The sequence below is a fragment of the Nicotiana attenuata genome, unplaced genomic scaffold, assembly GCF_001879085.1.
Source record: "Nicotiana attenuata strain UT unplaced genomic scaffold, NIATTr2, whole genome shotgun sequence".
NCBI classification, from domain to species: Eukaryota; Viridiplantae; Streptophyta; class Magnoliopsida; order Solanales; family Solanaceae; genus Nicotiana; species Nicotiana attenuata.
Genome location: NW_017671205.1, coordinates 219,778 through 291,866, shown reverse-complemented (window position 1 = coordinate 291,866; position 72,089 = coordinate 219,778). Strand labels below are relative to the sequence as shown.

Below are 72,089 nucleotides of genomic sequence, written 5' to 3'. Positions count from 1 at the left end.
CTAGAGAGGGAGTCCACTCTTGAGGTTAGGAGGTTACGCTAAGATAGTATATCTATGTGAATTATTCTTGGTATAAGGAGTAAGGAAGTGGCCCAGAGATGATTAGGCCTATAGAGTGTGGTTTTGTTGCTAGAGGACTACCAACGATTTAAATGTGGGATGTCTATAATAGCCTATATTATGCGAGATGCTATTTATGCTCTTAATTAACCGACCTTATTGATGTTTTAAGTGCTAAATGATAACAAAATGCTCTAATTGAGGTTTTTATGCTTTTCAAGAGCTACTCCGAGATAGGAGGAGAAAATAGAGTGTTTTGGGGTCAAAAATGAAGATACAAGGCCAATCGAGAAGAGCCCGGATGAAAATGAGCAAGAAAAGGCGAAGAAAAATTGGGCAACAGTCCACCGCAACCGCGGTCGGACCGCAGCTGGAACGCGGTGAAAGAAAGCGGAAAACAGAATGGTCGTAAATCACCACGGTCGTGCCGCGGTTGTCCCGCGACCGCGGTCGACCTGGAGGAAGCCAAAAAGTTTAAGGGCTAAAGTGTAAAGCATGGGAAACTTATCCTAACCCTATATAAACTCAACAAAATCGCCCAAGTGAAGGTTAAGCTTGTTTTTAGACTCAACTGGAAGCAAGAACAACTGTGAGAAGATCAAGACACCATTAGAGTTTTTCGTTCTTCTTCTTGTTATCATTATTTTGTGAACTATGAATTATTTTATGTTTTTATCCTCTTTTTCCATGAGTAGCTAAACATTTAATCTAGGGTTGATGGAACCAATTTGTTAGATGAAGTTTTGACTCAGTTTTGTTATAATCGAGCTGGGGTTATTATATGATTGTTCAACTATGTTTTGTATGTTGATTGATTGAATGGGACCTTGATTAATCATTTCTAATTGCCTTGTGTTGCTTGAGAAAGAACACTAGGTTAGATTGTTGTTGAACAACACCACTTGTGGGTAATTGAAGAGATTCATTACTTGAATTTTAAAGTGGGTTTAGAGATAACGAAGCTTTGGTGGGATAATTCAGATGCATAAATTATCAGCTAGAGTAGTTCGAGAGAATGCTCTAGTAAATTATCGTAGTTGATCGAGAGATAATTGCGGTAACCAATAGCTCATAATCCTCATAGAGTATTACGGCGAGATTATAGCAAAAGAGTTAAGAATTAAGTTAGCAATTGGGAAAATCAATACCCTAGATCTTTTTACCATTGAATTATCTTTAATTTGGAATATTGTTAGTTTTAATTGTCTTTTACTTCAGTTAACAAATCTCACTATTTATTGATAAAAATCTTGCATCCGGAAATTGTTTGAGCTTGTACTAGCATCGCTAAGAGTTGTAATAGATAGGTTAGTTCCCTGAGGATTCGACTCCGGACTTGTAAATTGGATTATATTGCAACGACAGCTTTGTCTTTTATAAGACATAGTTGGGCGTGATCACCTCTTCAGACCAAACTTAGGAAATTCTAAAACCTTCAATATGCCAACTTTCGACAATAAGCGCTGAAATGCTCCTCGACCACCCGATACTCAACCCGAACATACGCCCAAGTCCGAAATGTCATACGAACCTATTGGAACATTTAAATTCCGATTCTGAGGTCGTTTACTCAAAAGTCAAACCTTGGTTAACTCTTCAAACTTAAAGCTTTTGAATTGATAATTTTCCATCAGAATCAACTCTGAACTTTCCGAAATCCAATTCCGACTACGCGTACAAGTCATAAAACATGAAGTGAAACTACTCAAGGCCTCAAACCGTCGAACGACATGCTAGAGATCAAAACGACCTATCGGATCATTACATCGATGCTAGTGGAATACACAGGTAAAGGAGGATGAGGAGGATGTAGTGCAAAAAGTAGAAATTGCCCTTAATTGAAGTTAACTCCGTTAAGCTTCAGTTAATATTTGGATTTAAAAAAATGAGAGAATTACACATAAGTACATTCCACACACAATTTGGACTATATAAAACTTTTTACCTAATTGGCTCATTCAAGAACTGAATACACTACCTCAACCAGAGAATGCAGTCTCATCAGCTCAAAATTATTTCAATGAGAACGAAGAGAATGTAAAAGGTAAACCAACTTTAAGGGATGGAGAGCTCGTTCTTGGCATTGCCCATATTTTGGTCACATTTAGTGACACTTCCATTCATGAGACACTCTTTAATTGTAAGGCCCGTAAAGTTTGTCAAGGATTGAAGGTTTTATAGTGCCAAAGTCAAAATATTATGTTCAGAACATTGTAGAAGCTCGTCGCGGTACGGATTTGTGGACTGTGCAATGCATTGTGAAGGGGGTAGAAGGATTGGCGGGAAAGGGCAATTTTTCGATCAATTATGCGGACCGTGAATCAGTTCGCTAACCGCAGAATCATCGCAGATGGAGGCAGAAGCAACTAAATTCTGAGGGTTGTTTCGCGGTGGGTTATGCGGATCGCATAGCCATTCCGTGGACCGCATATTTTTCGCAGAATTGGTAGGAGAATTTTTTTAATGCAATTTTGCGGTCCTGTGTGCAGACCGCTAAACCATTATTCGGATCGCATATCTACCGCAGACATGTCCAGATCCAACTCAAATTTGGAGGACATTTTGCGGTTTATTTCACGGACGGCATAGCCTTTTTGCGGTATATTCCGTGATCACAGATCGGCACGAAGGGTTATTTTTTGAAATTTACGAACCAAAATCCACTTAATTAAAAAGGCCTATGTGGTTAATTTAGAGAGGAAATCAGATTATTTTTAGAAGAGGGGAGCAATTTAGAGAGAGAGGACAAAGCTCCAAACTTGCTACTCTTCAATTTCTTGCCAATCTTGGGGGATTCAAGGAATGGAACACACTAAGTCTTCTGCTAACAAGATAAGACTCCAACCCTAACTTACATGCAATGTTTAACAATGAATTCCTAGGTAATATTTAAGTGTTAGAGCTTATAGGATGGTGATAGGAATCTATAAGCTCAATTTTGAAATTGGAATTCTATGAAGAATAAGGAAAGGCGGGTGTGTGATGGAAGTGTTGGTTGAGAATAGTGGGTGACTATGCATGTATTGTTTGAGGTTCACCTACTACTTGTGGATGGTTATGGAATAAATGTGATCATGGAAAAGGGTGTAAGGAATGATGAAACACTATTACTAGAGGTAGCTAATGCTATGCACAATAAGTATTTTATAAAATAACTAAAAGACCTAAGTATGAGAATAACTTACTAATAATGGTTCAATGAAACTATGTTAATGTAGATTGAAGTTGCTAAAAGTAGTGGAGCGTCGTAGGGACCCTAAGAAAAGGTTTGATTAAGGTATGCTGGCTAAACTCCCTCGGTATAACCTGATTCCATGATCTCCAAGTACGGTTGTCCAAGTTCCTATTCCCATTGGGTTAAATTGCTTCAAATGAACGATTTATCAAATGTCTATGTATTCAAGTCTTGTTTCAATAACCTCCTTAAGCTTTCCTTTGAAAAATATTTCAAATGTGATTGATTTATCGAATATCTACGAATTCATTTCATGTTTCAATTGAAATTGCAATGCTCACTTCTGGAAACATTTCAAGTGTTTTAACTCATGTATTTGCACTTATCATTCTCCAACGTTTTAAATACCTTTAATGTCTTACGATGACCCATGGGAAGTAAAGGAAGTGAAAGCATGAAAATAAAATATGGTAATTGTCAAAATGAGAATGATGATGTAATGTATATTCCAAGGGACATAAAAAAGAAAGGGTTTTCATGAAAGGCTTTATATATTTTTGGGAGTATTGTTATGTAACTGAGAAGGTGTAGGTTGAAAGGCATATCCCCAAAAACTACATGTGAGGGACAAGTCCATTTCGCACCATTATGAGATTATGCCCCAAAATTAGGATAACGTATTGTATTGATAGCACAGATACGCCAATCCACACGGTATTGTAGTGAGACGGCTTAACCAATTGAGACGAGATCGGACGACATACCGCGCACATGGTGGTTATATATTGTATTATTATGTCGGTAACTAATGATCTCCTAACCTAAACGTCAATGCTCATTTGAAGTTTTTACTTATATTACACCTCCTTGTCATGTTTTTAACTTGGCATTTTAAATGCTTGTTTACCCTAAAATCCGAGTGATAATTAAACTTATTTTGTGATTTTAAAGATATGTGATTTTATCCAATACTAATTGATAAACAAGGAATCTAATATGTAAATTTAAGAATAAGGCAAGTCAAACCAATCGTGTAAGCAGACCTCGACCTCGAGGTAAATGAACAAGAACCACAAGAGCAATAAAATAATAATAATAATAAGACGACTCAGATGAACAGTAGGCAAAAAATTAAAAATGTAAATTCTCTTTTCAATGATTGATGATCCTTACAAATAATTGGGGTCTCCTTTATATAGTAGGGGAATCCTAAATAAGGTACAATTCTAATTGTAGTTATACAGCTGTCTAACCGCCTTGTACAAATCTGTTCCGGAATTTACGCCGTGATCTTAGGTCCACCGCGGGAATCTCGCTCTTTATGTTATAAACCATAACGGTATTATCTCGAGGCTGATCATACTCATCCCCGGTGTTCATCGAGCACTTTAATCTTTGAGCTTCGTACTCTGCCTTCGGGCTCGAGCTCGGTCCATATTGAACTTGTTCTCAACGCGACCCCTCGAGCCTACAAAATCGGGGGCACATGATTTTCACCGTGTGTAGATAGTCCCCGCGTTTCTTAGAATAAAATGATAAGAAACAACTTGAGTCCCGATTTTCCGGAGTCCTCGATGAGGACGTCATTCCCGTGACGTTGGCACTTCGAAGTAACCAAAACGTCCCGTCAGTTCGCTTCCCCAAAAACATTAAATGTTTCATCAGTGGTGGTCGGCCACTAGCGTCGTCGAACCGTCGCCGCTTGCCTATAAATACAAGGCTCAAATTCGAATAAAAATTTTACTTCCATCTTCTAACTTTCTTTATCTCTCCCCCTCTTCATCTTCCTCTCCAATTACCTGTTATTCTCACCCTTTTAGTGCCAAAAGATATCAAACTCTGCCTATCTCTACTTCCTCTAACTCAAATCAATGGCGAAAATTTCCAAAACAGTTCCTCAAAAGGAGAAAGCTTCCTCCTCTTCCCGGCCGGCCGATGATAAGGCGGCGGCCCGTCACGAGATTATTCTCGTCCCCTCCATTTTAAAGAAAGACTTTAACATTGAAAATCCCCCCCGCGATTCCTGGACGATGCGAGCATGTATCCCGGTATATTTGCTTGATAATGGAGAAGCACCTCAAGGCCGTGAAGAAGGACTATTGCTGGGGGAACGAGGTCGTGGTATAGATCCCCGACCCCGAGGAGAGTATCACTACTCATGTGGAGGGGTTCTTAAGTGTTTACACTTACCCCTTCACATTGGGTCCCCTCGATCCAATTGTAATCGACTTCTGCAAGAGGTATCAGGTCACCGTCGGCCAGATCCATTCTTCTTTCTGGCGTATAGTGATTATGCTTCACTATTTCTCCAGCAAGGACGAGTGTTGATACCCAAATTTTCCCCTTATATTTTTTATATGCAAAATACTTTCAAAATAGTATATATATATATATATATATATATATATATATATATATATATATATATATATATATATATATAGATATGTATGTATGTATGTATGTGTGTGTGTGTGTGTGTGTGCGCATGTCCAAGTGTTTTATTATTTTTTTTCAATTTTTAAAAGATTTTTAAACCAAATTTATTGCCCTATTTTAGCAGTACAAAAACCAATAATTGTTCCCAAATTATCCTTTTGGTGATTCAGTTATTGTATTCTCATATTTATACCAATATATAGCTAAGGTAATTTTGCACATTTTTACAAACTTATTTAGTATTTTTAAAGCTAAATTGCATATAATTGCAATATTAGCCTATTCTAAGAATTAATTGCGTTTGTAATTACAAATTTGATTCCAGTATTTTTTAATCTAATATTTATATACTATTAATTAATTTAGCACCTTTAATTTATTTTCCGAAATTATTTTACTATTTTTTAAAAAGGGAAAAGTGGCTATTTAAATACTAGCCCTATTTCGTTTCAATTATAGCCAAAATTGACCACCCCAGTAACCCAATTTCAAATTTAAAATTACCCGGTCCAATTACAATTTAACCCGACCCCTGACCCATTTATCCAACCCGCCCGGCTCCCCTTTTGATCCAGGCCGTTGATCATTTTAATCAACGGCCACGATTCCCCTTGCCTTTTTTAATTCCCCAAACCCCCCAACCTTAAACCATTCTCATCAGAGACGCCGCCCTTGAAACCCCTCTCTTCTCTTAGATTCTCTCGAACCTTAACCCTAGCCGCCTCTAATCGCTCCCACCTCGAAACCCACAGGAAACCATGGATTCTCCGGCCATGGGAGTCTTATATTCACCTCCTATTGCTCTTATGTGCTCGATACTTGAAGATTCGAGGACAGACCTCGAAGGTCTTCACTCAGACCTTCGCCGACTCGAGGTTTCACAGCCATCTCCGGCCTTGCTCCGGCGTATCCTGGTCTTCTGAGTCTGATTCTAACTTCTCCGACTCAGATCGTTGACTTTTCAAAGCCTTCTCATTCTAGGGTTCTTCTGAAACCCTAACCTTTCGAGGTTTTCTCCGATTCTTTTTAGATCTGTTGTGTATATATGCTCTACTTGAGTTTTCAAACGATTTCCCTAATTTTTCTTTTGACAATTACTTTCAAAACCCTTCTTTTCCGATTTAGGGTTTCCTGGAAAGTGTTTAACTGTTTTATGATTTTTCTTCTTTGTTATTCGTATTGTTCTCTTATTGTGTTTCCTATATCATGTTCTCGCATGCTTTCTACTGTGTTCTTGTGCTTTTTCTTTTACTATGTTCTTGTATGTTTTTTACTGAGTTTTACACTCCATTCTTGAATGTTCTTTACTGTGTTCTATATGCTCCACGCTTGTGTTTCTTCTACCATGTTTTTCATATTATGTTCTCATGTGCTTTCTACTATGTTCTGGTATGTCTTCTACTATGTCCTGCTATATTATACCTTTCTACTGTGTTCTTTGATATTTTCCTTCTACTGATCCTTGTTTAGGTTTCTTCTGAGAAAAAACTTTCTTAAGCATGTTTCTTCTACTCTTTCTACTGTGTTTACATGTTTTCTTATGAGTTTCTGAAAGAAACCCCTGAGCTAGTTTCGACTACTTGCCTCCTCATCCCTGTATTTGATTCTAGGTGGAAACCCTAGAATTTGGGGATTCCGCCGAGGTTTGATTATGGTAGCTAGGGTTTTGTTTTAGAACCCTTAACTCCTTCAGACTGACTTTGAGTCTCTGAACTGAGTTCGGACATCTTTTGTATAATTCTGAACTTTTTGCTAAAACTCTCCTACACTGGAGTTTCTACTGATTTTACAATGGCTCGACAAGTTTCTTTCATGTTTAACGTGTCTGTATGATTTATATGTGATGAATCCTTCTTCAAAAAGGTTTTCAAATTAGTGATTGACTCAGAATTCCTTTTTAATAGGTCTAATTGATTGTTTGCTGATTTTCCTTAAGTTAAAACCTTTTCCATCTTTCTGACCGGGTTCATTCATACCAAATCTCAGACCTTGTGATTTCTTGGCTGTTAATTGATTTTCTTTCCTTAAATTGTACAACCGTGTATTTCAGAGACCTTGTCCTTAAATAACCTTTATGTATTTACCCTCAGTTGTATGCTTTACACAATTGTTTGATTAATTTCTTTCCTCAATTGTTTTATACCCATTTGAATTTGAATCCCTTAATTAAAGGGAGTCTTATGTGATTGATTTACAATCAGTCTTCAATTATTTTCTTACCTTATTTCCTCATGACTTCCACACTATAAATACACGACCCCTCTTTTCACAAAGCACACACGATTAACACACTTCAGACCTCACAATTTCACAATCTCTCTTGAACTCACATTCATAGTATTCTGTCTTCCTGTTTGCACTTTGGCTTTTACAACACTACTGCCTTTTCTACTTGTTTCTTTGAAACTGGTATGTTCTAATTTAAGTTTCAACATCACCCCAATGTGTTTACTTACAGTTTTCTTTTGTATCCATGTCTACTTTATTGTTTTCTGTGGAGTTTGATATTTAGTTTAGTAATGCCTATGTTCTACTGCTTGTTTCTTTTATGAATCTTGGATGCCCCATGTAGTCGGCGACCTTGAAGACTAGGTCCGAAAGTTAGCTGAGACCTCCTCGTATGACGAGCTCTAATGGCGTGACTTGATGCTTTCCCCTTCACTGGAGATGTCATCTCACTCACGCCTAATTTTCATTCATGTAGGCATTAGAGATATCTCTGAAACGAGGCCATCCCCGCCCAGGGAAGAGACCAAGTCCCCGATTCCAAAATTGGGGAAAGATAATAAGAGAAAAAAGGGATTCGAAACCCGAAGACCCCCAAGATAGGAAGGGCCCTAAACAAAGGCAAAGGAGGAACTCGTTTATGTGGACATAGACTCAGTCCATCAACTGAATGATGAAGAAGAGGACGAGGGCAAAGAATCAGCGCTACTGATCCGAACCAGGAAGCCAGTTAAAGCCATCAAGCCCTCCGAACCAGAAACCTTGCCTCCGGGTGAGGAGGCTCCGAAGAAAAAATGCGGGCAAAGCCCCCGAATCGCCAGGTCGAGATCGTTCCTCCGCCTTCAACAAGTACACCAAAGGAGACAAGTACCGAGACCCCCGGGGCTGAACAGAGCGCCCCGAGCAAGGCCATGACAATAGGTCACTCTCCTCCTCTACCAACTTATTCTGAGGAGGCAATAAGGGAAGCTCAAGCTCTGTGAACGCCTGAGCCGGGTGGAGTCCCTGGTAAAGAAGATCCTTTTCGGGATTTTTTTACTGGGGTCAATGATTCCACTGACCTCAACGACTCATCTACCCTCTTTGAAGAGGCTCATCTTCTGTTCTCCCGGGTAAGCATTAACTCATATCATTGCAATTTCTTTTTCTCCCCTTACCCTAACTGATATCTCTTTTTCTGCGTAGGCCATTACCATGTTTAGGGCCGAGCTGAGCCAATGTGAGGCCGAACTCAAGAAGTCCTCGAACGAAGGTAAGTCCTTGAAGCTCCTTTGCAGCCAGAAGGAGGAGGAGCTCAAGGACCTTCGGGCAGACTTGGCCATAGCCCGTAAAAATAAGGCCGAGCTAGACAAGCAGGTAACCGTCATTTTGAAAGAGTATGGTCTACTTGACCCATCTGTGGAAGCTAATACTTCAGTGTCTCAACTGCAGCAAAAATTGGAGATGATCGGGCAGCTTCGAGGGGAGGTCGATCAAGTTAAGGCCGACTGCAACTGGTGGAAAGAAAGTATGGATCGGCTTAATGCTGAGAAAGAGGCTGCTCTAGCCAAAAGAGCCTCGGCTGAGACCCAGCTCCGGGGTGCTACAGAGAAAAATTCGGCCAAAAAAGATCGGTGAGCTCGAGGCCAAACTTGCCGCAACCGGAGCTTAGGTTGCTGAAGCCAGGGCCGAGGTCGAGAAGACGAAGGCCACAGCTGATAAAACCATCGATGTGTACATAAGGGATGCTGAGGCTGCTCAAATGGAGCTAAGGGAAGCCTCCGACTGGGAGAAACGGAGCAATGATTTGGCCAAGTGCCAGTCCCGGAGGGAGACTCTCGAAGAGATCCATGCTCGAGGTTTCGACCTCACCGAGGAAATAGCTCAAGCAAAAGCGCTAGAAGCTGATTCCAAGTTTCTCGTCTCTTCCGACGACGATGATGATGCGAAGGCAGCCAAGGCGGGTCTGATAATGAAGTTGGGCCCGAAGAGGAAGGTGCTCCGGAGGGAGAGACCAGCCCTGGGCTTTGATAGGATTTTTCTTTCTCTTTTTGTATTTTTCTTTTTGTAAGACCTTTTGTATGTCTCTTGTACATATCCTTTTCCAAGTATATAAAAGAAGAATTTCCTTGAATGTTTTCTCCATGTTTCCTACCTTACAAAATTCTTGTAATAATTTCATTCTTTGAGTGGTATGTTTGAGATTTTATCTGATATGGTTTCTTTGAAATTGCCGTGGTCGAGTTCGATTAAGGTTCGAACTTTGGGGCATAGACCCTTACGGGTTCGTCCAGATAATGGTGAGTCCCTGAGCCATAATCAAGTTATAATTTATTTAGGCTTTGGATAATCGAACCCTTGGGTTCGATCCAGTGAGAACAAGATCTCGAACCCTAAATGTATCGGCCCTTAGGCTCTTTTAGATCGGCCATTATGGCTTCTAAGAGATGGCTATTATTTCCCCTTTTCGGCTTAGAAGACTTAGTAAAAATTTATTTTATGCCTTGGCATGCATTTTTTACCCATTGGGTTTTTTGAGGGTTTGGTGTCGATCAGAACCATTTGTTTTTAGTGCCTTAGCACACATTTGTATTTGAATAATTCGATACCTCTTAAGGTTTTTCGAGGGCTGATTTTATCGAAGCCCTTTGATTATTTGTCGAGGGTAGGCTTTATTTAACCGATATTTTGAGAATTCGAAGGCTTGTTTTTATTGCGGAATTCGGACGTCTACGAGCCGCGTTATTTTGACCGTAGCCTTTAATATTGTCGTAGCCTGTAATATGGCCGTAGCCTTTGGGTGTGTCTCTTGGACTTATTTCCCAATAACATTTCCAACTTGTCCGAAATGTTAGTCCCCAAGTATGATGGCCTTGGCCTTTGCGTCGAGGGATGCCTCTTTGAGGTATTATAAATTCGAGTTCAAACAACTTCGACCGTGTTGACTGTCGATGACAGTCCCCGAGTATTCGAGGTGTATTTGCGTTTTGGCCCTTGAGCCGTTTCTCACAGAATCACAAGTATGGAGTTCGTATAGTAGCTAATTTCTTTGAGACACAAAGTGTTTGATATAGAAAGAATGCTTATTTGAATAATTCATACATGCGTACATGTTTTTCCATCGGGGCTCGACTATTCTATATGGACACGGTTCATCTGATCGTTTGGCCCATTACAAGGTTTTCCTATCGAGGCCCTCTTGGGCGTGAAGTATTTTCCTCGAAAATATAACTTCCGAGGGTGATGCCCCCCAGTATTCGAGGTTGATTGAAAAGAAGCCTTGGATACTGTTGAATTCTCCTTAGGTAGGACATAGTTGTTGCGTTGTTAAAAACCTCGCTGAAAAAACCCAATTTGGGATAAAACCCGATCTAAGGAAAAAAGAATGCAACGCGTGCTTTAAAGCCTAAGGTCTTCGTGTAGAAGGGTGCCCTTGACGTCTTCGATCGAATATCTGCAATGAGTTAGTCTTAAATACAAATGGAAAAAGGGAGAAGGTCATACCTTAGCAATAATATCGTTTGAGTAGTGATACATTCCAATTGTTTGGCAATTGTTCGCCCTCTATCGAACCGAGTTTGTAAGACCTTTTCCGATAACTCCGTTGACTCGGTACGGTCCTTCCTAATTCGGCCTAGTTTTCCTTCATTTGGGTCTCGACTATTGAGGGTGACTTTTCGTAGAACTAAGTCCCCGATTCTGAAGTGTCGAAGGTTGGTTCTTCTATTATAATATCTTTCGATTCTTTGCTTCTGTGCAGCCATCCGAACAAGTGCAGCTTCCCGCTTTTCATCTAATAGCTCGAGTCTAGTATTCATAGCCTCGTGATTTGATTCCTTCGATGCATGTCGAAATCTGGCGCTGGGTTCCCCGACCTCGACTGGAATTAAGGCCTAGAAGCCGTATACTAAAGAGAACGGGGTTGCCCCCGTGCTAGACTTCGACGTTGTTCGATATGCCCAAAGAACCTCAGGTAGAACTTCTCTCCGTTTTCCTTTTGCGTCGTTTAATCTTTTCTTTAAGTTTTGAATGATAGTCTTGTTTGTCGATTCGGCCTGTCCGTTCCCGCTCGGGTGGTACGGTGTTCACAAAATCCTATTTATTTTTTGTGCGTTGAGGAACTCCGTCACCTTGTTGCCGACAAATTGCTTCCCATTGTCGCATACGATTTCAGCAGGTATCCCGAATCAACACACGATGTGGTCCCAGATGAAGTCTATAACTTCTTTTTCTCTGACCTTCTCGAAGGCCTGTGCTTCCACCCATTTAGAAAAGTACAGTCATAAACAAAATGAATTTAGCTTTACTTGGGGCCGTTGGTAGAGGGCTGACGATGTCCATTCCCCATTTTATGAAAGGCCACGGGGACAGGACTGAATGGGGTTGCTTCCCGGGCTGATGAATCATTGGTGCAAACGTTTGACATTTGTCGCATTTTTTGACGAACTCCTCGGTGTCTTTTTCCATGCTATCGCAGTAATATCTTGCTCTAACAATTTCGCGAATCAAAGACTCAGCGCCGGAGTGGTTTCCACAAGTGCCTTCGTGGATCTCTCGTAAAACATAATTGGTGTCCCCCGGTCCTAAACATACCGCTAATGGCCCATCGAACGTCCTTCTGTATAATGTTCCATCTTCATCTATTGCGAACTGAGCAGCCTTGGTTCGTAAAGCCCTTGATTCCTTATGGTCTGATGGGAGCTTCCCATTTTTTAAATATTCTACGTATTTATTTCTCCAATCCCAAGTCAAACTTGTAGAATTTATCTCGGCATGACCCTCTTTGACTACAGATCTGGATAATTGGACGACAGTCCCCGGGATAATATCATCTTCTTCAACTGATGACCTCAAGTTTGCAAGTGCAACGGCCTCACTATTTTGTTCTTGAGGCATGTGATCTAGAGTCCACTCCTTGAAGCGGTGCAAGGTTACTTGTAGCTTTTCCAAATAACTTTGCATCCTATCCTCTCGAACTTCGAAGCTTTTGTTTACTTGGTTCACCAACAACAGAGAATCGCACTTGACTTCAACGACTTCTGCCCCCAAGCTTTTAGCTAGCTCGAGACCTGCAATCATGGCCTCATACTCGGCCTCATTATTAGTCAACCTAGAAGTTTTGATAGATTGTCTAATAGTGTTACCTGTAGGTGGCTTCAAAATGATGCCAAGCCCGGACCCTTTTACATTCAAGGCTCCGTCCGTAATGAGGGTCTATACCCCCGATGATGTACCCTATTTTAGCAGAAGTTCTTTCTCCACTTTGGGTACGAGGGTCGGTGTAAAATCAGCCACGAAGTCAGCTAGGATTTGAGACTAGATGGTCGTTCGAGGTTGATATTTGATATCGTACCCGCCAAGTTCGACAGCCCATTTGGCCAATCGGCCCGATAACTCGGGCTTATGCAAAAAATTTCGGAGAGGATAAGTGGTTAACACACATATGGGGTGACACTGGAAATATGGCTTTAGCTTTCTAGATGTGCTTATTAATGCAAGTGCTAATTTTTCTAAGTGTGGATATCTAGTTTCAGCATCTCCTAAAGTCCGACTTACATAATAGACAAGGAACTGTGTGCCTTGCTCTTCCCGAACTAATACACCACTTACCGCTATCTCGGACACTGCCAAATATAAGTACAGCTTCTCGTCCACATTCGGAGTATGAAGTAGAGGTGGGCTCGATAAGTATCACTTCAATTCCTCCAATGCTTGCTGGCCTTCCGGGGTCCATGCGAAATCATTTTTCTTTTTGAGTAAGGAAAAGAACGTGTGGCTTCGATCTGATGACCTCGAAACAAATCGGCCCAAAGCGGTTATCTGTCATGTCAACCTTTGTACGGCTTTCATGCTATCTACAATAGTGATATCCTCGATGGCCTTGATCTTGTCGGGGATGATTTTGATTCTCCGATTTGATACCATGAAGCCGAGGAACTTGTCTGAGCCGACCCTGAAGGCACATTTTTCTGGGTTAAGCTTCATGTTGTACTTCCTCAATATTTTGAATGTTTCTTGCAAATGGGTTAAATGGTCCTCTGTGCGCAGGGACTTACCCAACATATCGTCAATGTAAACTTCCATTGATTTACCTATCTGTTCCTCGAACATTTTGTTAACTAGGCGTTGGTATGTAGCTCCAATATTTTTTGCCCGAAGGGCATTACATTGTAACAGTATGTTCCAAACTTAGTGATAAACAAGGTCTTCTCCTGGTCCTCCGGGTTCATCTGAATTTGATTGTACCCTGAGTAGGCGTCGAGAAAGGTAAGGATCTCGTGGCCGGCCGTGGCATCGATCATGCGATCGATGTTAGGCAGTGAAAAGGAGTCTTTAGGGCATGCCTTCTTTAAATCCTTGTAATCTACGCACATTCTAAGTTTGTTCCTTTTTTAAGGGACTACAACTACGTTGGCTAACCATTCGGGGTATTTTACTTCCCGAATGGACCCTATTTTAAGAAGTTTAGTTACCTCATCCTTTATGAATGCATGCTTCACCTCGGACTGGGGCCTTTTTTTTGCTTTACTGGTTTGAACCTGGGGTCGAGGCTTAGCCGGTGTGTTGTTATTTCCGGTGGGATCCCTGTCATGTCTAAATGGGACCAAGCAAAACAATCCATGTTATCGATAAGAAATTGAATGAGTTTTTTCCTGAGTTCGGGGGTTAACCTCGTTCCCAGGTATACCTTACGTTCGGGTAGATGCTCGATCAATATCACCTGTTCCAGCTCTTCGACCGTTGACTTGGTTGCATCTGATTCTTCGGGAACAATGAAAGTTAGAGGAGTAAGGAAATCCTCATCTTCTTCTTTGATTACCTGTTTTTCCGGTTCGGTCGAAGCTGGTGACGGTGATTGCTATTTGGCCATCTGCTTATTTTTGGTGCTTGATTTTCTTGAGGTCAAAGGCGCTGGTATCGGTGTCACCTCATCGACTATAAACATTTCCTTTGCAGCATGTTGTTCCCCGTAAATTGTTTTCACACCATCCACTGTTGGGAATTTCATCATCTGATGAAGGGTCGACGTTACTGCCCTCATGTTGTGGATCCATGGCCTCCCGAGTGGTGCATTATATCTCATATCGCCTTCAATGACATAGAATTTTGTATCTTGGATGGTCCCGGCCACGTTCACTGGTAGGATTATCTCCCCCTTCGTTGTTTCGCTTGCCATGTTGAAGCCGTATAGGACCCAAGATGCATGCATAATTTGTTCTTGCAGGCCGAGCTGCTCCACGACCCTTGATCTGATTATGTTTGCTAAGCTACCTGGATCCACTAGAACACGTTTAACTTAAAATTTTATTTAACAAAATAAAAATTACTAGGGTGTCATTGTGCGGCTGAGAAATGCCCTCAACTTCTTCGTCATTGAACGATAGGATGCCTTCGGGCACATAGCCCCGAGTCTGCTTCTCTCTGGTGATCGACACCTTGGTTCGTTTGAATATAGGCCCTTGTGGAACATCAACCCTGCCAACGATCATACATGGTGCGGTTCTTCCTGCTCATTCTTTTTGTTGGCGTCTCTTTCTCTAAAGTGATTCTTAGCTCGATCACTAAGAAATTCTCGAAGATGGCCTTCGTTGAACAATCAAGCTACATCCTCCCTCAGCTTTCTGGAGTCTTCGGTCTTATGGCCATGCGTGTCATGATACTTACACATCAAGTTTGGATTTCTTTGAGAAGGATTGGTTTGTATAGGTCTTGGCCACATGGTGTCTTTGATCCTTCCGATGGCCAATACGATCCCCGATGCATCGAGACTGAAATTATACTCCGATAACCGAGGTGCTTCTGTGGGATCGGTATGTTTATCAAAACCATTCTTACTCATAAGCCCCCGAGAATTGTGCCCTCGATCATTTCTTCGATCATTCCGAGGAGGGTTGCGCCCCGAACCATTGTTTCTTCGATCTGCAACATATGGCCGATATCTTTCTCTGTTCGACCTCGGTTCCCTGTCGGTATCTCTCGGGACTTTAACTGCCAATCTTTTTGGATGAACTGAACCCGAGGGAGCTCCCAGCTGGTCGTCCTCGACCCTGATCTTTGATTGGTAGCAATTATGTACATCTGCCGAAGTTACAGCTGGATACTCGATCAGATTTTGCTTCAACTGTTGTGACGCGGTCGAACTCCGCTCGTTCAACCCCTGGGTAAAAGCTTGCACGGACCAATCATCCAAGACCGGATGTAACTCCATTAGCTCCATTTGAAATCGGGATACGAACTCCCTTAGAATTTCATTACCTCTCTGCCTTATCGTAAAAATATCTGATTTCCTCGTTGCGACTTTTATGGCCCCGGCGTGTGCCTTCATGAAGGCATCCGCTAACATAGCAAATGAATCGATAGAATTCGGTGGCAAGTTGTGATACCAGATCATTGCTCCCTTTGACAAAGTTTTCCCAAATTTTTTCAACAAAACCGACTTGATCTCATCATCATTTAAGTCGATTCTTTCAATCCCGCATGTGTACGAGGTGATGTGTTCATTAGGATCGCTCGTCCTGTTGTACTTAGGTATATTTAGCATACAGAACTTCTTAGGAATAGGCTTCGGAGCCACACTCGGAGGGAATGGCTTTTGTACGAACTTATTGGCATCCAAACCTTTTAAGATCGGGGGTGCCCCCGGTATTTGATCAACACGAGAGTTATATGTCTTCACTTTTTTGTCATTATCCTCAATCTTTTTCTCTCCCGACTCGATTCTTTTGGTGAGCTCCTCGAGCACCTTCATAATTGTGGGGTCAGTCCCCGATCCATTACCGTTCGGCCTTTCTGGCGCTGGCTCGGGACGGCGAGTGATTTTGGGTTCGACCACACTTGGAGTTTTATGTTGACTTTGAAGCTGAGCGATAGCAACCTGTTAAGCTTGTAACATCTCGAATATTAGCCGGAGGATAACTCCCCCATCTCCTACACCCTGCGTTCTTTGGACACCAGATCGGACTTCCCTGCGTACACTTCCTCCAGGATCTGTGCCTAAGTCCGCATTCAAAGCAATGTGCGAACTAACATCGATTGGTTCTGCAACCGACACTTCCCCGTGGTTAACTGGTGGCACACCGGCTCCGGGAGCAACTACATTATCATTATCCCTGTGAAGTCCAAGACCATCATCGCCATGTACGGGCGCATTTTGTGAGTTTGACATGATTCAACCTGAGAACAAAAATTCTTGACAAGAACAAGCGTGAAAATAACGTATGTTATCAGAATCAATACTGAAACAATCACTATTATCTTTAGCCCCACGGTGGGCGCCAAACTGTTTTCCCTAAAATCTGAGTAACAATTAAACTTGTTTTGTGATTTTAAAGATATGTGATTTAATCCAATACTAATTGATAAACAAGGAATCTAATATGTAAATGTAAGAATAAGGCAAGTCAAACAAAACGTGTAAGCAGACCTCGATCTCGAGCATGGGCGACCTCGAGGTAAATGAACAAGAACAATAAAATAATAATAAGACGATTCAGATGAATAGTAGGCAAGAAAGTGAAAATGTACATTCTCTTCTCAATGATTAATGATCCTTATAAATTGATTGGGGTCCCCTTTATATAGTAGGGGAATCCTAATTAAGGTACAATTCTAATTGTAGTAAGGAATCTTATTATACAACTGTCTAATCGCCTAGTACAAATCTGTTCCGGAATTTACGTCGTGATCGTAGGGCCACTGCGGGAATCTCACTCTTTCTGTTATAAAACCATAACGGTATTATCTCGAGGTTGATCATACTCGGCCCCGGTGTTCATCGAGCACTTTAATCTTCGATCTTCGTATTCTGCCTTCGGGCTCGAGCTCGGTCCATATTGAACTTGTTCTCGATGCGACCCCTCGAGCCTACAAAATCGGGGGCACATGATTTTGACCGTATACAATGTTGTTGACTTTTCTTATTACTTCCATGTATCTCTCTCCTTATGCTGGCATTTCGTTCCATGTGAGGGTACTTAGCTTTACATACTAGTAGTATTCCATATTTACTAATGTCCCTTTGTCGAGGACGTTACATCTTTAATGGATACAGGTGGTACCTCAGCAAGCGACAGAAACTCTCAGTAGGAGCTTAACTCTTCAGCAGATTTTGGTGAACCCTACTCTGTAGCGGGACCCATATGTTGTATTGTCTCCTTGTACATTATTTTGAGGTATAGCCAGAGCCTTGCTTTTCTCATGTCTATTTAGAGATTTCATAAACATATTGTGGGTCATGTTTTGAATGGGGGGAGCTATAAATATTGTTCTTGTCAGTTGCTTCACGTATGAACAATGGACTTGTAAAAATAAAATTTCCTAATTAATGAAACTCAATGTTGTACATTTTTATCCTCTGGATTGTCTTGTTATTTATACTTGAATCATTCATAGGCAAAGTTAGATAGCAGGCAGAAATTCAAAAATAACCAGATTTACAGGTGGTCGTTCAAAAATAGCACAGTTTCAAAAGTAATCAAAATTTAGCCACTTTTCATGTAAAGATAAATCTGAGCGAAAACACTGTTCAAAACCCGAAAAATACGCCAGCATATTATGCTGGAGTTCCAGCATAAATATACTTGAACTCCAGCATATTATACTGGAAGTTCCAGCAAAATAGTGGCTATTTTTCATTGACTTGGTAAACGCTGGCTATTTTTGAATGACCAATCCGAAAACTGGCTAGACCGTGCTATTTTTACCACCAAGTAGGGCTGCTTGACAGGACATCTCGGTTGAGCCCGATCCCATTTCCCTAGGTCGGGGCATGACATTAATGTAGGGCTAAAGAATTATAAAAAAAGTTATTTACAAAGTGGGCCAAGCTGGGAAAGAAAGTAAAATATGGGCAATTTTGGTATAAAGGGGGTAATTTTTTAAAGAAAACACATTTTGTTTTAATTGAACGTCCAATGTGCTTAGCCAAATAACACAAGGACTAAAATAGAAATTATGCTAAAATAGGAAGACTAAAAAGTTACCATCCAAAAATAAAAAGAAGAGAGAGAGGTGGGGGGGGGGGGGGAGGAAATGATACCGCGTATGCTCGTAATGTGTAGTACGTAGTGAAAATGGGAAACTCTTTTACGAATTCAAAATGTCTTTAAATGAATGTATGCCATCAATCGAAACTCCTAGCTTTCATGGTTAGTTTAAAATTATAGTATTTGTTTATAAAGATAATTGTGATGAATCATTTTAGTCATCTTGTCTTCTTATCATCAGGTTTCATAAGCTGCACAGGGGCTGCTGGTATCCTGATCCACCACTCTCTAATCCGTCGGAGACCTCTTTCGCTGCTAATTTTTCTCAGAGGCATGTTCGTTGTGAAAGACTCCAAGAAAGCAAAAAGAATCAAATGTTTAAGCGGCACAAAAGCAAAAGCCAAGGCCATGATCACCAGTAGAAGAGCTGTCCTGTCGGTTGCCTAAACATGAAGAAAATAAAATTCATATCACCAACAATAGATACTTTGCGAAAATTGTAGACTTAACAATGATATTTATATATTCCAAAAAAATGAGTGCAATTATTTCAGTTTAGAGAGAATTTGTCTTTAGATAACTTCTTAACTCTAAGCTTCAAGTTGTTTAGACCTTCATTTTGATTATCACAGAAAAACCTGCGCAGTATCCAATTTCTAGAGCTTCTTCAGCTCCAGATATTGCTAGGTTTTCCATCACTTCCATGTATGCATGAAATATCTCAAACCATGAAACTATAGTACTGACATATATTAAGGGGAAATAACACTAAAAATGCCTATCACTCCCAAACTATTTACCCGGATTTGCCCATTTGGAAATTAATTACAATTTCTACCTAGGCAATCTAAATTTATTACCCGTGAATTTACCTGCAGCGTGAGGGAGCAATTGAAAATGCAATTCATTTTAGTAAGGGCGGGTTTGCTTCATCGTGAAAGAAGACAAGTTAACAGTCTTCTTTGGATACTACAAATTGGGAAAATTCGTGGAGTCAACTCTTATTATTGCTTGGTTTCCAAGCCTAAATCGTGTGAAGAGTTTCTGGTAAGAGCTGACACAACCATACACACACATACGCGTCAGACAAATCTTAAATCAGCACGTGTTTCGTTCTATTTTATTCTATGATTTGATCTCCAAGACTTCTGACTTCTGCAAAAATTGTAATCTGCTATTTAAAGACCTTGAAGCTTTGAAACTCATAAATTGGATTTATTGAGTTTGTGGTTATTTTGATCAGATTCTGACCGAGTATGTTTGAAATGTTAATTGGAGGATGTGGCTATATTCCGAGTCAATTTGGTGGAGATTTTAAAGTAGATTTTTAAACCTTGGATTGAAATTGAGTTGAACGGCAAAGAAATTAGTTGAACCAGAGAAGAAGACGAATTTGTATTGTATACCCAAATAGTATACAAATATACCATTTTAGTATACAATTCATTCCAACTGTATACCCTATTAGTATAGCTATATACTCTATTGGTAACATATGCTAGTTGAATTATTTTTTGGTTGTATTAGCTGCATTTAATTGGTACAATATTTGATTTTCTTTTAATAATAATAATATAGTACAACATCTTGAAATACCTTATTATATTAATATGTGGTACACTATTTTTTTATTTGAACCAGAGAAGAAGACAAATTTGTATTGTATACCCAAATAGTATACAAATATACCATTTTAGTATACAATTCATTCCAACTATATACCATATTAGTATAGCTATATACTATATTGGTATCATATGGTAGTTGAATTATTTTTTGATTGTATTAGCTGCATTTAATTGGTACAATATTTGATTTTCTTTTAATAATAATAATATAGCACAATATCTTGAAATACCTTATTATATTAATATGTGGTACACTATTTTTTTATTTTTCTCTTTACGCATGTGTGTTATGTAATAGTAGTATAATCATATAGTTGCCGGAAATTAACTAGTAAAACTGTATACCATGTTGGTATAGTTATATGCCATATTGGTATCATATGGTAGTTTGAACATTGTTTTGGTTGTTTTAGCTGCATTTTAAGTGAATTCTATTATGAAATTATTTATATCAACATAAGTTGCAATAATGCTGGAATTTTTGTGTGCCGATGGACATAAATTATGTGTATTAATAGTTTTTATAGTTATAGGCAATTGTTGGAACGACTCCATACAACTATATACCCTCTTAGTATGCGAAATGAGCAAGTTATTTTGCGAATATTTATCTTGCAATACGAGCATGTAATTTTCTCATACTTTTATTGCGTCCTTTAATGTTTTGGTAGAGTAGTATAGTCGCAGATAGTTGTAGCAAAATCATATGCTCTGTTGGTATACATATATACCATATTGGTATCACATGGTACTAGAAGTCTTTTTCGCTACTTATACTTTTGTTCTATTTTTTAATATTTTATTATTATTTTTTATTCTAACTAGTATATATGGAGATTTGATTGCCGTAGATTATGTTTTCTTGCTCTATAACTCGTTGTATTACTGCTAATGGTAGAGTGTGTATTGATATTTATAGGGAAGGAGATCAAGGTTTGCATGGTAATCACGTGTTAGATTCTTAGAATCTGATTATGTAATTTATGGTGCTTAACAGCAGTCAATGTGATATTCAGTGTATTAGATCAAGTGACAACTGATATTATTTCAGTTTAATTATTGAATTTAAAAAATGAGAAAGAAAAATAAAATAAAAGGTATATTGTACTAGTTATATTAAAAAAAGGTGAACAAATATTTACTATATGAATTATTTTTCTTATTGTATAAAAAAAGAATGATAAAAAATAATGAAAACAGTAAATGAAATTAGATTATGAAGAGAAAAAGAATATAAAAAAAAGAAGTTAAATGAAATTAGAAAAGAAAAAAAGAAAAAAATAAGAAGATACGAGAAAAAAGAAAAGCAGAAAAGAAAAAAAAGGAAAAAGAAGAAGAAAAGAAGCATAGAAATAAAAAAGAATTGGAGAATAAAGAAAAAATTCTCTACAAAAACTATTATGGGTAGGAAATGTAATTAGTTTATGGGTAGAAAAACAAATGGGTAGACAAGGGTAAATAATTTTGTTTTTGTGGGTAACTGTGTCAAAACTCTTCAACATTATCAATGGCAGAAAAACAAGTTGTTTGCCAACTCTTCTAGACCTGTTTGGCCATAGATTTTGCCAAAATATATTTGGGGTTTTTTTGGCAAGTACATGTTTGGCCATAGATTTTATCTACATTTTAGAAAATTCCAAAAATCCAAATCTTAGCTGGTTTTGGCCCAAAATCACTATTACATTTTTTAAATGCCCCAAACTTTTGTATTTTATAAAAGAGTCCACCATTTATTATTTTGTAACAATGCTGCTTCGTCTCCTCGGTCATCTGATAGTATATTATGTAGTTCACTATAAAAAAGATAATTTTGTACCAAATTTATTTATGTTCATGACTATGGTTTGCGATAATATAATGAATGTTATTGATAAAGGTTCTGTTGGGTATTTGTGATACTTTTTAGAACTTGTGGGTATAAATCATATTTCATGTTTTTTCAAAAAGAAAAAAGTGAAATATGTTGTGAAAACTTATATCCAAACACATTTTCATCTTCAAACCAAACTTCACCCAAATCAGATTTTTCAAAACAAATTTGGGAATCTATGGCCAAATGCTAGCTAGAGCTTCTGTAAAGTCCCAACTATTGCTAGGTTTTCACACTCGCTTTCATGTATGCATTACATCTCAAACTATAAAAGTGTAACCCCCTCCCATAACTATCAATTATGCTAAGAATTAAGATATGACATCAAAACCCAAATATTGGATTGGATTTAAAGCAGTTCAATACGAGGAATATATGATAATACCTGAGGAAGGACAGCAAAAATGAGAGCTCGTACTTTCAGTAGAATAATGTTGCCACTTTGGATTAATGCCTCGAATTGACTAATAGCTTCTTGCAATAACAAAAGCTGCTCAACAGCATTTTTTGGAGGAGGAGCTATGATTTTTAGTGGTTCTAATGGCCTCCCTTTTCCGACATTCCTATGCCAGAGCATGATAACAGCAAGCACAACTAACAGCGCCGGCAATGAGTACTTTATCCATCCCCTGCATATGAAAAATGAAACATTTCAGAAGAGCTAAGGATCACAGGGAAAAAGGATAGAGGAAATTGGTATATTTTAGACAGATAGAATCAACAGTGTTCTGATGGAAGACAGAAAATCGAAATTATCAGGTGAAAGCACAACAATTTTCCAGCCACCTCAAATAGAAGGAAGCTGATCAATTTCCATTCTCCTTTTACAGAAATGATTACAGTGAACTGAATCTTACTCCAACATTATAACACCTGGAAATTACTACTGTATGCTAAACTTGACATAGCAAAAAAGTGAAAAAAAGGAGAAAGGGAGAAAGAATAGAGAGAAGTAGGAGAGATGAGAGGGAAGAATAAGAGAGGGATTTTTTGAGAGAGAGAGAGATTGTTCATTTGGTATTACTCATCATGTCTTCGAAACAAAGTATATGATAGTCCCATAACTCCTAAAACTTTTACTCCCTCCATTTCAATTTAGATGATACACTTTCCTTATTAGTTTGTTCCAAAAAGAATGACACATTTCTATATTTAGATACAATTTAACTTTAAACTTTTCATTCTACCCACTTTACCCTTAATGAGAAACTTTTATAGTCACAAAAATACTATGGCCCCACTAAATTTTTGCCCTTAAGCTTTTAGCACCACATGTTTCAAAAGTCTTCTTTTTTTCTTTAACTTTGTGCCAAGTCAAATTACATCATCTAAATTGAAACGGAGGGAGTAAAAGTATTAGTCTAACTAAGAAAATAAGATTAGGTAAAGCTTAATCTGTAACTAACGAACAAAACCTCATAACAAACTAAAGATAACGTTATCTATATTCTACTTCTAACTAAGAAAACTACTACTCCCTCTGTTTCATATTAGATGAGATACTTTCCTTATTAGTATGTTCCAAAACAAATGACACATTTCTAAATTTGCAAATAATTCAAACTTTAAACTCTTCATTTTACCCATTTACCCTTAATGAGAAGCTTTTATAGCCACACAAATGGCATGGCCCCACAAACCTTTAATCCCTTAAGCTTTTAAGACCACAAGTTTCAAAAGTCTTCTTCTTTCTTTTTAAACTTTGTGCCGAGTCAAACTACCTCATCTAATATGAAACGGAGGGAGTACTATGCTTTAATTCCAAGCAAGTCGGAGTCGAATATACGAATCCTCACCTAACTATGTCGCTCCATTTAAACCAATTCCTAACTAAAAGATAAAGATAAATAAAATTAAAGTAATAATATTGCTCAATTGGGTGAAAATTTTGAATTAGATCGTGCCACTTTGAAATCCGATGATGTTCTCGTAACAGTCAGGGTTTGGTTAACTTTTTGGTAACCGAGATTTAGATGCTCAATCACGTTTTTGAAATAAAAATTAAATCACGTTTTTGAAGCAAGAGCTTAGAAAAACTAATCACCCATCATTATTTTCAGCATATTGAGCCCTTTAAATAGGCCTTACAATGAGTAAAATTGATGGATTATAGAAAACTAATCCTAATTAAACTAGAATAAGAATAAGGGTAAGAAAAACATATCCTAACTAAAATAGAAAAGAGAATTCTAGTAAGGATGGGATACCAACTAACAATCCTAGTTTGACTAAAACTACAAATATAATCCTACTAAAATAAGAATTAAATTACTAGGAAACAAGAAATAAGAAATCCTAATCTTCAAGGAAAGAAATCCTAATTTTGGATGTTTTCTTGGACTTCTTGAATTTATTGGATTTTTGGCCTTCTAGATCTTGCATCATGGTCAGATCTAGTATAGATCGCACGTGCATCATGTGGACTCTTTGGTTGGGAAGGTATAAAAGATGCTTTGAAGGAAGCAAACATCATCTCTCTTCTGTTAAAAACAGATGGTTACAAAATTTATATGCAACTGATGATGCCCTTCTGTAATTTTGTAGTACCTCCTTATTACTTTTTCGGAAAAAATTGCACTACATCTTGGAACTAGCATTAATGTAATTTCCTACATCGTCAAAAAGAAAAAAGGCAAGATAGGAGAAAGATAAATGCTCAGAACTTAATCAATAAAATTTCAGTCAACACTACTCCACAAGTACATTATTTAGAAAATTTAACTCTAAGCAACACAAAAACACAACTTCCCAAATGCAATTAGACCATGTATGAGTTTCACAAATAGGTCTCATTGACAAAAAGAATTCAGATTATTTGTCTACTAAGTTGGAAATCCCATTAATCATAATTCTGTTTCAGATCTCAACATAAATCATATTGTCTTCTGGTACACCAACCACTGAATCAGTTCAAAGCCACTTTTCTCCTTGGTCATGATAAATTTGGATCCCTTATTGATGTTCAAGACGCATAACAACCAATGGTGTTAAACAGAAATGAAGTCTGGCAGAAATGAAGTCTGGCATATTGGGTCCCCACCTACAGCAGAAAGCTTGTGTCCAAATCTATGTTTAAAGGTCATATCCAGTTATGTCTGGTTCACACAAGTATAGCGGGAAAGATACCAAAGACATAATGTAGACAAGAAAGGATGATAGAATCTAAACCAGATACAGGAGTAGTTTTGCCACCAAAAAGGATCAAGAGAAGTTTGAATACTTGCATATACATGATGACTGCCAGTCCAGGTCAGTACATTGCAATCAACAAATAGATGGAGAAGCTTCTCCTGAATTTTCAAGAATGAAATCTTTGTAGATTTTTTTTGATGACCGAGAAATCCGTCTGGGGCCGATCCTTTGGACCAACCGCAACCTTCGAAACTCGGTGGATAATGGGCCCGCCCCTCTAACCTTCTCTACTTAAATACCAGGCTTTGCTTTGCATGGTGTGGGGGCTTGAACCTGTGACATAAGACACAAATCCACCACCCTTTGCCACTTGAGCTAGGCCCTGAGGGCTCTTTGTAGATTTTTGAGAAGGAGAAAAGGCTTCTTGTATTTATGTGTATTTCTTACATCAAGCAAAGGTATTTATACACTAGGTCCTATTACTATTTTAGGGAGGAAAATAAATTATATTCAATTACAAATCAGAATAAAATCAAATCTCAATCAGAGTCAAATCTTTCCTAATAATTAAGCCAATCAACACTCCCCCCTCAAGTTGGTGCAAAGATTTCGCACATGCCCAACTTGCAAACTAATGTATGAAAAGTCCGTTTGTTGAGGCCCTCGGTAAATACATCAACTGTTTTTCCGATAGCACATGAAACAAACTCGAGAACACCAGTTGTAATTTAATCTTTGATGAAGTGTTGATCAATTTCCACATGCTTTGTTCGGTCATGCTAGACTAGATTATGAGCTATACTGATGGCAGCCTTATTGTCACAGTACAAGGAAAGTTTTGCTTTTTCACAGAGTCTCAATTCCTCTAGTAGCTTTTGTAGCCAAAGCAGTTCACAAACACCCTGGAGCATAGCTCTATATTTTGCCTCCGCACTTGATCTAGTAACTACACTTTGCTTCATGCTTCTCCAAATAACCAAGTTTCCTCCTACGAGCGTACAGTAATCGGATGTAGATCTTCTGTCATCCAGAGATCCAGCTCAATCCGCGTTTGTAAAGGCTTCTATTTGGAGGTGATCATGTTTGAAGAAAAGTAGACATTTCCCTGGAGCAGACTTACATATGAGGATCTCGGAGATCATGCATGAACGGACTCACCAGGCTAACTCTCTGATATCTCTCCTTATCAACTAACTCTCCAACTCCACTTTTTAACTTGTGATTGTTTTCAACGGGCGATTCTGCGAGTCTACAACCTGTCATACCAGTTTCTTTCGGGAGATCCAGAATATACTTCCTTTGAGAAATAAAGATTCCTCTTTGATCTTAGCAACCTCAATTCCCAAGAATTACTACAATTTTCTCAAATCCTTGATCTCAAATTCATGTGCCAACAACTTCTTCAATCGGGGCATCTCCTCTTTGTCATCTCTTATTATGTCATCAACATAAACTATGAGAAGAGGAAGTTTACACGTAAGATGTCTTATGAAAAGGGTGTGATCAGCATTGCTTTGTTGGTAACCAAGAGACCATTGCTTTGCAGAATTTGTCAAACCAAGCTCTGGGGATTGCTTCAGTCTGTACAAGGCTTTCTTCAATCTGCATACCTTTCCTTGACTTTGTGCAATATCTGTTAGATAGTTATGTGTAAATAATCCTAGTCTCATATGTAGTGGAAGTAGAATATGTCCTAATCTCATATGTAGTAGGAGTAGAATATGTATATAGGACTCATTGTATCATTGTTAAAAGATAGATTTTTCTCCCTGCATTCCCACATGGTATCAAAGCTTTAGTGAGAAAACTATCGTTGTAAGTCATTTCAGCGACATCCGGGAAGAAAGATCTCGTCGTTGTGCAATTTTCCGGCAACTTCGTCTTGTTCTCGGGGTTCATCACTGCTATAGTGGTACTGTGCATATACCAGTACCACATCAAAACCAGAATTCTTGTGAGACCAAACCCTAGAAATCCTCCTCTCATCGGAACAGAAAAGTCAGTCACCGTGCGTCTTTCGGTTGACGACTCAAGATTAATTTGCATTATCTCCTCATCGGTAAGTGTTGTGCGAAAACCAACACTACCATCTTGTTGGGAAAAGTCAGGCGACAAAACCCCAGTCAATTGCTCCGGCAAAAACCGGCAGGAAGTCCCTAACACGCCGCGAGAACTAGGGTTCCGGCAAGAGACAGTTACTTTTCCTACACGTGTGAGCCATTCCGGCCACTTTTGGACAAAACTTCTTCGGGACATCTTACCCGCTTAGTGATTCTGAGCCTACCCATATAAATTACATCAAATTCTAACAACTTTTAATTTTACCGACGTGAACAGTGCACTTTTTTCGGCATGAACATTGATTTCCAGAAAAGTTTCTGTTTTCTGGTGATGTTTTAGAACCTGTTTTGTAATGTGGAATTCGGCTTAATCTCACTATTTTCAAATTTCTCCGGCGACTTTTCGGCCAACTCTTGTTTATCAGCACACCTGGTTTTATTGCTTCGGGAAACTCTAATGGCCTTGTATGTCACTTGCGCCGGTCACTTTATGGTCTAGAGCAGTCTTCTCGATTCTCGTTTGGTAAGTTCAGCACAGTTATCCAGCAGTTTGGTATGACTTGTAGTGAAGTCGAATGATCAGCTTGCAGATATTTTCACCAAGTCCCTCATTAGTCCTCGTATTAGTTACATATGTAACAAGCTCGATACATATGATTTGTATGCACCGGCTTGAGGGGAGTGTTAGATAGTTATGTGTAAATAATCTTAGTCTCATATGTAGTAGGAGTAGAATATGTCCTACTCCTATATGTAGTAGGAGTAGAAAATGTAATATATATATATATATATAGGGCTCATTGTGTCATTGTTAAAAGATAGATTTTTCTCCCGTGTATTCTCACAGTATCAAATCCAGGAGGAATCTCCATATACACCTCTTCTTCTATGTCTCCATGAAGCAATGCATTCTTCACATCAAATTGTTGCAAGTCCCAATCAAGATTAGCTGTACAAGACAAAAGAATTCTAATAGTGTTCATCTTAGCAACAGGGGCAAATGTCTCTTGATACACTCTATAAGTTTGAGTGTATCTCTTAGCCACCAATCTTGTTTTGAATCTTTCAATCGAGCCATCAGCTTTGTGCTTCATAATGAAGACCCATTTGCAGCCAACCAACTTCTTGTCTGATGGTAAAGTGACAAGTTTCCAAATCTCATTTTTTTGACAAGGCTTTCATTTCTTCAATCATAGCTTGCTTCTATTTAGGATCTGCAAAAGCTTCCCTCCAATTCTGGGGAATAGACACAGAAGAAATAGACAAAGCAAAGGCTTTGTAAAAAAAAGAGATACAGAATTATAGGAGACAAAATTAGATAAAGGATGTTTGGTGGTGCAAGATCTAACTCCTTTTATGTAAGCAATAGGTTCATCTAACCATTAGGAAATGTAGATAACTCACCAGTAGAAGAAGGTTCGGCCTCGGTAGATTGCATGATGGCTTCTTCTACTCTATTTCTCCTTGAGTAAGTTTTCAAATTAGGCCTATCCAAACGCCCAATAGTCTCCCCCGAATTATTTCTCCAATTTCACTTTCCCATGTGACAATGTCATCAAGAGGTCCAGTAATGGAACTAGGTAGAATCACCTCTTCCTCCTTACTACTCTCCCCCTGAAAAGGTGATGAGGTAATACTGATTCTCGAAAGTAACATCCATGCTAACAAAAGATCTCCTAGATGGAGAATGATAACATTTGTAACCTTTCTGTGTCGGAGAATATTCAATGAAAACACTTTATAGCTCTAGAATCAAGTTTCCCAGAATTTCTAAGTGTGGACAAAGCAAACACACCTAAACACCTTTGGAGTATTCATTCTTACCCTTTAAAGCTTCCAGAGGACTTTGAAAATTGAGGGTTTTAAGTGGCATTCTGTTGATAAGATAGGCAGTCACTAGAATAGCATGCCCCAATAAGGTTTTGGTAGATGCATGGTGAACATAAAAGATCTTGCTACTTCTGATAAATGCCTATTTTTTCTTTCAGCGACCCCATTTTGTGCACTAGTGTAAGGACAACTAGTCTGATGGACTATCCCATTAGATTCCAAATAAGCAACGAATCTTTTATCCATGTATTCGCTACCATTGTCAGCTCTCAAGATTTTTATTTTGGCATCAAACTGAGTACAAATCATCTTATGAAATGACTAAAAACAAGAGAAAACTTCAGTTTTGGCTTTTAACAAATATATCCAAGTCATTCTAGTGCAACAATCAATGAAAGTAACAAACCATCGACAACCAGACAAAGAAACAGTTTGGGTAGGACCCCATACATCAGAATGAATAGTCATAAACAGAGTTGATAAAGAAGCCCATAAAAGAGATCATAATATTAATCCAATGGAATAAGACATAAAAGAGTACATGTTTCCCTCAGTTTTAAAAGACAAGGCGGCAAAAATTCCTCTTCCAATTTTCTTTCTCCCTCATAGTCCCTTACCCCTCTGCTCTTACCCCAGGCCTCCTCCATTTCAGCCACCCAAACGTTAAGCCTCTTCTCCCGTTTTTCAGTGTCACATTATCTATATTTCTCTTGTTGGGTTTTCTTCTATGGTTTTCCCTTTCTACTTTTTTATCTTGAAAATTTCTTCTTTAGCAATCATGTTCTTTTAATTTTTTCTCCTTTTTGGGTCTTGCGTTATCTCTCTTTTACTTTTTGCATTATTGTTCTGGAGCAAATATTCTCCACAAGGTAGGGGGAAGGCTGCGGACACACTACCCTCCCCAGACCCCACTATGTGGGATTATACTGGTTTGTTGTTGTTGTTCCGGAGAAAATATTATTGGTGAAAATATGAGTTTTTGGTAATTTCTTTACACATCAGAACAATTGCTTCAGTGGCTACACTTGTAAATTAATTTTTTATTCAGGTTGAAAGAGATGTAGACTAGATATATATAAGGATATCACACGAGTAGTGTTATATACCAAACACATACCAAAGTGTAGCGAGCTCATTCATTAACCCCTCAACACTGCCCAGTCGGGATAGTTAATCCAGACTATCCCATTATGGGCTACACGACCCCTGGTGCTTTATGTACCCCAAAGATGTATTTCCTCCTACTTTAGATATTCACAAGCTAACTGATTGTTTTTATAAGTCAGTAGCCAATTGAATGTTTCATCTTCAACACTCATCTCTTTTGAAATATGTAGATGTAGGTCTAACCGGCTGACTCATATAATGAGAGATTACTAGACTTTATGAAAAGGTGAGAAAGGAAGGGACTTTATAGGCGTATAAGAGCAATATGGCTTCTTAAAGAAAGGGAGAGCAATGTGGCTTCTTGTAACAGCACTCATGTTGCAAAAATCAATTTACAGGCTTGTTGTAACTCTTTTTAAAATTTGAAACAATACAAGAACTATGTAAATTTACAGCATTGCCTCCTCCATTACGGAGCATTATTGTGATTTATTTGGAATTCTATAAAGAGTCACAATTAATTTCTATGAGAAGGTAACGAGGAATGGGAAGGGATGACAATGCACATCCCATAAGGAGAAATCTGGACACGAGTTCTGTCCCGCACATAAGATAAAGGAAAAGATAAGTCTTAGATACCTGATTATAGCATAGCTTATAAGCACCATAAATAATATTGACTTCCATGGATTCTTCCACGAAGCTAATTGTTGAAGGTGGTTAATTGATTCGAAGAGAGGGAAAAGCAGCTCCTGTGAAGAAAAAAAAGATGATCTTGAGGAATGAGGAAACATTATGTACTACTAGTTCTATGACTAGTAAGTTTCTAAGCAGCAATAATGCGTCACAAGTCAAGTATCCCGTTTATGAAGTGATACTCTTCAAAGATGAGTGCAGGAACTCGTTTCAAATTTTAAGAACAAGAAGCAAAGCCAACAGGTACTCCTCAGTTCTAATTTTACAACAATAAGCAAAGCCAACCAAAGGGTGCCACAAATTAGTGGAGCTGCTAACTACTCTAAAAACAAAAGACATATGAACTGCTGAACAACAATCAAGCTACGTTCTTAATTCCCTGGGGAAAAAAAAAGAACTGCAGCTTTTCAGATTTGCACCATTTTTAACCATAGGATCGACTGAAGTAACTCCCAATTTAAGGCAGCATTCCTGTTCGAGGAACTGTCCTTAGCAGGGATCAACTATCATGAACAGAACAAGTAGCAGCAATCTCCAGAATCACAGGAACGATACATTAAGCAAAAGGAGAAAGACAAAGAAGTTCACTGCACACCTTCATTACAGCTAAATTAGTATCAATTCCTTCAACTTTGACTTGGTCAACTGTTGCCTGTGCAGCTTCAGCCCTTCCAATGTTCTTCATTGACTGCTTGACAGCATTTTCCAGAGGATTTACCTCACCAACACAGACATCTCCAACCAAATTTGTTGCTTCTCCAATTATGTCAACCTCCTTGCATGAGATAATACCAAGTCTACAAAGTGACACCCGTGATACTGGGTGTATCACCTGTCTCCTTGCACTAGGAGAACCCAATAATCCACAATGATTGCCGGCAGATTTCATGAGTGTCAAGCGGCTTGATAAAGTTTCCAAGATTGCATCTCCTCTAGGAAGACTTTCTGCCAAGTTAAAACACAGTAGGGTTTTATAGTTGGAAGAAGATACCTTAAAAGCCTCTCTTACTGCCCTGTATCGGTAAATTCCAAGAACAGCCCTAGCGAGTGCTTCAAACTGCTGCCCCTCTTTGATATTATACTTCCGAGTAAATTTGTGAGCATGGAGGATTTCAAGACAGATATCCAACCAATAGTCCCGTCTTGAACTTCCTTTAAATTCCGGAAATTCAAAATATGCAGGATCTACCCTGTACAAACTTAACGTTAGTAGTCCATGGTGAGTTAGGATACATAGCTTCAACTGAGAACATGAAACTTACATAGATGACGACTTGTACATAACAGCTTTGTCAAAGAGGCGAGCACCTAAAGGTCCAGTTAGCTCAGGCTTAATGATCTGTTTCAAGTCGGACGCTAGATCAAATCGCACTGCTTTATCATATAAGCCCATTCCAGACTCAAAGTAGAGAGCATAGTTGGTTAATGTCAACCTTCCTGGATGAAAGGGAAAATGGAAGAATAAAGCATCTTAGCAACTAAGGGGGAAAAAAGGCAAAGGACTAAATATACAACAAACGATCAGTAGACAGATAGATTTCTTTTTCTTCTTCTCTATGAGTAAACAGATAGTTCTTAACTAGCAGTTGATAGGTACAAATAATTTCACTTGCCCAACGTAGGTGATCACCTTTCTTGTAAAGTGAAGGTGTAATTGTTTATGGTATTTGCCTATATCAAACCCTATATGAATCATCATCATCAGGCGGAAAGTTCTAGAAATATGCTTCTTCATAAAGTCTTTTCGGATCAAAGTTGTTCTTGGTAGGTGGGGAACAATATAAAAATGAAGGTCCAAATGTATAATAGCTAATGATATTTGCCTATATCTAACTCTATACAAATTATCATCAGAAGGAAAGTTTTGAAAATATGCTTCTTCATGAAGTCTTTTTTTTCCTTTCCGAGAAAAGGTAAGTTTGTCATGAAGTCTTTACAGCAGCAACAACAACAACAACAAACCCAGCTTAATACCATACGTGGGTTTGGGTAGGGTAGTGTCTACGGAGCCTTACCCCTAGCCTATAAAGGCAGAGAGGTTGTTTCCGATATACCATCGTCTTAAGGAACGGTAAAAATAAAGCAATTTGTCATGAAGTCTTTACGATCAAAATTGTTCTTGGTAAACTTTGATTAAGAAATAGACAGGTCTCCTAAATATTTTATGAGGAACTTAAATGAGTGAACAGATCAAATTTCTATTGGAAATCTGTATTTTGCAGTATTAGAATCAGCAAAAAAAGCACCTACACCTTCACTTAGTTCAAGAAAATTATGAAGCTTGATAGCTTTGTTGATAGATATAGTCAAACCTCTCTATAACATCCACCCTCTATAACAATTTCAGTTTAACAGCCAAATTTTCTTTAAAATCAATTCTTCATGTTATATGTTACCTCTCTGCAACAGCTTTCTACCTATAATAGCAACAACCATCAATATAACAGTACACTTTTTGTAAACTTACTCCTCGTAACAACCTTACTCAAATATTGATTGATTTTACTATTTCCCACTTCTGTTGCTAGTCATTTATTTTCATGATAAGGAAAGCATTGTGCGGCTTTGCTATCATAACCACATTGAATTAGAGTCTCTCATATTACTAATAAAAGGTCTAGAGATTTTGAACAGATATTTTGGAACTTTAATACACCATTTTTGACAAAGAATATTACTCCCTCCGTTCCAATTTATGTAAACCTATTTCCTTTTTGGTCCGTTAAAGAATGACCCATTTCTAAATCTGGAAACAATTTAGTTTAAACTTCCAATTCTACCCTTAATGAGAAGTTTTTATAATCACAAATACTCCGGACCCCTTTTTAACTTATTTAGGACCACAAATTCAAAAAGTCTTCATTTTTTCTTAAACTCCGTGCCCAATCAAACAGGTTCACATAAATTGGAACGGAGGGAGTACATCAATACATACTTCAATCATTAAGGATTTTTCCGTTGAAAGATGAACATACTTGTATCCCATTGGGTAAGAGTTCACCATCTTTTAATTAGTGAAATATGAATATCTTTTGAGATTTTAAATTTAAATAATTTTTTTATCTTTATAACATTAAAATATGAAAAGCAAACTGATATTTTATATATTTTTGGGATAGCCAAATAAGATTTAAATGTCAAACGTTTTTATAGGTGTATATTAGCCAATCACTATAACCAAAAAAATCGGAACAACCGTGGCTTGACTATATATCAAACATGATAAATAGCACAATTTCTTTTCTGGATTTGATTTATCTATTTATTTTGTATTTGACAATTCAAGATCCCTGGAATTCTTTTAACCGATGTTTGATATGGATTAAAGTCAAAATAGTCAACCAACAGACTCCTTATCCTCCAATTCCCATATTTGGTATAGTATTAAAAGTCAAATTAGCCAATTATCAAACTTAGTATTCTTCAATTCCCTAGTTATCTTGTTTAGACGGGTTGATATTAGTATCAAATTTAGGAATCCCACATGTAATACATCTTAAATTACTGTTATCATCCCGCCTAAAATTAGGGTGAGGGTCAACCTTTTCTTCATTCCTCTTCTCCTCTTCATCTCCCTCCAAAAGCAGCAGCCACCATTCCCCTTCAGACTCCACCTTCTTTTAGTTTGGTTTGCTTCCCGTTTACCTCATTTATCTTGTTCATACCTACCCAAAGTTATCGTTTTCTACCCCACCTTCTGCTAATCATCTTTCCCTCCCCTTACACAACTGTCCCATCACCTCCAACCACTCCCCCTTCCCTCCACATCGTCAATGTTCTTATTTTCTTGCCTTCAAATTCTTTTTTTTTTTGGTGTCCCACCCAGTGTCCGGTATTCACATTGGAGCCCGACTAAATCCGGATTCGCGCCGGGTAGTCCCACATTAGGGGGTAAATCACTCCCTAACAAAGGCGACTCCATACCCAGGGACTCGAACCCGAGACCTCTGGTTAAGGATGAAGCAGTACTTACCACTCCACCACAACCCTCGTTGGTTCCTGCCTTCAATGTCCCATCACCTCCAACCACTCCCCCTTCCCTCCACATCGTCAATGTTCTTATTTTCTTGCCTTCAAATTCTTATTTTTTTTGGTTTCCCACCCAGTGTCCGACTAAATCCGGATTCACACCGGGAAGTCCCACACTGGGGGGTTAAGCACTCTCTAACAAAGGCGACTCCATACCCAGGGACTCGAACCCGAGACCTCTGGTTAAGGATGAAGGAGTACTTACCACTCCACCACACCCTTTGTTGCTTCTTGCCTTTAATTTCCTTCCTCTTCTTCCCTTCCATATTACCCATACATGCTTCTTTCCTTCCTTTTTTACCTTTTTCTTGTTTTCCCCTTTTCATTAATTCAAAAACTTTATAAATGAGCATTGACAGTTCACCTGAAATGGCAAGACTCGTTCGTTCGTCTACCGGTTTTTTTTTTTTTTTTTGAAAAGGTAATAATTGTATTTATAAACAGCACAAAGTTAGTCCTAGAGTTTCTGTGCAGTGCAAAACACCAAAAGTATGGCCCTCATGTAATCCTAGAGGGCCTCTATGGGTTCTAGGAGAGTTTATGCCTCATTTACGTATTCCATTTTACACCAAAAATGAAATAACATGATAGAATCTAACTTAATCCACCAGACTGATTTGTGCTTCTCTCAAATATTTTGGGTTTCTTTCTCTCCAAATCACCCCCAAATACATGCTGGAATAGTACTCCGCCTGCTATTTCTTGCTTTGTCCAGCCCCTGCCACCTATACTAGCAATGCCAAAGATCATGTGTATTCCCAGGCATGGACCACTTGATTCTGACGAAGTCAAGAATAGCTAATCAGTAATAAAACAGTGCAAAAAAGTGGTTGAGGTTTCTGTTTGGCTGCCATATAAGTAGCACCTGCTACATAAAGACAACCCTTTTTTCTGGAGATTATCAACAATAAGGCAAGTTTGGGACAAACGGTTGCTTATGCTGCTCTAGAAGCTAATAGACTTAGGTAGGGGTGGTCATCATTCGGGATGGAAAAGTGTGTAACTATCCAAACACTCAATTGTTTTCAGATAAACAGAAACAGAATCAATTCTCCCGGAGAAAAAAAAAACAGAGTATTTTCTAATTCAAATAACATCTATGTTTTGTATAATGGGTATTCCTCATAAGAGGTTACCCTTGGTAAACCAGATGCTACTATATTAATGATGGGACATACACTAAGTAATCCAGTCTTACCAAACACAGATGCATCATTATCCAACTGAATTTGCTAGCGAACACACCCTTCTTTTTTACTTCACCAAAGTATATTTGGCTTATCTTAATCTTCCAGATTTGATGAATTAGTTAATAGGTGAACATTGGCAAGAATATTTATGACATTTGAACTTTTCTCTTTTGTATCTTTTTTTTCTCTTTCAATGTCTTTCTTCCTCATAGCGCAAACCAGATGCCTGATTTGCTTGAGCACACCCTGCAAATTATTTTTTTGTTATTACCTTTTTCCCCACTTTTGCAGAGTACTTGATCACATCCAGAGCCTAAAATGCAATGTGTTCGTCGTCTCAACCAAGCGACCCTAGGAAAACTCAACATATTCTGGGAAACTTTGTGCAATTTTTTTTCATTTCTTACACCTACAAATGTTTCACTTCTCTTTAAAAGAGGGCTTCCTGGTTCACTGGTCAAGCATGTCCATCATTGAGGTTGGGGCCCGAACCTCAACCTGAATATTTAGTTTCCTTATCAAAACCAAAAAAAAAGGGTGTTTCACTTGTCTTTACTCCGTTACTCATTTTTTATTGGGGGGATTAGGTACTTCTTGACTCATCTTGTTTAATGCGACGTAGATCTACATGAATATATAGCATTAAATATTTCAGACAGAAACAGATACTTATTCTATTTACTGTATAATATGGTAAAATTTGGTGCTTCTTATAGAATTTTGAAGAAACACAGTTCACATGCCGTCAGCCTCGCAACCACTTGTCACTGCCTTAAACCTCCAAAACTAAAATTTGCAAAGCCTTCATTCCAAAAAAATGAAAATGTAAAACTACCATTTCAGAACCTTCTTTTGTTTCATATTTCAAAAAGGAATGAAATTATCTTTAGATGATTTTAGTAGAGTTATGGTACTGAAAGCATCAAACCTGGAATCATCTTTTGAGAAAAAAGACTATGACTTACCAGGCCATGCAGATATTCCCATATGTTTCAAAACTGGTTGTGTGGGTACCGTACCATCTACCTCTAGAATTATCTCTTCCTCTGCAAGAGAAAGGTTGGACATCATTTGAGGTCCGCTGAGATTCTGAACTGCCTTTATCACCCTGCAGTAGGAAATGAGGAAACAACTGATAAGTAATCATTCATCTAAGCGCCAGATCTTAGTCTGGATATACCAAGACTTCATATCAAAGCAAGTCTACAAGTGCATCCAATTCGTAAAGTTTCTAAAACAAAATATTACCATGACGGTTCTGCTAAAATATGTCCAAGCCTGAGTTATCAACACAGGGAGAGAGAGAGAGAGAGAGAGAGAGAGAGAGAGAGAGAGAGAGAGAGAGAGAGAGAGAGAGAGACTCAACTAGAGACAGATCTATGATTTTTTCCTGCTGATGGAAAACTTAAATCATGTATTATATAACATAAATTAGAACTGTTGTGAGATCCTATATTTCTTGGTATACTCCTTGTACACGAAAACGGGCATGTTTTTTGCCCCTTTTTAAATGAAACTTATTACTTTTATCCAAAAAAAGAAACATAAATTAGAAGGCCAAAATCAGAAAAATTCACATCCGATGCTTTTGTTAACATATTTATAAGCTATCAGATAACTAAACAAAGGGGGCAATAATTTCCTCCCTATTTTATGCTACCGTAAAGAATACAATTATAAAATTTGGACCAAATTCAGAATAGAAAATTCAACAATACTTTGCTAGAGTGAGAAACTCCCCCCTCTCCCTAATTGTTGTTGCTGGAAACAAGACATCTGAGATCACAGAATGCAAAATTTGAGACAGATTGCTGGTACAAGTGGGTCGAAAGAAAGATCAACTTTGTCAGTCGATGTTTGTCCATGTTTGTCTAGTCCTACAGCAAACATCAAAATGAACAGGCAAACTTTGCAGGAGATGGAGAAGTGGGAGTAAGTGCATGAATATGTCTTCCAAAACACCAACGAGTTAGGGAGATATGTGCAAATAGTTTCAATAAATGAAGCTAGGAGAAGCATGATAATAGTCCCCGAGCCGATTGAACAACAAAATTTTTAAGAAATTCGAAATGACATACCCAATATTTCTAGCTCATCTTTATGCAGTATCACTGCATATAAATTATTTTCATATTTAAATATATCTTTAAGCAGCTTTCCAAGTTATATCTAAATAATGCTTTACCATCTTCGAGCATCAGGTAAACTCCATCTTGTAATGAAAGTTCTAAGTCTTCAGTGAAAATTATGTCCTTAGTTGAGGACTTGAAACCAACTAATCTCAAAAGATATGTGACCAGCTTGATTTCAATTTTTGTGAGAAAGTAAAGTACCCGAAGAACAAAAAGGTAAAGTGGGGTCCAACAACTAATGCTCAGTAATGGACCATACTTTTCAAGACTCCGAAGGTACTTGTCGTATATAAGGAAATGAAGCCGATGACCTGAAGAACTTGCTAGGACATCGAAAAGATTGTGAACTGTTATAATGTCTGCAACAATAGCACAAGCAGGAGCTATTCGTGAAAATGAATCTGCACCAACCGTCTTTTTATCATCAACCTGGCAAGAGAAGAGAAATAAAATGGATAAACAAATGGCAGCAGAAACTTCAAGAAAAAACATGATGCCATTCTGAGAAAATTATTTGCAGTTAATGCAACCCCAAGAAAGAACATATTTTTCTTTCTTTAGATATAAACGAATTTTTATTTCTAATGCCTTCAAACAGTATAGAACCTTCTATAGTGGAGGTATACAATTTTCTGTCACAGACAAAAGTAGTAACCTACAAATTTCTACTCCAAAAATAGATACTAAATGAAGGAAAATGTTAATCCATTACAACCTGAACAGCCATATTTGTAGAATCCGAATAAAACAATGACCAGCTATCTTCATCCTCCACTTCCCTCTCATCAGAAGCAGCAATTTCCTGTGAAGACAAACCCATGACGGTATCATCAGAAAATTAGACGTACAAATGGACAGCCAAACCTATAGCATAGCAACTGGAATTTAGAAATTAAGAAAAGAAAGCAATCTTGAAAAAGAGCTACTAAATGATATCTCATGTAGTTTAGTACTTGATTTCCAACACCAGGAGCCTCCCATGCTAGCATCATGTCGAACATCAAGCGGCGGAAGTCCTTATCGCTCAGATAATCAGGCTGGGTGGTTGCCACTTGAAGAGCTTGGAAGGAGCAAAATTCCAGAAAGTTCCTCGCATATATCAGTAAAGGTTGCTTAACATCATCAGGAAGATCTGAATCAAACTGATGTTGCAACTCTTCAATATGTAACTGCAAAATCCTGCAGTTGAGGCAGAATAGACAATAAGTTAAGACATCTCATAAACAAATATCTTAGCTTACAGGAAAGTTTAAAACTCTAGTGGCACTGTGGCAAGATTTTCACCAAGTCACCTTCTTGTTCGATTTCTACAGAAAAAAGTGAAAAGGGAAAAAATTCTATCACAGATTTCTTTCTCGGAAAGGCTTTAAGGATGCGTTTAGAATGTGGTCTAGTATGTCTGTGGATTATGAACAGAATAAAAGAACGTGCAGTAACCAGAAATAATAATTGTCAGGAAAATTCTGAAGGATACTTTCTACTGGGAAATTGATAGAGGACCGATATTTTGCTATGGACAGCCAAGACAGATTGGAGGTTCCCTGTAAAATCTTGTCACAAGTTGCTGACAAATCTGAATTCTAAGAAAGATGCATAACGGCCTTGGAAAATGCTACAGAAAACAAGAACCACACTAAAAGCGGCATTCTTTGAATGGACAGCATTATAGAATCCGTGCCTACGCAAGCTAATTTACAAAGAAGAGGTTCAGTTTATATAATAGGTGCACTTACATAGAATATGTGGACCATCTTTCTCTACATTGCTATCTGACCTGGCATAATATGAGTATGTTTCTGAACTTGTTTGGGCGTGCAGTGTATTATGGTAGGAAGCTCAAAAGAAGCATTATGCAGCAGGGTCAGAGGATAACGAAGATACAGAGACCAGTTTGAAGAAAAATATCATTTTGGATTTTCTTTTTTTCTTTTTATGAAATTCCCCTTGGCATTTTGTGGACGGTGTAAATAGATAGGAACAGTAGAGGTTATGATGGAATAGAGGATCATATATCTTGTATATAAATGTCTTCAAAATCTCTATTTGGTGCTAGTTGAATCCTGTTAGACTTATCTTGCAATTGTATAAGGACTCAGTCTAGACTCTGGTGCAATTATGCAAGCCTTAGCTTAGTGCTGGTATAGTAATAAAACTATTTATCAACATAATAATTATCAGAACAAAATCAAGAAGAATAGACACACATCTTGATTGAATTATGACATCGCTTTGTACCAAATGATTTATTAAATAAAATCTTGTGACACCAATTGTTTAGTAGAAAATTCATTCTCCTAACTGATTAAAAAGAAAAAAAATCCTAGACATTTCTGCCTTTATTAAAACTTAAAGTGACAGCTACAGATATAAGAAGAGTGCCACAGAAAAGATGCACTAAGCATCCTTTCTCCCAACAAAAGTGAAAAACAAAAGAGGAGCTAGAGCTTTTACGTTAGATGGACCAGTTTTACCTTCATCATGATTGAACAACCGTTGAAATTAGTTAACATGAATTCTATATTTTTTAACCAAAACCCTTTTAAGAAAAGGAAGCAATGTTACAGCTTAAATTCTCTATTCTTTGTGTGCTTGACTCTTTATATTAAAACCTAAGCTCCAAGAAAAGGAAAAAGACAGACTTTGTTTTGCTTTTAATGAAGTAAGATTCCTATTTCCTAGCGGAGTCTCTCTCCCCACCGCTTGGCTGTTAGAAAAAAATTTCATTCCAGTTTAGAGTTGAATGTTGATGTTAAAGATCTACTGTCACCCAACTTCTTGGCAGAAATAATATGTATATTCACGATAAGATAAATCACATTTGTATATTCACGAAAGGATAAAATGGTAAATGTCTAAAACAATACTAATTTAAATTGTAAGATTTATTAAAAGAACTTCCTACTAAAGAAGAAAGTATATTACCACATCAATTCTCGAGATAAAGAAATAGATAAAAGTATTGATGCATAACATTTAACTCGGCTCTCCAGTAGAGTTGACTATTCAAGGACATCAGGACCCTAGAAAGTTACATAGAGGACATGAAACCAAGAACAATCACTAACCTCTAACCATAAAAAAGAGAAGTGCAAGAGCCCCATTGTTCTTTAGCATCATATAGACTAAGGATGATTTCAAATTTAAATACCAAGGAAATCATGTTACAAGCAAACATCATTAGTGATTGATGTCCTTGTAATATGGTTGATCATTTCAACCAAAAAGCACAACTAGCTCAATCAAGAAGCAGAGAATTTTCGTACATCATTTAGATGTTAGAAATGGGAAAAAAAGACTACACCTCAATTCAAGCTACTTTGTTTTGGGGACAGCTTATGAATTCTCACAATCCATTTTCCTATTGGATCCATTTCATACATTTACTCAGTAAATTTGTGATCTCTAACACTAGAGGTTCTCCATAAGTGTGCATGCGCTTCAAGAGATTTTAGGTCCTTCAAGATAACTTCCTTTCGTGTGATTTTACGTCTACCTTACCAGACAAAAAAAAATCAGATCTAGCTCGTCTCATTTAACATCTTCAACAAACGTAAGACATGATGAAACTATCCCAAGTATCTTCCTTCATTTGTCCTCAATGTGTGCTACTCACACCTTCTGTAAAATGTGATCAGTTCTAATGTTATCTAACCTCGTATAACCACAGGTCAATCATCCATCATAATATTTGTATTTCTATGGAACTAATCTTGTACATATGTTGGGCCTTAGAAGCTCAACAAACACTCCCGTATAATATGGTTAGGCGGACAATTATTCTATATAACTCGCCTTTCACTTTGGTGGCTATCATGGTATCATAAAATACTCCCATACCACTCATCTAGTTCAATCATCATATTTTGATTCTATACGTTACATCATCTATCATTCGTTTTCCTAAAATATTGAGTTTAGCTATCCCAATTGTTTGCACTTAAGCACTGCAATCGTGTGTCAGCTCACCAGTCACCTCAAATAAATTGCAAATAGCATGTATTCAAGTGTCATTGAAACGAACCCAAAATAAAGGCTGATATTGAATGTGATTTGAGTTTGCATGACTAATCCAAAGCACGTTGAATCCTAACTCTCTTTGGTATATCCAACAAGGTGCAAATGATTAGGTCAAATCCCTCCATCCAGACTCCAAACTGTCTTTAAATGTAAACAGAGGACAAAAAGCAAAGAGACATTTCTGGCATGTTACATGCATGCTTTCTTTCATCAACAACCATTTCTACCAATACATGGTGGCTGTAGAAAGACTAAGGTATAACAGGAACACTTGCCTAATGCCCGTACAACAAGCAAACACAATTTTCAAGGTCCAGCTTTCTCACTGTCTTCATTGATGCACAAGGTAATACCCAAAATACTAACGCAACTTCTTATGACATTTTGGAGGAGCCAAAATGTTTCCTCCCTCCTCTCTCTCTCTCACAGTGTTGTCAAAAGCAAAAAGCTCTAAAAAGCGCTCTAGGTTTATTTGGGCTTTTAGCACAAAGCGCATTTAAAGTGTGGGCTTTAATTAAAAAAGGTGCAAGGAAAAAATAAAAATTTATATGTAATTCAAGAACAAAGTAACAAATTCATTCATAATGTTTCCCTTAGAAGCCCATACACTTATTTCCGATTATATTTGTTGTTTAGTGCCGCTTGATTCAAGAGAGAACTCATGTGCAATGAGGCACAAGCCTTAGTGCCTTGCATTACACTGAAGCGCAACTTAAGCAACGTGAAGCGCCCTCCTTGAGCTTTTCTAAGCTTCAAGGCTTAAGCGGCCTTAAATGAGCCTTTGACTACACTGCGCGCTCTCTCTCTCATGCGATACCTGCTAATGCCCATGATACAGTTGTAAAATGAGCAGGGGCGTATCTATGGAGAGGATGGGGGTGCCATCCGGTCGATTGGGTAGACTTTGATGTATGTACTAGAATTTCACGCCAAAAGATCGTCTATATTTGAAGAGTGGCAACCGAAGTCACAAAGTGACCCAAGGTGCCTTGGTCAAGGTACCACTTTTACTGGTGCAATGCCCAAGATAGATACTTGCTTTACTAGATTAGCAAGCTAATGTTACTTTTACTCTTGGCCTTGCTTATTCCTTTCTTCATTTTCTTTTCTTCTCTTCTCTTTGTACAATGCCATTTTTATTATATATTCAAATTATAAAATCATATTTGCTTCTGTATTCTTTTTCTAGATCTCGAATTTTTGTTTGAATTTGATTTAACTCTTTTGTTTCTTTTATCTATTTAAGGTCAACTTTTCCTTGATGTCAAATAAAGGATCCAACATTTTCAGTTTACTTATCACGTATTTATTATTGCACCAAATATCTTGTAAAGTGATCAAATTAATTCAAAAAGGATCGAACCGAATCGAATTAATTCTAAACAAAGCAAACCAACCAAATTTACCCCCTAATTCAATCTCCTTGACTAGTGGTAAGTTTAGTGTCACCGGCAACCATCAAATCATGGATGCGCCTCTGAAAATGAGCACATTCGCATTGTAATAGCATGCTAACATAAATATTAAGTAGATTATTGAAACCATCTACCCAACAGGCATTGTTTAAACTTCAGCATGGGTACACTGGTAATAGCAGCCTCGTGCCTTATGTTCAATCGCATTTCAGAGACAATAAGCTACTAATACATTTGTATGTTTGGACATGGAAAGAAAAGGAGTTTACTTGCAACAACGAGAGACAACAGAGTTTGCGAGTGGAGAGAGAAAAGGTAAAGGCTGATAAGGCGGAGTGGTGGCTACATCATCAACACCTTCATTGTCACCGTCACGCATTTTTCCGCTGAAAAAGAATATGGATTTCAACGCTAACATACTCTTAATCTCGTTTCCATTGCTCTTCTGCTTGTTACTTTTCCCCAATCCCAGTGCATTCTCATTCTCCATCTTCCTGTTTTGCCTTCACTTCTCTCCTTTTTCCAACTTCAGACTTCAGATCGATCGCCGGCGGTTGCCGCCGGCGGATAGATATGGTTCTAATTGGTAACGGACTTTATTATAGGGATTAGGGAATAGGAAAGGCAAGGACGCGCCAATCGCGAAATCAGTATTTGTCCTGTGACGAGCTTTTTGTTTAGCTTAGCTAGAAAATTGGTCACCTTTTAAATGTCCGCTTAAAGTAGGAGCGTTCAAAACCGAACGGAAACCGAAAACCCAACCGAAATCGAAGCTTAATGGTTTATTGGTATCGGGTTAACGGTTTAACGGACGGGGAACATATTGAATTTTTTTATTAACGGCTTATCGGTTTGGGGACGGATTATTCAATTTTCTTAACGGATAATCCGTTAACCCGTTAAGAATATATATATACATATAAAAATTATTTTTATTCATATATATATATTGAATTAATCAAAAATATATATTAATTCATATATATATATATATTGAATTAATATATATATATATATATAATATATATATATATATATATATTATATATATATATATATATATATATATATATATATTAANGGGCAGGCTGTTAAACAGAAAAGATAAACAAATTTTAATTGCTTGCTTCGCTCATTCTTTTCAATCGTATCAAACCAAAAACAATTTACTTGATTGCTTCACGTATTCTTACCACCTCCAATAGGTGCAGTGGAAGTACCAAAACTTAAAACACAAGAGATAGTTTAACGAGTAGAATCTGTTGTTAAATTGAGTTTAACACATACATCTGCAGGTTTGCTTGCATGTAAAAAAAACGTCAATCCGCACACATTTCGGCAGGTGTTCTTAGATTGTTTAGAAATTAGAGCGACATCTAAAGAAAATTGGACCAATTATAAAACAAGAGCAAGAAATCTCATTCTTTGACCAACATCAGCATACATTTGAAGCACGGCGAAGCAAATTTTGGACCCTCGCTAAATTTGGTAATTGCCTCATGTGCAATATAGATTTAATTAGGCCGTTAAACCGTCCGATAAGAGCTAAACCGATGCCAATCCACCCGATATCTTATCGGGTGGCTAGCGGATTAATACATCTAAAAGCCGATAACCGATAAGCCAAACTGTTAAGAGTAAATAACCGCCCAATCCGCCCGATAAGCGGCCCTAATTTAAACGAGAGTAATTTGATGTTTTTGCCTCCCATCCAAAAATGAAAAAATCTGGTTTTATACCCATTAAGCCCAAATTATTTACCCTTTAATATTCAAGTCTAAATTGTTTACTTTTCCCACATACGCAACTCCGATTATTTACCCCGCCCACCCATTTGTTATTTGCTTCTCAGAATCCTCAAAATATAGCTTATTCATCTACAATGGCGATGTTTGTGTTCTGCGTGATCACAAGAAGATCGTCAAGAAGAAGAATAAGCAGAAGCTAAACTTGAGGATCCCTTTTTCTCAGCTTTCTCCCCCTAAGTCTTGGAAAAGAACTCATCTTTAAATTACTTCACATCAAGATAGATCATTTATTTATTTATATATATATATATATATATATATATATATATATATATATATATATATATATATATATATATATATATNATATATATATATGTGTGTGAATAGCTTCTGGAGAAACACCCCCTACCCCCCTCTTTTTGTTCTTGTGCAACAAGATTTCGGAGTTGAAGGATGGCTTAGCACAACAGGACAAGGATTCTAAATTTTTGATTACTCAACATTTCTGTGTAGAGAACTTCTAGTACCTATTATCTTTATTTTTATTTTGTTCAATATTGGCCTCAGATAAGCTTAAATGAAGCAAAAAGGGCATGGTTCATACAATCGACTCCAACTTGCTTAGAATAGCTGTTGTCGACCTTTCTGCAGTTCTAACTAGTCAAACTGATGTGTAGTTATAGATACTCTTCCTTTCATATGTCCTCTCTCCAATTATTATATTCAAAATTTTGTATCTTCGATCACCCAATGGTTTGTAATTTTATTTGGTAAAATCTTTTTTACATTGATCCAAAGTGTGTGTTATTAAATATTGCTAATAGCACCTTCTGAAAGTTCTTCGGATTTGTTACATTGTTCTTTCTAGGATAAATTTCATAACATATAGAGTTACAAAATAGAACAATACTCCCTTCGTCTCAAATTATCTGTCATATTTTTCTTTTATACGGCCCTTAAAAATATTAATTAGAAGAGATTTTTGATAATTTTACCCTTATTTATGTCTTAAGATATAATCTATCTTCATTGAATATTTATTCTATTTATGTGTCATCTCCATCTTCAAGAACAATTACTACTGAAGGTAAAATGAGAAAAAAAAATTAATTTTGTCTAAACTTCTAAAATGACAAATAATTTGAGACAACTATTTTTAAAGATCACGACAGATAATTTGAGATGGAGGGAGTAACGTGTTGTTAAAGTTGTAAGGTACTAGTTTAGTAATTAAATACTTGTCGTCCGCTTGTTGGGGTGGAAAGATAAATCGTAGGGGAGGGACACCTCAATATGACTATGCAGTTTTAAAAGTCAGAGATTCATTATTAGTACATGTTAAATAGTTACAGAGTTCTCTATTGGTTCCTTTTTTCTCCTTTGACTTGCTTTATATTTTGGAAAGCTTGGATTTAAATGGCAAGAATGATAGTTGGGGATGATGATGTAACAAATCATATAAATAGTGAAAAAATATCTTTTTGTTGGATGTGCAAATAAAATCTCAAATTGGTAGTTGAAAAATTTGGGAGCCTTCATATAAGATATTCGGATCTCTTAAAAGTATCACATCATATTAAAAGTATATACAGGCTGATTTAGCCCAACAACTGGTATTAGAGTTAAATTTTGTCGGGACGAGTATGGCGATGATATAGTCATGGGGTGGGGATCGACTTGCTTACCCTTATGAGCTTGGGCATGCGTATATAAGAAGAAAATAGTTGCGGGCTTCGGTTGCTATAAATGCTCTAACAATGTGGTTCGCACACAATGGATCTTGAAAATTGCCCGTGGATTGTGATAGTGAGCCACGCGAAACATAGTTTAAGGGAAAAATTATTGGATTTGGGAACGAAGTCCTACATTGGTAGCTGAAAAGATTGAGAGCCTATACAAGCTGTAGGCATATCTTAATGGTGTGAGACCTTTTTGAGGAAAATCGCGCGGGTTTCAGCCAAAACGAACAATATCACGCCAAGTTAATAGTATCTACGGGCTAGTTGAGCCCAACAACTAGTATTAAATCCCAGGTTCGGCTGGACGAGTATGGTAATGGACAGTGATAGCCTGAGCCTCGGTTTGCTTACCTTTCAAGCTTGGAGACGCGCACACAAGAAGAAGTTAGTTACAAGCTTTGGTTGCCATAAATATTCTAATGATGTCGGTCGCACATAGTGAATCTCAAAATTTGACTCGTGGTTCGTGGTAGTGGCCCACATGGAACTTAGTTTGGGGGGTGAGGGAAGATTATTATGTGTGTGAACAAAGTCCCTCATTGGTAGCTGAGAAGATTAGGAGCCTGCATGTAAGGTATAGGGATTTATCACGACCCCAATCTCCCTTTGTAGGATGTCAAGATGACACCTAGTCTCTAAGACTAGGTAAGCCTAACATACATGAAGAATTAACGGAAATAATAATAAAACTTTCAATTAAATACAACAACTATCATAAAAAGGACTCCACAATACAACTGAAAATAACATCCCAAAATCTAGTGAAACCGAGTCATAAGCTTTACACGAGTATACTGAAACATCCCTAATACATCAGTATATATAATAGAAGTATGCAATAGAAACTAAGATAAAGGGTGACTCAGAGGCTTGCGAACGCCGATAGGTATACCTTGAAGTCTTCAATCCACACTGAACTCACCGATGCCTAGGCTGGTATGAAGTACCTGGATCTGCACAAAAAGCTGTGCAGAAGCGTAGTATGAATATACCACAATGGTACCTAGTAAGTATCAAGCCTAACCTCGGTAGAGTAGTGACGAGGTCATGTCAAGACACCTACTAGAATAAATAAAGAAACTGAACATGTATGGTACAATATAATAATGGAAACAAGGAATGAAATAATGAATAAATATAACAAGATAAGCTACACCAAAAGTTAAGGTAATAAAGGCATCAAGGGAGGAAACACGTAATAAGAACACCAAAAAAATGATGCAAACAAAACACAAGTGATGTAAATAAAAGATAACAACAAGAATCATGTCCAAGGTACCGCCTCGTATCTCATTTCACAATCACAATCACAATCTTTCCTTATATCACTGCGGGAGCCTTGCATTTAGTTTTAAACATCATCTTTTTAAAACAGTTACCCGCATTTTAGCCCACCTTATCACACCGCATGCATATCAACCCTTATCCTTATACCACCGCATGCGTATCAATACAACAACATATCACAATCTGCACCTCAATTGCCTAATACCACTACTTGCCAAAGAAGTCAACAATAATAATATTTACACAATAAATAGCCCATGGCTCAATCACAATATGTACAAGAGTCTCAACAATAGCAACCAAGTGAATAACTCAACAAGAATGGTATTTCAACAATTTACAACTTTGCCTCAATATGATCACAACTTTACAACTTCAACACCAAAAATCAACAATAAGATTTTTCAAGAAATAACAACTTCAAGTAAGGTAACTCAACAGTTAAGTATTTAACAAGGAAATGAGAAAATAGTAACTTCAACAATGCATGTAAGGGCAAATAACAAGTAAGAGATGAAACAAGTAGTAACAATGTCAAGTGAAGCATCTAAGCATAGATTAATGATGACGAATATAACATGTTATGACAGCTCAATTAAAGGCAAGAAAAGAATCTATATAGCTTAAAATTTTGCCTGTGTAACCACTCGTTACCTTGCGTACACGTCTTTCACGCACCACAATTAACACAAAACAATACCAATCCTAAGGGGCAATCCCCCCCCCCTCCCCCACCCCCCAAAAAAGTTAGGCAAGCTACTTATCTCAAAACACGCTAACTCAATCCATTAGTAAGCCTTTTATGCGAATATCCAACTCCAAGCGGCTCGAATCTAGCCAAAATAACTTTATACCATAAATATAAATCATAGGAAACTATTCTGAAGAAAGTTGGAATCTTTAAAGAAAATCAAAAAGTCAACTCCGGGCTCGTGTTTCGGAACCCGACCAAACTTATAAAATCCAATTACTCATTCAATAACAAGTTCAACCATACTAAAATTACTCAATTCCATTATCAAATCGACCTTCTAATCCCCAAAATATAGTCTATGAAGCTTTCACACTTTTTCCCAATAACACCGATTCATACCGAACCAACTCTGATTGACCTCAAATTTTGCACACAAGTCATAAATGACACAACAGACCTATTCCAACTTCTAGAATTGGAATCCGACCCCTATATCAATAAAGTCAACTCTCGATCAAACCTCTCGACCTTCCAAACCTTAACTTTCTAACTTTCGCCAATTCAACCCAAAGCGACTTACAAACATCCAAATCAATATCCGGAAACGCTCCTAAGTCCAAAATTACCATTCGGAGCTATCAAAACTATCTAAACTCCATTCCGGAGTTGTCTACATAACAGTAAAACTATGGTCAACTCTTGCAACTTAAGCTTCCAACTTTGGGACTAAGTGTCCCATTCCACTCCGAAACTCACATGAAACCAAATGCAACCACTTCAAAAAGTCACATAACCATAATATAACATAGAGAAGGCAATAAATAAGGTGTCACGCCCCAACCTCGAGAAGCACGACCGTCGCTCAATCGAGTAAACCCCAACTGAGCAAGCCTTATTAATACCATTCTACCCCAAATCAATACGGTTAAGGGAACCACGCTATCATTTATTTAGACAATAGAAAAATTTGAACATTCACATTGTTAAACCATTTTCATGCCACAATCCTTAAACCATGGTTAAGCTTTCAATATTTCATACAGATATAGTTTAGAAGAGCTAGAGTACAAAGTTACAACATGGTTTATTGACCTATCCAATACCCGTACGTAACCCACACAAACGTCTACGGAACCTCTAAGGATACAAAAGACAATAACGACAATGCCGGCAACAAGGCTCCGGCTATACCTCAAAAGTGGATATCTATAACAAAAGATGTACAACAAAGCCCCTGGAAAGAGAAAGGGGCTCACCAAGACTTTGAGAGGAGGATGCTCCGCTATACGTGATCGGCCCTATCCGCTATGGAGCCACCTACATTCATTTAACAATGTAGCGCCCCCCGCAAAAGGGACGTTAGTACCACGGAATAGTAGTAGTATGTATAATTAAACGCCATCCTGTTAGAAAGAACAACCACACAAGAGTAAAGAGGAAATAGTAAAGACAACAAAGTTTCAAATAAGCACCATGTCAACAATATAAGGAGGTTCACATGATTTTCACATAGTTTCTGAAATTTTAGATTGGGGCATCCCACACTGTTGCATCATTATCCATATTGCCACCGCTTTCTTGAGCGGAGTCCGATCACGGCCCGATCGGCTAAGCCGTCTCCCCGAGACGTTACCATTATTTCATTCACACTTTCCAGTTTCAATCATCAATACATTACCACCATGTGCATATATCATGGCGTCCGATCACGGCCCGATCGGCTAAGCCGTCTCCCCGAGACGTTACCATTCTCCGTTATTCATCTCACTCCAACCTTTGGTTACACATGTATTAGTTTACCGGCACTTGGGGCCACAATTTTCATATTCCATAACTCACGTTTCACATTGTTCCCATTTTCAACATTTACTTTGCCACTTAAGATCATAGGCACATACAAAAGCAATTTAAGTCATAAGCATAGAGAGGAATTCGTCCAGTTTGGCATATTAGTCCCAAAGTAACCTTGGCATGACATTTAGGCATTTAGCACATAGATCATGTTCTCCACACATCCTCCATTTACAAAGAATAACACATTAAACACATGAAGAAGTACCTACCACCTACATTTTCACAACAATAATTCACTTACATAACAAGTACTGCATCAATCACGTTTCGAACTTACAACATTTACACGGGCACCATGGAAGCTCAATTTCTAATAGGATGGGGTTTTAGCCATACATACCTCAATGGAGATTTCCTTAAATCTTTATATTAATTTCCGGGACTCTTAGCACTTCAATCTATTTTATAAGAATTGCAAATTGAACCAAGAATTAGAGACATGATTAGGATTCTAGCTTATTCGAGCATACTACCAAGCACTAAGTGTGAACAGTGATTCTAGGGCCCTTTTGTGAGGGATTTTCATCATCCTATACCACAATTGCTATCCTTTTGGTTCACAACCTCCCCATATCCCATTATCTTTTATGCATGCAAGATTATCATCCCTTAAACCCATAAACCCACTTGCTAATCACTTATTTCAATAGAAATTTCGAAATTATAGGTGAGGTACAAGTTCTTACCTCTTAGGGTGAAGACCTAGCAATTTCACTTGACAATCTTCAAGGATTTGGGGCAAGGGTTGAGTGGGGACTTGATGAAGATCACTCCCTCTCACTCTAGAACTCCCTCTCTCACTCTATATGCAGTAAAATAATAGAAAAATGGTCTAATGGGGGTGTTTTTAATGAGATGGGGTCGGGTTTTAAAACTTAGACAATAGGAGCCCCGACTCAGATATGCGATCGCATATGCGACCGCAAAGTGAACATGCGGCCCGCAGAATGGACCGCAAAAATGCTCCCCAAAAAATGAACAATCTGCCTGGGTATGCGACAGGAATGCGGTCCGCATACCTGTTCTACGATCGCATAATGCACCGCAGAACCGCCCCTTACAAAATCCCAAGGGAATTATGCGATGACTATGCAGCCCGCATAGTGATTATGCGATCGCATAATTGGCCGCATAGTTGACCTCAAATTGTCCATCATACTGCCTCACTTTGCGACGACTATGCGGTCCGCATAGCTATTCTGCAATCGCATAATGGACCGCAGAAATGCAATTTTCTAGAAAACATTATTCCTTCACTTTTTAATGCATAGATCAGTCCAAAAGGGTCCGAACCGCGGCGAGCTGAGGAATTTTATACGTTTCTAACACATATTCCTAATTTGGCATTACGAGTTTTGAGTAGAAGTTTTCACGGGGCCTTACATAAGGGAACAGAGCTAAAATACTCAAAATGACCGGCCGGATCGTTACATTCTCCCCTCTTAATAAGTGTTTGTCCTCGAACGAGTATAGATACATACCTGAATTGATGAAAAGATGAGGATAATGGCTATACATATCATGCTCGGTCTCCCAAGTCGCCTCCTCGACTGGTTAACCCCTCTACCAAACTTTCACTGAAGCAATGCTCTTTGACCTCAACTTTCGGACCTGCATGTCCAGGATGGCCACCGACTCCTCAACATAAGACAAATCCTTGCCCAACTGGGCTGAGCTGAAATCCAACACATGGGACAGATCACCATGATACTTCTGGAGCATAGAAACATGGAATACCGGATGAACTGCAAATAGACTAGGTGGAAATGCAAGCTTGTAGGCCACCTCACCAATCCTCTCAAGAATCTCAAAAGGTCCGATATACCTAGGGCTCAACTTGCCCTTCTTCCCGAACCTCATAACACCCTTCATGGGCGAAACCCGGAGCAAGACCCGCTCTCCAATCATGAATGCAACTTCACGAACCTGATCCGCATAACTTTTCTGTCTAGATTGGGCTGTACAAAGTCGATCTTGGATCAACTTGATCTTCTCCAAGGCATCTCGAACAAAATCCATGCCTAATAACTTAGCCTCTCCCGGTTCAAACCAACCAACTGGGGAACGATATCGTCTCCCATATAGGGCCTCATAAGGAGCCATTTGAATACTCGATTGGTAGATATTGTTGTAGGCAAACTCTGCAAGCGGCAAGAACTAATCCCAAGAACCCTCAAACTCCATAACACAGGCACGAAGCATATCCTTCAATATTTAAATGGTGCACTCGAACTGTTTATCCGTCCAGGGTGGAATCATGTACTCAACTCAACCATTGTGCCTAACTCACATTGTACGACTCTCTAGAAGCACGATGTAAATTGCGTGCCCCGGTCGGAGATGATGGATACTGGCACGCCATAAAGTCGAACAATCTCGCAGATGTAGATCTGAGCCAGTTGCTCTGAAGAATAGGTAGCCACCACCGGAATGAAATGAGCCGACTTGGCAAACCTATCTACAATCATCCATACAACGTCTAATTCTGTGGGAGCCCAATAACGAAGTCCATGGTAACTCGCTCCCATCTCCACTCGGGAATCTCAAGTGTCTGAAGCAAACCTCATAGACTCTAGTGCTTATACCTCACTTGCTGACAATTTAGGCACCGAGCTACATACTCCACTATGTCCTTCTTCATTCTCCTCCATCAATAGTGTTGCCTCAAATCTTGATACATCTTAGCGGCACCCGGATGAATGGAGTACCACGAATTGTGGGCCTCCTGAAGGATCAACTCACATAACCCAGGCACACATAATCGACCATACATCCGCAACACACAGTCATCTCCGATAGAAACCTCCTTGGCATCGTTGTGTTGTAACGTGTCCTTAAGGACAAGCAAATAGGGATCGTCATATTGACGTTCTCTTATGCGATCATATAAAGAAGACCGAGAAACCACGCAAGGGTGAACACAACTGGGCTCTGAAACATCCAATCTAACAAACTGGTTGGCCAAGGCCTGAACATCCAATACTAATGGCCTCTCCGCTGTCGGTAGATATGATAAATTGCCCAAGCTCTCCGCCTTTTGACTCAAGACATTGGCCACCACATTGGCCTTTCAGGGATGATATAGAATAGTGATATTATAGTCCTTAAGCAACTCTAACAACCTCCGCTGCCGCAAGTTAAGATCCTTCTGTTTGAATAGATGTTTTAGACTCCGGTGGTCGGTAAAGACCTCACAGGGGACACCGTACAAATAGTGCCGCCAAATCTTCAAGGCATGAACAATAGCTGCCAGTTCCAAGTCGTGGACATGATAACTCTTTTCATGAACCTCATATGTCTAGATGCATAGGCAATCACCCTACCATCTTGCATCAACACCGCGCCAAGGCCAAGACATGATGCATTATAGTACATAGTGTAAGACCCCGAATCCATAGACAACACCAACATTGGGGCTGTAGCCAAAGCAGTCTTGAGCTTTTGAAAGCTCTCCTCACACTTCTAGGACCATCTGAAAGGAGCACCCTTCTGGGTCAATCTGGTCATAGGTGCAGCAATAGACATAAACCCTCTATGAAACGATGGTAATACCTGGCCAAACCAAGAAAACTCTAGATCTTAGTAGCTGAAGGTGGTCTGGGCCAACTCTGCACTGCTTCAATCTTCTTCGGATCTACCTTGATCCCCTCACTTGACACCAAATGACCCAAAAATGCCACCGAATCTAGCAAAAATTAACTCTTCGAGAATTTTGCATAAATCTTCTTTTCTCTCAAGGTATGGAGAACAATCCTCGGGTGCTACTCATGATCCTCCTGGCTGCAGGAATACACCAAGATGTCATCGATAAACATAATGACGAAAAAATCAAGATAGGGCTAGAATACACTGTTTATAGGTGCATGAATGCTGCTGGGGTGTTGGTCAGCCCAAGTGACATCACAAGGAACTCGTAGTGACCATACCGAGTCCTAAAAGAGGCCTTCGGGATATCCGGATCCCGAATCTTTAGCTGATGATATCCTGACTGCAAATCAATCTTTGAGAACACTGTGGCACCCTGTAGATGATCAAATAAGTCATCAATGCATGGCAATGGGTATTAACTGTGACCTTGTTCAACTGCCGATAATCAATAGACATGTGCATAGAACCATCCTTCTTCTTCACAAACAAGACGAAGCACCCCACGTCGATACACTAGGCCGAATGAAACCCTTATCAAGAAATTCTTGTAACTGCTCTTTTAACTCCTTCAACTCTTCTAGGGCCATACGGTATGGTGGTATAGAAATAGGCTGAGTGCCCGACAACAAATCAATACCAAAATCAATATTCCTATCGGGTGAAATGCTTGGAAGATCTGTCGGAAATACATCTGGATAGTCTCTCATTACTGGAATTGACTCAACGGTAGGAGTATCAACACTAACATCTCTCACAAAGACTAGATATGCATCACACCCCTTCTTAACCATCTGTTGTGCCTTAAGAAAGGACACAACCCTGCTAGGAATATATTCCAAAGTACCCCTCCACTCTAACCGCAGTAAACCTGGCATAGCCAATGTCACCGTCTTGGCATGATAATCAAGAATAGCATGATAGGGTGGCACTAGTCCATGCCCAAAATAATATCAAAGTCTACCATACTTAGTAATAATAGATCAACTCTGGTCTCGAAACAACCAATAACAACTAAATATGACCGATACACACGGTTAACAATAATAGAATCTCCCAGAGGCGTGGACATATAAACATGAGAACTCAAAGAATTATGAGATATACCCAAATACGGAGCAAAGTAAGATGATACATATGAGTAAGTGGAGCCTTGATCAAATAAGACTGATGCATCTCTATGACAATCCAGAACAATACCTATGATAACTGTGTCTGATGCAATCACCTCTATCCTACCTGGAAAAGCATAACAACTAGCCTGGCCTCCCCCTCTAGGGCGACCTATACCCACCTGACCTCCACCCCTAGATGACTGTGCAGGTGGAGCGTCAACTGGAGCAGTAACTACGACCTGAGAAGTCTGGGGACCTTGTAGAATATGTGGAGACTGAGTAGTCGGTGGAGGTGCACCCCTCCCGAGTCTTGGCAAGTCCCTCATCATGTGATGGGCATCACCACACTCGAAACAAGCTCTCGGAGGACGTGGTTGTCGATAATTGCTCAGGCTTGATCGACTAGACAGATTGCTGAAAGCACCCCGTGCTAGAGGTACACTAGATAGTGGCGGTGCATAATGGGCAACCTAAGACCTGGGAGTAGCCGGAGTACCACTAGAAGCTGGAGGTGTTGAATGAACTGGACTGCTCATATAGGCACTACCATAACGGGCTGCGACTAGGGCATGGGCACCACTATATCCGCCAGAATCTCGAGGCCTCTTGGCCTCCCTTTTCTCTCTCTCCCGGCCCCGCATACTCTCTAATCTCTGTGCGATCTCTACCACTTGCTGATATGGAGTATCTGTCTCGACCTCTCGAGCTATGTTGAATCTAATACCATAGTTGATCCCCTCGATAAATTGATAGGCTCGCTCTCTGATTATGGAAACCAAGGCAGGTGCATGTCTGGACAACTCACTGAATCTGATGGCATACTCTAACACGGTCATAGCACCCTAGCACAACTACTCCAAATCCCGCACCATGCATCCCGAAGGCTCTAGGGGACAAACTTTCTTAAGAACATCTCTGAAAACTGAGCCCATGTGAGTGAAGCTGCATCGGCTGGGCTACCCTCCTCATAAGCCCATCACCATTGATACGCTGGTCTCGATAGTTGGAATGTAGTAAAAGTAACCCTGGTCATCTCCACAATACCCATGGTGCGGAGAATACAATGGCACTTCTCTATAAAACCCTGTGCATCCTCTGAATCTAGGCCGCTGAAAGTAAGAGGGCGGTACTTATTGTACCTCTCAAGTCTTAAGCTCCTCATCCTCAAATGTTGTTGTCCTTACCTCAGGCTGAACTGGGACAACTGGCTGTACTGGTATAACCTCTGGGACCTGGTCAACATAGACTCGCTGCTCGGGCTGCGTGAGTCTGAGCTCCTCCCCCAGCCTGAGATGTGGCTAGTGCAAGTGGAATCAACCCCGCCTAAGCTAGAGTACCAAACATGCTCATGAACTGTGCGAGGGTCTCCTGAAGTGTAGGGGTAACTATATGAGCCTCAGGTTCTTGGCCCCCAATTGGAGCTACCGGTGGCTCCTCTATCGCAGCTTGAGCAAGTGCTCTGGCTGCACCACTTGCCCCTCCTCGGCCTCGGCCTCTACCCCGGCCTCTCGCTGCTCTAGCAGGGAGCGCGGGTGTCTGATCGTCGGATCCAGCGTTGTGTGTCCTCACCATCTATGAGAGAATAGAAAGAAAAAGATTTAGAATTTCGAAGTCAACAATTCTCACGATAAGAAATCAAATAAGTGATGTTCCCGAATAGTTCCATAGCCTCTCGAAGATAAGTACAGGCGTCTCCATACAGATCCGCGAGACTCTACTAAACCTGCTTATGACTCGTAACACCAATGAACCTAGGGCTCTGATACCAACCTGTCACGACCTTAATCTCCCTCCGTATGATATCGTGATAGCATCTAATCTCTAAGACTAGGTAAGCCTAACATATATGAAGAATTAAAAAAAAATAACAAAACTTCCAATTAAAATAAACAATTATCATAAAAAGGACTCCACAATACAACTGAAAGTAACACCCCAAAATCTGGTGAGATCGAGTCATAAGCTCTGCATACCGAAACATCCCTAATATATCAGTATCTATAATAGGAGTATGCAATAGAAACTAAGATAGAGGGTGACTCCGAGGCCTGTGAACGCCGACAGGTATACCTTAAAGTCTCTGATACAAGATCAATTCACGGATGCCTAGGCTTGTATGAAGTACCTGGATCTGCACAAAAAGATATGCAGAAGCGTAGTATGAGTAAACCACAATGGTACCTTGTAAGTATCAAGCCTAACCTCGGTAGAGTAGTGACGAGGTCAGGTCAAGACTCTAACTGGAACAAATAAAGAAACTGAACATGTATGGTACAATCTAATAATGGAAACAAGGAATGAAACAATGAAGAAATACAACAAGATAACCTACAATGAAGGTTAAGGCAATAAAGGTATCAAGGGAGGACACACATAATAAAAACACCAAGGAAACGATGCAAACAAAACACTAGTGATGTAAATGAAAGATAACAACAAGAATCATGTCCGAGCTACCGCCTCGTATCTTTTTTCACAAGAACAATCACAATCTTTCCTTATATCATCGCGGGAACCTTGCATGTAGTTTTAAAAATTATTTTTCCCGAAATAGCTACCCGCGTCTTAGCCCACCTTATCACACCACGTGGCTTCAAGTGGTTCCCTTACTAGCAACACGCGAATAAAGCCCACCTTACCTCACCACATGCGTATTAACCCCTATGCTTATACCACCTGTCACGACCCAAGTCTACCATGTCGTGATGGCGCCTAACGTGGAACTAGGTTGTAACAGCCCAGCCCGCTAGTGATATTGTCCGCTCTGGGCCTAGACCTTCACGGGTTTAAAATGCGTCGCTAGGGTCTAAGGCTTGTTAACTTGCATATCCAGCATCCCTCTTGTGTTTTGCCGATGTGGGACTCTGTCTAAAGTCTGGGGTGTTACATACACCCCCTCTTATGGACTCAGCGTCCTCGCTAAGGTTTGCCCCACCACATGGGATTCGCCTAGACTCAGCATTGAGGTTTGCCCCGCCTAACCGGGATTTGCCTAAACTCAGTTGAACTCTGACCCACCATCGGCACGGCTAACACAAGTCATCTGTAACAGCCCAGCCAGCTAGTGATATTGTCCGCTCTGGGCCTAGGCCCTCACAAGTTTAAAATGCGTCGCTAGGGTCTAAGGCTTGTTAACTTATATACCCAGCATCCCTCTTGTGTTTTGCCGATGTGGGACTCTGTCTAAAGTCTGGGGTGTTACATAGGCAAGCCGACTCTTTTACCAAAACAGCCCGATAATCTAAAATAAAGATTTCTTTAAGCTATTAATTAACAAAATTTATAATATAAGTCTGAATAACAAGTGCGGAAAGAAAAGTCTGACATTAGGGTGTCACTAGTCATGAGCATCTACTAAAAACTGTCTGAAATACTAAGACTAATACAGTCTGGAAATCATCTAATAATATCTATAGGAAGATAGGAGGGAGAAGAGCAAGGCTGCGATCGCCATAGAGCTACCTTGACAACTCCAAAATATCCGCGATGGATGAAAATCAACGCTCGCTAACACGTCCAACAACCCCTGGATCTTGACACAAGGTGCAGGGAGTAATGTGAGTACGCCAACTCAGTAAGTAATAAAGGTAATAAAGACTGAGCAGTAGGAAACACATAAAATCCATATCATGAAATCTCAATAAGTACAACATGCTTTTAAATCAGCATATGAGTCAAATCATCTCGTTTAAAATCCAGTTTTCGGTAAAAAAATCATTTGAAGATGCTTTTCAACAATTTCAACAGAGGCTCAATGCAATTTAGAGTAAAAGTGAAGAAAATCATAAACAACCCCTCGGACAAAATATCACTCGTGAACAGCCCCTCGGGCAAATATAAATCATAAACAGCCCCTCAGGCAAACCTCATAGTCACTCATATACAGCCCCTCGAGCATACCTCACAATCACTCATAAACAGCCCCCTCGGGCACAATATAAATCAAGAACAGCCCCTTGGGCACAACATGAATCAAGAACAACCCCTCGGGCACAACATTCAACATCATATCACTCACTTAGGGTACCCGCGCTCACGGGGGGTGTGCAGACTCCGGAGGGGCTCCTATAGCCCAAGCGCTATAACAAGCCACCTCGTGGCATAATCAATCAGGCCCTCGGCCTCTCATCATCATAAATCAGTAACAACATGCTGCGGTGCGCAGCCCGATCCCATAATATCCTCACAACATAGGCCCTCGGCCTCACTCAGTCAGAAATATCTCAAGCCACTCGGGCTATCAGTAAAACATGGTGCTCAGCCCAAAATATCATTTTATGCATCAAAACAAAGTATTAAAGACTGAGTTATGAAATCAGTAAAACATAGCATGACTGAGTACAAATCTTAAATAAAAAATGTGAGGAATTAATAAGAAAAGGCCCCTAAGGGTCCAAACAGCTTTGGCACGAGGCCCAAATATGGAATTCAGCCCAACTTATATAAATTCTTTCTAAAACACATAAGTATCATATAGTTTCTAGTCATATACGCAACTTAATAGTTGCTAGGGGACTGACCAAGTCACAATCCCCAACTGTGCACGCCCACACGCTCATCACCTAGTATGTGCGTCACCTCACAATAGTGAAGCGATGTGAAATCCGAGGCTTCACACCCTCAGGACAAGATTTACAATCATTACTTACCTCAACCCAATCAAATCCCTACTCCGCGACGCCCTTGCCTCTGGAATCGGCCTCCAAACGTCCCGAATCTAACCAAAAGCAATACAATGTAATCAATATATGCCAATGAACCAATTCCTTATGAAAAACTATCAATTTATACCAAAATCTCGAAAATCACCCAGACCTGGCCCCGGGCCTACGTCTCGAAATCAGACAAAAATCACAAAATTAGAAACTCCTTTCACTCACGAGTCCATACATACAAAATTTATCGAAATTCAATCTTATTTGGTCACTCAAATCCTCAAAATTCGCTCTCCAATTTTCAAGCACTAAATTTCCAAAATTCTAGCTCAACTTCTCAATTAGATGATGGATAAAACCATAGATTCATGAAATTTAAACCATTATAGGTTAGAATCACTTACCCCAACGTTTCTCCTTGAAACCCATCGAAAAATTGCCTCTCTCCCGAGTTCCTCAAGCCCAAAATCGAAAAATGAAGAACAAACCTCGAGCTGGGGTTTTCTGCCCTGAAAAATCGCACCTGCGGTCATATTCCCGCTTCTGCGGCACCGCACCTGCAGAATTTCCATCACAGGTGCGGAACCCTCTTAATGTACCATTTTCCGCATTTGCGGTCAACCCATCGCACCTGCGGTGCGCACCTGCGACTCATCTTCCGCTTCTGTGGAATGGATCAAACTCCACAGCGTCCGCATCTGCGGCTCCCAACTTGCACATGCGACCTCGCACCCGCGACTCCCCTTCCGTGGGTGCGGAAACACCAGCAGAAATCACACCAGCAGCCCTCAAACACCAAAAACCCATCCGTCAACCATCCGAAACATACTCGAGGCCCTCGTGACCTCAACCAACAATACCGACAAGCCACATATCAACATACGAACTGAGCCGAACCTTCGGAACACTCAAAACAACATCAAAACATTGAATCACCCTTGGATCAAGCCTAAAAATTCCTAAACCTCCGAATTCCGCAAATGATGCCCAAACCTACCAAACCTCGTCCGAATGACCTAAAATTTTGCACACACATCACAAATGACACTACGAACCTATTCCAACTTCCAAAATTCCATTCCGACCCCGGTATCAAAATTTCCATTGCCGACCGAGAAACGCCAAATTTCCAATTTCGCCAATTCAAGCCTAATTCTACCACGGACCTCCAAATCACATTCCGGACGCGCTCCCAAGTCCAAAGTTACCTCGGAGCTAACCAAATCATAAAAATCCAAATCCGAGATCGAATACTCAAAAGTCAAAACTTGGTGAAACTTTTCAAATTTAAAGCTTCAAGTTGAGGATCATTCTTCCATATATGTTCCGATTAACCTGAAAACCAAAATCGAGGATATACATAAGTCATAATACATCATGCGGGGCTAGTCATGATCGGAAACTGGCGAGAAAAGTGCAAATGCTCAAAACAATCGGCCGGGTCGTTACACCACCGCATGCGTATCAATATCACAATATATTAGAGATCGCACCGCAAGTGCCCAATACCACAACTTGCCAAAGAAGTCAACAATAATAATGTTTCCATAAGAAATAGCCCATGGCTCAACAACAATATGTACAAGAGTCTCAACAATAGCAACCGAGTGAATAACTCAACAAGAATGGTATTTCAACAATTGACAACTCTTCCTCAATGCGATCACGGTTTTTACAACACCAAAACTCAACAATAAGATATTTCAAGAAATAGCAACTTCAACTAAGAATGTAAGGGCAAATAACAAGTATTAACAATGTCAAGTGAAGCATGTAAGGATAGTCTCAACAATAGCAACCGAGTGAATAACTCAACAAGAATGGTATTTCAACAATTGACAACTCTTCCTCAATGTGATCACGGTTTTTACAACACCAAAACTCAACAATAAGATATTTCAAGAAATAGCAACTTCAACTAAGAATGTAAGGGCAAATAACAAGTATTAACAATGTCAAGTGAAGCATGTAAGGATAGATTAACGATGACGAATATAACATGTTATGACAACTCAATTGAAGTCATGACAAGAATCTACATAGCTTTAACCAGCCAATTACTACATTTAGCCCGTGTACCTACTCGTCACCTTACGTACACGGCTTTCACGTACCACAATTAATACAAAATAACACCAATACTAAGGGGTAATTCCCCCCCACAAAGTTAGGCAAGATACTTACCTCAAAACACGCTAACTCAATCCACTAGTAAGCCTTTTCCGCGAATATCCAACTCCGAACATCTCAAATCTAGCCAAAATAACTTTATACCATAAATACAAACCATAGGAAACTATTCTGAATAATAAAGTTGCAATCTTTAAAGAAAACCAAATAGTCAACCCCGGGCCCGCATCTTGGAAGCCGACCAACCTTAAAAAATCCGATCACCCATAAATCCGTCTAATTTACTACACGTTTTAGAGATATTGTGTATTTTTAACCTTTTAATCCGCTTTAAATTATTTATGGAGTTTATTTAAATAAGTCGCGATGTCGCGTACTTATTTTTGTGAACACATTGCAAATCGCGTCACGTGAAACGCACCCGCACCTTACAACATATTTATTTTAATTATTATTTGAAGTTATGGTCGAGTCACGTGAAACGCACACTCGAATTGGGATTTACGTATCGTGACCATACCACGGGAACCGTACCCATGGACACGATGATTTATTATTGAACGCGCCTAAAGCAAACTACGATGTTTGTGAATATTAACGGCGTAAGCATGCTCCTAACGGTGAAAGCCATAAAATAAGAATAGAAGTAACAAAACGTTTAAAACCTAATTTGTTTACATGTTCAATGTAACCCCTATGACCCCTTCAAACAACTAATTTTTATTTCTAGCAACATACCAAATCTATACGACAAGCTCGATCCTGCAACACCACAAAGACATAATATTAAACAACGGATAATAAAGAAATTTAGTTAAGCAGAAGAAGTGGATTTCAAATGACAAAGTTGAAGCTCCTAAACCAGACTGTTATGGAAGTAGTTCTCAAAATCAATAAACTCTAAAGGATGAAAACATAGTTGCCTTTCTTTCATGCCTCTATGATGACACGTCCAAAAAGAAGCAAGAAAAGGAAATCTTAAAATGGACCAAAGACAACTTCTCAAATATTGATATCAAACTTTGAAGGATCTTTCCAAACGCAAATTTAGAACTTATACTCTCAGGTATATCAAATAGAAGATTAAACCTAGTTAGTGACAAATAATGTTAGTGAACTCCTAATTAATAAACTTAGGATCTTCTTCAAAACACTTGTTCAAATAGCAAATCTAAACAATAGCTCGTAGTTCTTCAATAAACATATAAAATATCATTCCTTTAGCAATCTAAGAAATTGAAGAAAAACCATTAAAGATCTATTTATCTACTCAAGATGAGCATGAAGTATACTGTATGTCAACTATAATACTTTTAAAACTCAAAAATCAGATTCTATCACAAACTCCATAAAGCTACAAGTTCATACATGTGTTAAACTCACTTCAATCAATAAACAAAGCTCACCAGAAGAAGCTAAAGGAGAAGCAAGCAGCCACAGTCATATGAACTTAACCAATAACAAATTAACAAATACTATTAATTACATTAAAATAAAGAGGAGATAACATAATGAACCTGTTGAGGAAGAATTACTTTAACAAAATCAGAAGAGACAGTGAGTACAAATTCAATGGCCAACTCCAAACGATAAAATCGCCGCAGAAATTGAACGGAACCGCGAACGCACCTTAAACAGCGCCTCGGCTCACTTCAAACCTCAGATAATCTCCATGTTTAAGAAGCTAAAAATTTGAAGAGAAAGAGAACTCATTTTTTTGTATTTGTTCTGATTTTTCCGAAATTTAAATCACAAGGTTAACACTCCAAAACAATGATGCTTTTTCATCGATTCTCCTTTATTTTTTGTTTGTCTCTAATTTCCATATTCTTCTTTTTGTGTGTATGTGTTGTGTGTGTGTTTTTCTTTACGTGGTGTGGGGTTGAAGACACAAAATAAGGAGGTTGGCTGAAGGTTGGAGGAATTGGGTTAATGGCCGATTTTTGGGTGAAGGGGATGGCTGCTGTTCTTTTTTTTTTTAGGGTTAGAGGGAAGGGTTCTTTTAATGAGAGGGATTGGGCCGGTACGGGTTGGGTACATCTTGGGGAGATTTGAGTAATTTTTTGGGCCATTTGGCCCAGCAGAGTGCTTTTTTCAATTTCTTGCCTCCACCTTGTATTTTAAATGGTAACTCTTAATTAAATCCTATATCAAACCTCATCTGCAAAATTAATCTATTCGTTTGTTTTAATTCAAAATTAAGCTAATTAACTAATTGACTAATTAACTACAAATGTAAAAGAAAAGAAGAGTAGCTAAAATATAATTTGTGATTTTTATATTTTAACAATGCAATTAGTGTCTAAACATGTAATTTAATCTAAAATGCAACAAGTAAAAGATAAAAAATATATTTGATGGTTTATAGGATTTTTTAAAATATTTCTAAATATGCATGAATGCAATTAAATGCAAACAAACATCTTAAAAATTCTATAAAAACTAAAAATAATTAGAAAAAGACTATTTTTTGTGAATTTGTAAGAGTATTTATCGTTGGGCAAAAATCACGTGCTCACAACTGCCCCTCTTTTCTCGGAAACATGAAGAGTTATCGAAAAATATAAAATGAGCAACTATGAGCAATTTTTGCCCGTTTGATACTCCATGGGAAGCGTTTTGAAAAAGTTTGACCGAACCTTGCTTCGGAGGTTGCCTACATATCCTTGGCTATAATGGAATCAAGTCAGTGTAGTTCTGGAAGCTTTTGTAGCTGGGACTACTGGGAAGCTGTGATTTCACTGTTGTTTGCTTCTTGTTGATCTCCTTATTACAACAAAGTCAAAATGAAAAAGACTAACTAAGCCTATCAGCTACGAGTTACAAGATTCCTATCTATGAGTCTTTTGAAGCTTAATCTTGAGTCTTGGCTGGTTCTTCACGCAAAATCTGATCCGAATCTTGATGCTTCCTAGCTGCAGGTGCTAGTTCATTCTTTTTCTACTTTTTCGGATCAAGACGGGACATGCAAAGCTTGTGACATCAGTCATGTCTTGAGCAGTCCACATCTTTTCTCTGCTTCTGCACTTTGGATTCACTTCTTTTCTTTTCTTTTCTTTATTTTGGATTGAGACATCTTCTTTTGTTCATCTCAAACCCCGTGCCTCGAGGTAAAAACATGATCTGACACCAAAACAAACGAACAAACGAAATGTTCTGCCCCAGTTTTCACTAGGAAAATTTCGTGAGTTATTCGTAACAAAACTCTATACTATTTCATTATTCAAAGCAATAAAAGTCGGGATTGGTGTATCGTGGAAAAAATAGAGGCTAGGGACTAAAGACCCTATGGCTAAAATGAAAGCAACTAGGGTGTGGAGACCCTATGTCTAAAATGAAAGCAACTAGGGAGTGGAGACCCTATGTTGGAAAGGCGACTAGGAAGTGGATATCCTATGTCTAAAATAAAATCAACTAGGGAGTGGAGGCCCTATGCCTAAAATAAAAATCAACAAGGGATTGGAGACCCTATGTTGAAAAAGAGATTAGGGAGTGGAGACCCAATGTCTAAAATAAACATCAACTAGGGAGTGGAGATCCTATGTTGGAAAAGCGACTAGGGACTGGATACCCTATGTCTAAAATAAATTCAACTAGGGAATGGAGACCCTATATTAGAAAGACGAATAGGGAGTGGAGACCCTATGTCTAAAATAAAATAAACTAGGGAGTGGAGACTCTATGTTGGAAAAGCGACTACGGAGTGGAGACCCTGTGTCTAAAAGAAAATCAACTAGGTAGTGGAGACCCTATGTTGGGAAAGCGACTAGGGAGTGGACACCCTATGTCTAAAATGAAAACAAACTAGGGAGTGGAGACCCTATATTGGAAAAGAGACTAGGGAGTAGAGACCCTAGGTCTAAAAATCATCAACTAGGGAGTGGAGACCCTATGTTGGAAAAGAGACTAGGGAGTGGAGACCCGATGTCTAAAAACATCAACTAGGGAGTGGAGACCCTATGTTGGAAAATCATCAACTAGGGAGTGGAGACCCTATGTCTAAAAATCATTAACTAGGGAGTGGAGGCCCTATGTTGGAAAATCATCAACTAGGGAGTGGAGACCCTATGTTGTAAGAGACTAGGGAGTGGAGACCTTATGTCTAAAATATCATCAACTAGGGAGTGGAGACCCTATGTTGGAAAAGAGACTAGGGATTGGGGACCCTATCTCTAAAATATCATCAACTAGGGAGTGGATACCCTATGTCGGAAAATCATAAACTAGGGAGTGGAGACCCTATGTCGGAAAATCATAAACTAGGGAGTGGAGACCCTATGTTGGAAAATCATTAACTAGGGAGTGGAGACCCTATGTTGGAAGAGACTAGGGAGTGGAGACCCTATGTCTAAAATATCATCAACTAGGGAGTGGAAACCCTATGTTGGAAAATCATCAACTAGGGAGTGGATACCCTATGTTGGAAAAGAGACTAGGGATTGGAGACCCTATGTCTAAAAATCATCAACTAGGGAGTGGGACCCTATGTTGGAAAATCATCAACTAGGGAGTGAAGACCCTGTGCTGGAAAAGAGACTAGGGAGCGGGGACCCTATGTCTAAAAAATTATCAACTAGGGAGTGGAGATCCTATGTTAGAAAAGAGACTAGGGAGTGGAGACCCTATGTCTAAAATATCATCAACTAGGGAGTGGAGACCCTATGTTGAAAAAGAGACTAGGGAGTCGAGACCTTATGTCTAAAAATAAAAGAAACTGGGGAGTGGAGACCCTTTGTTGAAAAATGTTGCTAGGGATTGGAGACCCTATACTACCATGATTTCGAACTTTTTCTTCCTTTTCTTTTCTTTGTTCCATCATTTTCATTATCATTTTTTTATATGTTAGAGAATGAGTAAATTTGGGAAAGAATTTTGGAGGAGACTTCCCTTTTTGGGTTGGTGCTGCAAAGCTGTTTCTAGCCCTTGTGTAGTTTCTTTTTGGTTGTTCCTGCTTCTTCCAAGGTTGCTTTTGGATTGCACCCGTTTCCTATTTTCAAACAAAGAATAATTGTTAGTTTGAAACGGTGGTTGGTTTTGTGGCCTTGAATGTTTCGATCACTTGATCTCGGCCCCTTCAATTGCAACTGGTTATTTCCTGAATATCGATTGCGTTTCTGGCCCCTGGAGAACTTTGGCTTTTCAAAACTTTACCATGACGATTAGTCACGTGGGACTTAACCTTTACATCTTTATTTTGCCTTTGTGGGCATTTGACTTTGATTTCCTTTCTTTTCAAGAGTTTTTGATTTCAAAGCATCGGCCGTCATGGCCAGTCGAAGTCGACTCGATGCACTTGCCGAGGCTGGGTACCCTTTTTACATATTGGCTTATATCAAGTGATAAACCTGTAAATCAGTCTTGCACCCCTTCTTTATCTTACTTTCGGAACAGAGTTAGACCAAAGGGGATTCAAAGAAAAACAAGCAATGGAATGGACAAATGAATTTAGACGAGAGTTTATCCCTTTCGGGGAAAAGAAAGAAGGACTTATCTGGAGTGCATGTGGACTTCAATGAACATGACATGCCTTTTGGACTGGAAGCTTGATCTATGTAAACCGTCTAACTCTCATAAACTCATCGCTAATTTTGCCTCAAAATCGAGAAACCTTGCCAAGACTTTGTCGATGCCGATGGCTGTGAGGATCCTCTTTTCGATCAGTGGCGCTCTTTGCGGGTTTTCACCAGTCGACCTCTCTCATTTCTCTTCTTACCATCGCCTTGTAGTGCTCTTTGCGAGTTTTCACTAATAAAACTCTCTCAATTTTAATTTCTCTGCTTACCATTGCCTTCCAATGCCCGTGAGGGTTTTCACTGATAAGACTCTCTCATTTTATTTTCTCTCATTCGGTTGCACCGGATCCAAGTAACTGTATCCTCCCACTTTGAACCTCTTTGCTGATTGATCGGAAGGATTTGAACAGGGTTTTGGGGTAAAAAGCATTTGAATTGAATTACAACTTTGGAACCTTTCAGGCGAAACTATCGCCGAACCATTATAACATCTACCCTAATTTTACTTTTGGGATAATTTGGATTTTTGTTTTGGTGTGACTGAACCCAAGAGTAACCGGCTCAAATGGTTTACAAAAGGGTTAATGGTGTTTGGGTAGTGAGAATGAAAGCCTTAGTCATCTCAACCGGAGAATATTAATATTATACGGAGGATCAAATATAGTACCTTTTGGCTGCATTTGCATTGACAGTTGTTTTAGGGACATTTTCCTTCGATGTTTCCCAGGTACAATGCTCTCTTTGACAGTACCCTTGTTACCATGTATGGATCTATCCAATCTGGAGCCAATTTTCCTTTAGTTGATCCAACTCTTTGTTTTATTTCCTTAAACTTATCTTCATTGCAATCTAATTCTTGATTCATTATATTGAGGTCTGACAGCATTTTAGGATTTGGGCATGAAGTCCGCAAGCATGTCATGTTATTGAAATCTGCATTTAACAGAACTAAAAAGAGAATAAGAAAAGTGACATTAAGAAAAGAGACATTCCTAGGCAATGAAATGATTTTTTTTTAAATTTTAAAGATATAAGGGTTTACATCGGAAAGTAAGACAATAAAGTAAAACATCCGGATCATACCCTGAGATCATCCGGACGCAGAAAGGATAGCAAGACTGGCTACCGAGACTCCCGTCTGATGGTGAACTTTTCAGGCTTGGCAACCGTTTTTTGGCTTTTCTTCTTTCTCGGCAATGGCTGCAATGGCCTTCAGTACCGGATCAATTCCTCATCTTTGTCGTGCCCCCTTTTTCCTTCGCGGAAGTCCGGGTTCCGACATTCATGGGGGAACAACTCTTTTCATTTTGGGAATTGGGTATTTGAAGTGTCTCCACCTAACGGATTAAGGTGCATTAGGGCACCTAGAGTGGTTAACTCATGTAACCAGTTTGCATTACCAGAGATTAGGGTAAGGGCTCGAAATAACCTTGAGGGGAAGGTGTTAGGCACCCTCCGCGGTCCACAAAGGTGGGTCCCGGCCAAACTTAAACTATGTGAATTAGTCATTTAACAAGTAAACGGTCTCAGCACATATTTGCAAATAAGGGAAGTTTATATGTGATATTAGGCTATATAGATGATATTTACACCTTAATATTGCCATGCTTTGTTGTTGTTTTATAGTCAAAGTGATAACAAAATGCTCTAAATGGTGTTCTTTTGTTTCGCAGGGAATATTCTAAGTGAGGAAGCACTACGGAGTATTTTGGAGGTAATAATGTGAAGAAAACGCCCAAATCAAGATGTACCCGAGCACAAAGAAGCAAAAAATGGACTGAGTGAATTCCACCGTGACCGCGGTGTAACCGCGGCAGGTCAAGTACTCGCGGAAGAATATTCAGCATTCACCGCGGTCGAGCCGCGGTCTTGCCGCGATCGCGGTGAACTGTTCACGTGCCAGAAAGTTGGGGACCAAAGTGTAAATCGGGGAAAACTTGTTCCAAACCCTTATAAACCTTAGAAGCTCGCCCAAGACATGTTTAAGCTTGTTTCTAGACTACTTTGGAGGAAGAACAAGTGTGAGAAGAGTAACAAAACATTTGAGTTATTCTATCTTCTCTTGATTATTGCTATTACTCATTATGAATAATTTAGTAGTTATATCTTGTTTTGTCATGAGTAGCTAATTTCCTAGTCTAGGGTTTTGATGGAACCTATTGAAGGAGGAACTTCTTGTTATGTTAATATAGATTTTCCAGTTTAATCTCTATTTGTTCAACTATGTGTTTGTTGTAGTTAATTGATAGGATCCTCAATTAGCTGTGCCTATTTAGTGTGCATAACTCGGGAGAGAGTGCATATTTAGGTCAATTGTTGAACAACACCACTCCCAAAGTATATAAGGGATCAATAACTGAGGGTTTAAAGGCGGGATTAGGGATAGCGAAGCCTTGGGTGCAATCTTAAGTGAGTTGTAATAAATAAAGCCAACTAGCGTATCTCGGGAGAGTGCGTCTAGTAAATTATCGTGATTACTCGAGAGAGATTTACGGTAATAAGAGTGCTCATGATTGATAGAGATGATTAGGCAATTCTATGTGAAAAATAACCGGAAGGGATTCCATCGATAGGGGAAATCATAACCTTAGATCCTTCTCTTAATTGTTTACAACTTAATCATAGTTAGTTTTCAGTTGCTCATTTACATTCATTCTTAGTTAGTAGAAACATCTTCAATTGTTATTCAAACGCTTGGGAAGTTGATTCCGTAGAATTTAGTAACTCTAACAAGAGTAATTGATAGGTTAATTCCTTGTGGGTTCGACTCTGGGCTAAATACTCAGATTATATTTGCAACGTCCTCTTAGTCCTTTTTATAAGGCATAGTTGGGCGTGATCAAATTTTGGCGTCGTTGCCGGGGAACTAACGGTGTTATCAATTACAATTGAAAGAAATACAAAAATTCTTAGTGTAGTCAGTTTTCTCTATACCCAAGCTATACATTGAAACTTTAACGTTTGTTGAGTTGGTTGTACAGGTGCATGCCTAGAAACTCAACGAGAACTGGTGAAGTATTCGAAGCTTTATCTGATCCCGAGAAAGTTTTTAAGGCCTTGAACCGGGCCAACCGGAAAAGCAAACAACAACAAACACTTGAACAAATCGAACCGAGCATGGGAGATCACGAAGAAAACCCACCTGCACCTATAGCGCCAGTGGGACCTCTTGTGCCAGAGGCTGCTCTCTATGACTGGGCACAACCCACAACTGAAAATCTGGCCACAGCGATTTTAGTCCCACAAATACAGGCTGAATCGTTCCAAATCACGAACAACATGCTGCACCTGTTGTAGAACAAGGGACTATTTTCGGGGTCACAAATCGAAGATCATCAATAGCACTTGAAGAATTTCCTGTCACTCTGCAAAACGCAAAGGCAGCCCAATGTAACTCAGGAAGCAATCAAGTTGTTGTTGTTTCCATTCTCAGTGACAGGGGCTGCTGAGACATGGCTAAACTCACTCCCCATTAATTCCAAAACAACTTGGGAGGAGTTAGTCAAGCAATTTGTGAACAAGTTTCATCCACCCAACAAGACTGCTCAGCAAATTGATGAAATCTTGAGTTTCAAACAAAGACCAATGGAGACACTGCAAGAAACTTGGGAAAGATTCAAGGGGATGTTGGTTATATGTCCACACCACAGTATTCCAGATCAGATGTTGGGGCAGCGGTTTTACATGGGTTTGGCAGATGGCGTAAAGGGCAATGTCGATGCTTCAGCTGGTGGAG

General features: G+C 38.9%; 1 protein-coding gene across 2 annotated transcripts; it reads right to left on the bottom strand.

The window, feature by feature from the left end:
* Positions 1–18,943: 18,943 nt before the first annotated feature.
* Positions 18,944–44,643, bottom strand: LOC109206679. Of its 2 annotated transcripts, XM_019369525.1 has the most exons (11): positions 44,240–44,643; positions 39,492–39,717; positions 39,254–39,340; positions 38,850–38,967; positions 38,125–38,182; positions 37,372–37,514; positions 32,450–32,624; positions 31,783–32,377; positions 31,131–31,243; positions 22,748–22,991; positions 18,944–19,307 (listed from the first exon to the last, which is right to left on the bottom strand). In XM_019369525.1, exons 1-11 carry the CDS (start codon positions 44,458–44,460, stop codon positions 19,083–19,085), a joined length of 2,205 nt encoding a protein of 734 aa, XP_019225070.1. In that variant the 5' UTR covers positions 44,461–44,643; the 3' UTR covers positions 18,944–19,082. The 2 variants fall into 2 exon arrangements, with proteins under 2 accessions (XP_019225070.1, XP_019225071.1); XM_019369526.1 differs by lacking the exon at positions 38,125–38,182 and having other exon boundaries at positions 38,798–38,967.
* Between the last annotated feature and the right edge of the window lie 27,446 nt (positions 44,644–72,089).

What these genes read in the sequence shown, in the direction of transcription:
- LOC109206679 (XM_019369525.1), bottom strand. Translation starts at nt 44,460, where the DNA reads ATGGAGAATGAGAATGCACTGGGATTGGGGAAAAGTAACAAGCAGAAG. An exon ending in GGGAATATCTGCATGGCCTG is followed by an intron (nt 32,625 to 37,371) that starts GTAAGTCATAGT and finishes CCTTTCATCCAG; the next exon opens with GAAGGTTGACATTAACCAAC. An exon ending in TTTTTGCTGTCCTTCCTCAG is followed by an intron (nt 19,308 to 22,747) that starts GTATTATCATAT and finishes CTTCATGTTTAG; the next exon opens with GCAACCGACAGGACAGCTCT.